The sequence below is a fragment of the Astatotilapia calliptera genome, chromosome 2, assembly GCF_964374335.1.
Source record: "Astatotilapia calliptera chromosome 2, fAstCal68.1, whole genome shotgun sequence".
Classification (NCBI taxonomy): domain Eukaryota; kingdom Metazoa; phylum Chordata; class Actinopteri; order Cichliformes; family Cichlidae; genus Astatotilapia; species Astatotilapia calliptera.
Genome location: NC_137423.1, coordinates 26,345,922 through 26,418,010, shown reverse-complemented (window position 1 = coordinate 26,418,010; position 72,089 = coordinate 26,345,922). Strand labels below are relative to the sequence as shown.

The 72,089-nt window shown below is 41.1% G+C and overlaps 2 protein-coding genes across 3 annotated transcripts; one reads left to right on the top strand and one right to left on the bottom strand.

Moving 5' to 3' along the window:
• Nucleotides 1-1,886: 1,886 nt before the first annotated feature.
• On the top strand, nucleotides 1,887-23,095 carry ergic1 (endoplasmic reticulum-golgi intermediate compartment 1). 2 transcript variants are annotated; one of them, XM_026190197.2, is made up of 10 exons: nucleotides 1,892-2,051; nucleotides 8,444-8,505; nucleotides 13,928-14,000; nucleotides 14,451-14,545; nucleotides 17,429-17,553; nucleotides 18,130-18,234; nucleotides 18,337-18,397; nucleotides 19,640-19,740; nucleotides 20,472-20,594; nucleotides 22,027-23,095. In XM_026190197.2, the coding sequence occupies exons 1-10, from the start codon at nucleotides 2,032-2,034 to the stop codon at nucleotides 22,132-22,134; spliced, it is 873 nt and encodes a 290-aa protein (XP_026045982.1). In that variant the 5' UTR covers nucleotides 1,892-2,031; the 3' UTR covers nucleotides 22,135-23,095. The 2 variants fall into 2 exon arrangements, with proteins under 2 accessions (XP_080163106.1, XP_026045982.1); XM_080306980.1 differs by lacking the exon at nucleotides 19,640-19,740 and having other exon boundaries at nucleotides 1,887-2,051.
• An 875-nt stretch (nucleotides 23,096-23,970) lies between these two features.
• flt4 (fms related receptor tyrosine kinase 4) lies at nucleotides 23,971-71,148 on the bottom strand. Its single transcript, XM_026190106.2, has 30 exons — nucleotides 70,709-71,148; nucleotides 52,928-53,024; nucleotides 51,322-51,596; nucleotides 49,513-49,634; nucleotides 49,235-49,406; nucleotides 46,509-46,648; nucleotides 46,259-46,430; nucleotides 44,440-44,557; nucleotides 44,118-44,302; nucleotides 43,687-43,852; nucleotides 40,815-40,950; nucleotides 40,174-40,282; nucleotides 37,796-38,155; nucleotides 37,083-37,229; nucleotides 35,512-35,643; nucleotides 34,908-35,014; nucleotides 32,511-32,646; nucleotides 31,949-32,053; nucleotides 31,627-31,740; nucleotides 30,791-30,879; nucleotides 30,376-30,535; nucleotides 30,186-30,280; nucleotides 27,200-27,322; nucleotides 26,942-27,053; nucleotides 26,629-26,728; nucleotides 26,289-26,394; nucleotides 26,077-26,201; nucleotides 25,675-25,795; nucleotides 25,419-25,504; nucleotides 23,971-24,563 (listed from the first exon to the last, which is right to left on the bottom strand). The coding sequence occupies exons 1-30, from the start codon at nucleotides 70,764-70,766 to the stop codon at nucleotides 24,344-24,346; spliced, it is 4,188 nt and encodes a 1,395-aa protein (XP_026045891.1). The 5' UTR covers nucleotides 70,767-71,148; the 3' UTR covers nucleotides 23,971-24,343.
• Between the last annotated feature and the right edge of the window lie 941 nt (nucleotides 71,149-72,089).

Sequence of the window (72,089 nt, the reverse complement as noted above, 5' to 3'; positions counted from 1 at the left end):
GTGGTGTTATTTTAGTCCCCTAGAAATTTGTACATGATCGCAATGGATGTGAACCAAACTCATAAGTAATGTTACTGTAAAAACTCACATATTCTCCATTCATTTGTCAGACTTGGAAAAGCTTAGCCGAGGGCTGTTTTGCTTGAAAAATCTATTTTTACTACACATCAGCTGATTTTCTTTCATGGTGACCTTTTTTTCATTTTTGCACGTGAAGGGTAATCTGTGTTGGTCAGATAATGTGCAGGCTTTTGTTTACTTGCCAAAAGGCACAGCTGATGTACTTGGAGTCAACGTGGGAGATTAGATGTTAGCACAGTAATACCTCTATTAGTTTTATTAGAATGGCAATATGATTTATATCACATAGACGCCTCGAGCAAAGTAGTAGTTAACACATGCTGCTTGGCAAGCGTAAAGGTTGTTGATTTGATTCCAGCTAAAGACATAAAACCCTCTCTGGATTGCGTCAAGAAGAGCATCTGATGTAAAACTGCCAGATCAAATGTGCGTAGTTACTCGCCATGGCGGGAGGGGGGGGGGGAGAAGGGCAAAGTGTCTTACTTACTTTTAGAAGTAAGAACAACATGAATAACAGTAATGATAAAAACCCATGTTCTTTTATTAAATAACACCTTTCTTTAAAACAATCTATTGTTTGGACTCCTAAAAAGTTACTCAAAACTACCTTTACCTGTCATATGTACAATTGTATAATAGTTTTCTATTCATAATTTATGGACTGGTACTTTTAAAACACTTTTCTACTCAAGTTTAGCACTACAAGCACTTCCTAGTCTCACTCACCAAATCACATTCATACAGCTGTTGTTTCAGCATTCACACACACACACACACACACACACACACACACACACACACACACACACACACACACACACACACACACACACACACACACACACACACACACACACACAAATGCATTGGGGGCGTCTTGGTGTTGTGGATCTTGCCCAAGGATTCTTTCATAAGGATACTTTGAGAATGTAGGGATTCATCCACCAACCTTCTGATAGAGTCCTCCTTAGATACAGCCACTGAGGTGGCAGAGTTTTATGTTTATAAATTTTCATTTCTTGGTAAGAAGGAGTTGTTAGCATTATTTTAAAAAAAGGGGAAGAGAACCTTTTCCTCTATGGCAATTTGGCAAAGGTGGTAGAGCTGGTTGGCCACTAATCAGAAGGTTGGTGGGTTAATTCCTGGCTTGCTATGTTCTCATGATGACATAATGCTTGTATGAATTTGTATATTGAGGCATGTTGTAAGAAAATGAGCAGAAAAGTGCTACACAAGTATCAGTGCAGACCAACTGGGAAAATCAAAGAATGAACTAAAGTTTTATTGGGCAAGATGCTGAACCCTGAGTTACCCACAATTCATCCATCACTGCAGTGAGGGTGTATGTGAATGTCAGCTAAATATTTACTTTTAAAATGTGTAGGTGAATGAGACTTGGAGTAGTACATACTTTTTTTTTTAAACATTTTTAAAATATTTTTGTTCTCTTGCTGCACATATTAAAAAAGAAAGCGAAAAATAAGAGTAAGAGCATAACACATGGATAATACTGGATTAAATTTGAGTTTTGAGCAGTTTGTATTGCCCATTTTTGTCATAAAATTCATAATTCCTTTTCCTCTTAAAATTCACGTTACTAAATAAATAAAAAAAACACTATAGTTTTCAGTCAATAAAATTATTTTTAAAAATGTGATCGTATTGCACAAGTTCATCTTTTGTTAATCTTAATGTTAATTTTTAATTATTTCTTAATTTAAAAAACGTTTTCCCATTCATGTTTCGGCCCATTATAATACGGCTGCATCACTCGGAGGAAGAAGAATCATAGTGAACAGGAAGTACATCTTAGCCAATCAGCTTCTGCAAAGCGTCCTAAGCTGACGTCAGCCCGGTACCCATGAACAACCGGTAGCGTTGAAGATAGTATGGTCTCCTGTTGTTTGTAGTTTTCTTCTTTTTAACGCCCCTGTCCAACGTGCAAACATCATGACTTTCGATGTTAGGAGGTGAGTACGGGGGGCTTCCGGTTCTTTGTGGCGGGATATGAAGTGGAAAGTGGTGGTCTGCTGTCTGTGAGCTCTAGATGAATTAACAGTTGGCTCAGCATCACATGCTACTGAGGCAGCCAAAGTTATCACAATGATGTGTTGCGTTTGACATGAGCGAGCTCAGTTTTTTTTTTAAAAAGAAACATTTTTTTTATGCACGGGTTTTTCGTTAAGTCGCCGCAGTGATGCTCGGGTTTTTGTGTGGGTTCGTTTTTTTGCGCATGTGCAAATGTCCTCGACCAGCTTTGCCAGACGTGAGCCCGATTACAATCAGCAGGGTTGGTTTGGTTTACAAAAGAAACTGTGTAGCACGTTCAGTACACAAACATCAAAACATTCAGTCATTAGCCACCAATAAACAGTGAAACCGGAACACAGCCATTGCAGAGCCATTCAAGCTATTAATCTGCAACTTAAACTTGTTTGCCACACTTTCTCTACAGGGCTGTTAAACCTATCAATAGAGTACGGCCAGTTAGAATAAAAAACAGGATGTTTGCATTGCCCATTTGCATAATGCTCACTTCATCCTGTTTGCCAGTGCCAAGACAAATTTAGTAAGAACACATTTTGAGCCAGCCTTTAGATTTTGAATGGAAATCTGCCATATCCACAGTCACAACTGTTAAGTTCACAGAGATGAAACTTCACACATTTATACAGAGTCTAAAATGGTATCTGATAAACTCAACTGCAGCGTGTTCTGGAAACTAATTAAACACATACAAAACGTATCTCTTCAGAGGCTCTGAATAAGTAATGTATTACTTTTGCAGTTATCCTGTTGCTCACCAGACCCAACAAAAGTCATTTCCTAACAGTATTTTAACAACGCAGCTGCTATATTGAAGAAAAACATTTAGCAAAGTCATAAACAAAATATCTTCTATGCATTTTATTTTGACAGCAAATTAAGTTGTAAAGTGCTTGTACTTGTTAATAATATTTATGTTTCCTGCCTGTGGATTGCATTGTTACATTTTGGGCTTATTCAAGTGCCTTTTAGTTGTTTGTCTGTTGGTTTCTTACCATCTAAATTTAAAAAAAATTCTCAAAACACTATCTTTGACACACACAATTAATGTAGCACAATATTTGAGTATGGACTGGTTCTAACCGAGCACTCAAAGTGCCTTTTATTGTAAATGGTAAATGGCCTGTATTTGTATATAGCTTTACTTAGTCCCTATGGACCCCAAAGCGCTTTACACTACATTCAGTCATCCACCCATTCACACACTGGTGATGGCAAGCTACATTGTAGCCACAGCTGCCCTGGGGCGCACTGACAGAGGCGAGGCTCCCAGACACTCTGACCACCACCAGTCTCTTGAGCCACGATCGTCCCTTACTACAAGCTTTAGTCACCCATTCACACAGTGCTTTGTTCTATACCATCTGGAGGAGTATGGGGTTCACTCCCTTGCCCAAGGACGTTTTCGCAACTTTACCATGACCTTCCGAATAGCAGATGACCCGCTCTGTCTCTTGTGCAGAGCTTGTGCAGTTAATCTTACCAGGGAGTCACATTTAGGGCCTAATTGTAACATTAATTCTTACTGGTAGCAGTTTATAAAGAGAGAAAGTTCATATTGAGCAGAATTGAGTTTGGCTTACTAGCGCAACAGTTACAGTTTCTCACATGGACCCTAGGAAAAATCAATTGCCCATCCCAGGTCCTGAGCCACAGCTTCCATTAGTAAATGTGATGTCATTTGCTGATAGGTCAATAGGAACCAACAAGGCTCATATGTGACAATGTTTCAGATAATCCTCCAGCTCTATTTAATGTGAAGTAATCACAGTTTTCAGATAGCTGTATAGCTGTGCTGAATGTTAACGCAGAAAAATCGGACAGATTGATGAAAATGATCAACAGCACGGTCAAACTGGAAATCAGTGTCTGTCATCTTTTTCCAAAGATTACAGCTGTGTTGTGCTGACAGAATGATTTTACTACAGAAGAAAAAACACTCTGGATGAACTGTGTGTCACAAGAGGTCAGATTCTCATCGTTGGATGCTTTGCTTGATGCCTCGATCATACAAAACCCGCATTGCAACAGCTAGAAAAGGCTTGAGTAACTGTTTCGAGGTGTTGTCCTTTCAAAAATACTGCAGGGTTAGTCACCAGCGTGAGGGTGTGTAACACTTTTTGGCTACCATAGATTGCACCATCCACAAAAGTAGGATGTATTCCCAGAATGTGCATGTTATTTATTTCAAAGCGCACAACAAATAAGCTAAAGTGCGAAGCTGGTGTTTTTCTGCCTTTATGTTCATAAATCTGATGAGCAAAAATAATAAGGTGCTAATTTAAAATTTAAAACCTAATTGCATGTACACATTTTCATTTCTTTAAAAAAAAAAGACACACAGCTTTCCTCAAAGAGTTACTTGTGTATTTGTTAGGGACTATTTTAAGCTCTGGATTAATGTACAGTTGGTGTTCTAGGTTTTGTTTTTTTTGTTTTTTCCCCAGCAGCAGGATGGTGTACACATATACGGTCTTGTGTTCCCCTTCTAATATGTGGTAGTAAATTTCTAGGTTTGGTCTTTTCTAGAAATGCGTATCTTTCTCAGCTGCTGTAGATTGACATTTCAACAGTAATAAAGTTCTTCCACAAATGCCAACTTCCAACAATGAGGATCATCTCATTCAGGATGACCGAACAGCGTCACTGAAGGAACGAGTGAATCACCGAAAGGCTTTTATGCCCAAGTTTAATGTCCTTTAGATTATGTCATTTATTGGCACAAGGACATTTTGTGTTAGCCAACCCGATGATCTGCTGTGTTTATTACATGGTCACTTTAGAGGCTTAATATGGATTCTCCCTGTTTTTTCAATAATTGCAGTAATGACTTTATCGTAACAGCAGTTGGGTTACCTACGTAAAGAGAGAAGTATTGCTTATATTCTGTGGTGTAAGGTGTGAAAAGAAGAACCTTGATCGTCTGTAATGTGGGTTTACTCGGCTATACATGGAACAAACTACTGACTCACCGTGAGTCATTGCCGAGATTCGGCTTATTTATTTAAGACCCTTGAAAAGTAGGCTTGTGTTTTCGTGTCATGGTGTTAACAGCTAGATGCTGGTACATCATGTCCTCCCTAATCACATAACATCTGAGCAGTGAGATGTGACGGAAGGAGATGTGTTGACTGTAATTCAGGAAATTACGAATGTAAGTGGTACACTGAGATGTGAACCCTTGAACCTCATCATAAATATTCATGAAGTGTTCTGAGTAGAGATAGTTTGATAAAACCACAGTGTCGCACAGGTTAAAAATACATATAGTGAAAGTTTATGTCAGTCTTTTTTTTTTTTTTTTTTTTTTACACTTCAGTAGGTGTATAGTCATGTTTTTCTTTAAAGTATATTTTCTTTAATTTAAATAACTCCTGGATCTTTTAAATATTTTTTTTAAATTGCTGACTTTAAAAGGTTTAACTTTATAAATTGTACTTTATTATAATAAAGTTACTGACTACATTTTGAAGCTGCGATCAAGGAAATAAGAAACTTTTTAACCAGTTACTTTAAAAGTCGAAAAGCCTGCAGCTCTGCTCTGCTCTGGATTCCACTCTTTATGTTCTCGGATTAGTTCTCCACACTCTGGACTCTCTACTCAGTTCAGCTACGGTTCCCCCGCTGCTCTGCGCAGCAGGCGACCCACCTGTTTCCATGTGTCCACAACCTGCTCTGTCACTACTCAATATTCCATCCAGTCAGCCGGCAGTAATTACTTCTGCTAGCCACTACGATGATGATAACAGACGGCTAGTGTAGCTAATTACAAATCATTAAACTGCTTAAGTTAACATGTGTGACAACCAGGTTAACATTTATGCTAACTGTTTAATACTTGTTGAAGCTTTACTAGTGTCTGACATTTCTCCTAAACTGTTGTTTAGTGTAATGAACATATTAATTTTACTAATGAATTCATTAACCTTTGTCACCTCAGAGTGAACACATTGTAGGACTGTTTAAAAATGTTACAATAAGTCTCTTTAAAAAAAAAAAAAAGGAAATAGTTTAGCTGTGAGGCAGTAAACACAACTCATTTTGGTTACTGTCAAGTGAAAGTTGTGTGTTGTGGCCTTGTCTATTATTGTCCTTTTGTGGTATAATCTTAAATCAGACCTTTATTTACCTACCCCTGGTTTGAAGTGCGGGACACTGTTTGTGAAACAGCGGTGTTATTCCAGTAGGATGACATGATCACAGTATGTTTTTACTTTAATGTCAAAGCAAAATGACGTATGTGAGCGAGGAAGCGTGTCTGCATGCAGCTCATTGCTTTTAACTAGTGAATAGTGTGGTTACATGGGTCACCTTTTAAAATCAGATGATGTGTAATTCGAAATACTTGAGCCAATATTGTATGTGGAGTCAGTGATAGTGATGTCATATTGTTCTTTTTTCTTTTTTCTTTCCAACACCTTCAACTGTTAAAAACAAAGATATATGTGTGTGTGTGTGTGTGTGTGTGTGTGTGTGTGTGTGTGTGTGTGTGTGTGTGTGTGTGTGTGTGTGTATGTGTGTGTATGTGTATATATGTATATGTCTGTCTGTCTCTATGTGTGTATCTATGTATATGTATAGATCCACAGATACACATGTAGTTTTTATAAAGGGAATTTATAGCTTTTGTTTAAAAAAAAAAAAATCCTGTCCACGTAAGCAATGCTATGGAAACTATCTCAGGCCTTATGAAAATACAAGAACTAATGTCATGCATTGTCAGGAGCACACAAGTAGTGATAAAACACTAGTTGTATGGAAATGCTAGCCAATCAGAAGCCTGACTTTAAAAAAAAAAAAAAGATGGTAAAGGCTCACACATTTGACACTGAAAGACAACAAGGAGTATTTTAAAAGCTCAGTTTACATGTGTACAGAAGGCAAAAATGCACAGAAAAAGGTCAATTTTCTAAAATACATGTGCATGTAGCTGAACTGTTTCTCTAATTAAGCTGAAAAAAAAACCCTGTATTTGTATAACCAAGAATAATCCAAATATATTCCAGATGAACTTCCTTTATGTAAAATGATCCTTTCCTGCCATAATGCTGAACTTGACAAACTGCACAACTCGCATATTCATAAAATGAGCTCAGTTGTTTTACGTTCTTATCAGTGGCTGAATACATATCTCGAACATCTCTGTTCCAAATAATACCACTATGACCACAATCTGCCTTCAGCCTTAGTCTACTCATACCATCTACACCGCAGAATGCGTAAGTAATACTTGAATAAACTCCAAAGACGTGGAAAAGACTAGAACTTGACTTACAAGGCCTTCACATGGTGGGGATGTATATCATTTTGCTCCACCTGTCAGGTTGTTTTATGTGAGGAAAGGCAGTGCACATTATCTATCTACATTAGTATGGATGTATACTGTGATGATATACACATAGAGGAATGCTGAATGAGAGTTTTGGGATCTAGGAGTGCTTCACATTAAAACAAAGGCGTTAAAGCAGGAGGTTATGCAACATCGAGAGAAGAAACAGAGGTGGATTACAGGAAGCCCACCCTCATACTTCCTCCCGGCCCTGCATTGCATTAGCTGTGATTATTTTTCTGGACGCTCTAAGTGGAAGAAATGTAGACAGATGTGATTGTTTTGGTAGGAGACTGCTAAGGAGAGTTGAGTGGGGAGATCGGGGTGTGGGAGGAGTTTGCACAGTCAGCCAAAAGATTTTTCACTGCCCAAAAAGGACAAGCGCAAGAAGTCCTGAACCGAAATAGTTTTGGTGTTGAGTAGCAGATTTTTTCTCCTTCCTTTTTCTAGCTCCCAAAATTGGCAAGAACAGTATTTCACAAGCAGAGTCGATTGTGTCAGGTGGAAATGATCTTCCCATCTCTTAAACGCTGATTTACGAGCAGTTTAAGAAAGGTATTTTTAGAAATATCCAAAAATGTTAAACTGAGGATTTTACCGAGAGTAAATCAGCAGTTCTTATATCCACTTACTGCCAAGAAGATGAAACCATATGATTTAAAGTTGTCGGTGAACTTGTGTTTATGTTTCTGTGTGTGTTTTTGTTGGCTTTGTGTATGTGTGGAGTGTTAGACCTTTGTTGGGGTCAGTTCATAATTACAGAGCAGACATTCAAAGGAAGAGGTTGTAACCCTGTAAAAGTGCGTGTGTGTGTTTGTATGTGTTGCGGTTGGCCGTCTGGATCTGTTATATATAATGGCGGACGTCCAAAGCTAACATTCCACCGCGCTTCTGTAATATCGCAAGGCATGATGGGTACAGAATGTGCAACGTTTTTCAGCACATAATATTTACATTTGCTATATATTTCTTTTTGTCTCTCCTCAGATTTGATATCTACAGGAAAGTGCCAAAGGATCTCACCCAGCCAACATACACAGGAGCTTTCAGTGAGTAGTCCTTCACTCACAGGCCAAAGTTATGAGCATCTACTTTAAGGTTTTCATTTTTTTGTAATTTTTTTGGGGGGGATTTTGTTCCACATATGTGAAAGGAATTCCTGAATCTTGCTTCTATAAATGGAAGATGCAAAATGTGGCAAAATAAGATGTGAGACGTAATCACTTTTTCCAGTGAAAGTTAACTGAAAAGGTCATCCTTCGTGACTGTACAGCTGCTTGCAGTAGTTTGACATCAGCCAAAACACTCGTTCTGACTGCTCTGGCTGCTGGTAGCAAAATCTGCCTCTGCAGGACTTAGAGTGAGAATTAACACAAACCAAAGTGTAAAGGCGATAAACCATATTTTGAACAAGTAAGATGGCATGTGTTAATGTTTGTGCCATAGGTGCTTAGATTTGTGTGTATGGGCTATCTTTGTGCTGATTAAGGCTACGTCTACACTAATGCGTTTTCATTTTCTCTCCATTTTAGCCTCCCATCCACACTGAGACGGCTTTTTGAAAATGAATACATTTGAAGACTGTGCGTTTGCGTCGCAGTGTGGACAGTGAAAACGTAGACTTTCTAAAAATGATGATGCATTTTAGTCATGTGATGCAGTCATGTGACCAACTAAACAAAGATAGCAGAGGGCATTATACAGCGGTTGTTTTGTTTGCTCTCAATTTTCACAGCCCTATTAAAGATTAATATCAGTTTGTACCAAGGTTATTATCGTTAACAAAAACTAACGAAATAACAAAAACTAGAAGTGAAAAAATATTTTCGTTAACGGAAATAAAAATTAAAACAAGACTTTGCAAAAAAAGGAAAACGAACTAAAACTGTAATGAGTGTTCACAAAACTAACTAAAATTAACTGAATTTATAGCAAAAATGTGTTTAGTTTTCATTGATGTGTGTGTGTCATACAATAGTCTAGGGTGAAAATGAAGTGTAGTTTCCAGGTTTTTTTTCTTGCTGTGTCTCATTATGCCAGCAGGTGGCAAGTACGTTAGTCGAGTCGTCTGTGTTGCTGCTCCGTCCCACGCAGAATCGTGTCAGCAAAAGTCGGGAGAAATCGCTACAGTCCAATTTCAGATTACTTTGAATATGATTGTGTTTTAGATAAAAGCAAGTGTCTTGTAATGGAATGAGACAAATTATGTGGTGCATTTCTAAAGGGGAAAAAAAAATCCCACAAACCTTAAAGTGCACTTGAAAAGCTCGCACAAGAAGGCTAACCAGGCTTACCTTGAGAAGGTAAAGGAGCACGCCCAATCCTCATCCCCAGAAACAGAAGCTTGCCCCAGGCAAGGCAGCGTGATGCATCCCAAGTGAACTCCACAAAAAACATTAATGCAGTGCTTCCAACAGCGACCCAATGGCTGCTAGTTGGTCAATTCGCAGGAACATCACAAGCGAGAGGAAGCGTTGGTGAATATGTTTATTGAGCCTGGGATATCTACACAACTGTGTGAGTCAGTTGCCTTCCAAAAGTTTAGCAAATCACTTGAACCAAAATTACGAAGACCCAGTGCTGCAAGAGTTAATAGTCTCATTGGGGCCAAGATAAATCTTTTATAGTTGCCTGGTATCAATGGTTGTTCATCTGCCCTAATTTTATTTATTTTTTAATAACCCATAGGTTCCCTATAGGTGGGAATGCGAGTTGTCTGTCACTGCGTGTTAGCCCTGTGACAGACTGGCGACCTTTCCAGTGTGCAGGGTATGGTAGCTGGAATAGCAACATACCCAAGGATAAGCAGAAGATAAAAATAAAAACTAAACTAGCAAACAAATGGTAAAAACTAATTAAAACTGATATAAAATTGAAAATCTGAAGTCAAAACTAAATAAAAATAAAAACTAATGAAGATTGCAAAACTATTAGCTTTTCTTCAAATTATTTAATTCTCACTCGCTCTTGCTACTTTGTACTTCTGTGTTACTCGCAGCAACAACTTCACCTCATTGTCAGTCCATTTAAAAAATTTTCCTCAACCTTTTGCTGCGACGTTTCAAAGAGCCGGAAAGTAAATAAACGGCTGACAGAAATGAGGCAGGCCGAATCATCTGGCGCTTCACGCATGCGCAGGACTGGAACGTAAGCGTTTTCGGCCGTTTCAAAGTGGACGCACAACTCTGTGAAAATGACTGAAAACGCTAGTGTGGACGCGGAGTGTTTTCAGTAGAAAACGCCATTTTCAAATCTATCCGGGCTAGTGTGGACGTAGTCTAAAGGCCTCAGCTTATTTCCATAGTAGAGTCAATCAGTTCACTTTAGTGTAAATGTCAGTGTTTAATTTCAGTGTAGCTTTTAGTAACTTTAGTATTAATATTTTAGTAGTTCAGAATGGGTGTTGCAAAATGAACACAGCACTTTTTGATTATAGTTGACTCACAATTATAGACATCTCAAATGAAATAAAGGTATGCAACAAAGTAGAACTACAACATACTATTTTTGTTCACTATAATAAAAAGAACTTGCTCAACTTTACATTAAAAAAAAAAAGTAGAAACATACTAATTATTGAATATCAGAGCTGCTAAAAACTATTTTTTTAAGCTAAGCTTTGTAAGCAGGGCTAACCTAGCATCATTTATCCTCTTGGCTTGTTCACCTGTTTAGTGATTCACTTTTTTAGCAATAGTTAATTGAAGTATATTAACAGGAACATTTGCTTGTCATTAATCAACCAGACTGAATCAACCAGAAATAAAAATAAAAAAAACTTTCATCTATAGCTAGCCCATCATTATGCTAATTACATTCTAGCTCTGGCATACAATACACCAGCTAGTCAAAACACACACACACTTTAATCCAAAGTTTGTTTTTGGAGGCATAATGGACTTTGTATTTTTTTTTAACATAGAGCACTGTACAAAGCTCTGAATCCACCACACATTGCTTTATATTTTGCATGGAAAGTGGGTGCAGTAATTCTAACGAGACACTCACTGTTGTACCTCTCTCCAAACGGTCGGGTGCGAGAAGTAGACTGAAAATATGTGACAAATGTGCAGCCAATGTCCAGTGAAAAGCATAGAAAGACCTTCAGAAAGCCTGAGGAACTATTGTTCTCTTACAATAAAGTCTGGCTCCTTGGAGTTAAAATACAAAGAAATTAACGGTGACTCGAGACTGTTGCACAGTACTTTATTTTGATTACTCTGATGTCTTTAAACCGCCTCATTCTTAACTCAAAATGACATTTGAGTCCTAGCAGGGCTTCACAGTCTGTAACCTTCTTCTTCAGCTTGAACATAAAAAGTAAATAGAATCAGATGCCAGTCCCTGCTCTGGGAGGCAGATGTTTAGGAAAACGATGACAAGTAATTGTGATTCAAGTACTTCCCTTTTGTCAGCACAGAGGTATGCTCTTATGTAAAAAGCAAACAGCTTGGAGCAGTACCTGTTTTAGCACATCTGGTATGACAAAAATGCTAATAATCATGCTGTCTCATAGTCACTGGCACCTCAGGAGTCCTCAGTGGAAATCTGACTGCTTTTTCCTGTCAGGTCATGAGTTTTCCTACTTGTCATCAATAAGTCATTGTGTAATCAGGGGCTATATTGATTATTCACTGCTTGATAGAAGACAAGAGCTCTGATGACACATTTTTGGCAGCAGTCGTATTCATTAGTCAGCTGACAAAGACACATAGTAGGAAAACTCATGACACAGTGGATAAACTAAAAGTGTTATTTCAGTATTGGACCCTTTTAAGGCAGAGAAAAATAATTTTCTGCATGGACAGCAGAAAGAAGTTACTAAAGTTATACACTAACGTTTCCACCCAAGAGGAAATGGATATAAGTTTTTCCTGCACTCAGTTAACTCCCTTCCTGTCTCCATCCGCTGTCTAGGGATGACGCCACTGGTTAGATTGGGATATTAGAAACCTGTTAATGCTTCATCCACAGCAGGCCGAATAACATTCAGGCCACGGTGGCAAAAAAGAATCAGAGCCTGCCTTTTCACAAAAGGCCAAATATTTGACCCTCATCTGCTTTTGCTGCCCCAGGGCACATTCTGCAGGGCTCAGTTTACCCTAAACAAAAGCTCTGTTTGGCCACTGTGGTTTCTGGAACTACTCATGGTTTGGATTTAATGTAACAGTCTCTTGTTTGTCAGATTTTTCTCTCTTAGTATTTGTGTGGGTTTTTTTGCCCGGGCTGATGTGGAAAAAAATAAAATAAAAAATCAAATTTGCCTGTGCTATGTGGGGAAAATGAGCCTTAGAAGGAACAAAGATGTAACAAAAAAGCCACATCTGATTGCATAAATAGGGCTAGTTTCAAATGTCAGTGACTGATTCATGGTGTTATTGTAGCCGATTCCTTTGTGTCACAGTCCAAAGAATGTCCGAGCTGTCCGGATAAGCTGGAGCGTAAATAGAAGACAGTCATGTCTTTGTAAATCATTTCGGGGTGTCAGTATTTCCATTGTGAGACTATTAAAAATCACTCATCTTTAGTAATCATCGTCCTATATTGCGTCCTTTGAAGGCAGGGAAAACTTACTGTACAAGTTTTTTAATGAACCTGAATTCGTAATCTATGTGTCACAGTGACACTCCCTTGTTTGTTGGTTAAATATTACCTTATGTAAAGCTTCCTCTAGCCGCAGGTCCGCCTGTGACGCCCTGCTAAACCACAAGGTCACGTGACTGTGCGAACCTAGGAGACGGTTGCCACGTAAACATGCCTCACCTGCTGAGCGAGAGCTTTCTAACCAAGGCTCTCACCATACCAGATAGACCACAGACACAGATCAGTTCCTTCCACATTTATCTTAGTAAACACATGGCCACTCTTTTATTTGACTCTTCGGCTGATTAGTTTGGCACATGGAGGGAAGCGGACGACCTGGCTGCTTCTCCTTTAGTGTGTTTTTAAGCTTAGGCTTTATGTCGGCACAAAGACACTGAACAGTTAATTTTTCCTACTTTGGTGTCTGCTCGGCCTCTTTTGTGGAAGCCATTTTTGGTCTGGGTGACTGTCAGTGTGTGAGTTTAAGGAAGCCTAAAATGTTGTTTGTAGGGCTTACTAAGGCGTAGCATGAGATCACCTCTCTCAAAGAAGAAATGCTGTAATGGCCGCCTGCTGTGCTGGTATTTAATGTGTAATTACTGTAGGAGGTTCTTTTAAAAGAAAGAAAAAACAACATAATGGGAGGGCTAACACTGTCAGTAAAACTGCTATTTAGGGATTTATTTTTTTTAGCTGCTGTGATTTCATTAATACCAATAGCTTACGTCAGCCGTTCCTTAAGACCCAGTCAGTCCAGATCATTTGACTTGCATCATTCTGTGTAAAGCTTGTGTAACTTCTATGTGAAAGAAGTGATATATGAGACATCACCAGTGACCTAGGTTTGAACAGTGTCTTCATTCTGACTTTCTTCCTCTTTGCCCACAGTTTCCATCCTCTGCTGTGTCTTCATACTCTTCCTCTTCCTGTCTGAGCTGACGGGATTCATAGCCACTGAAATGTAGGTACTGCCGCTCGTCTGTAATATCCTCCGGCTGAAACGCACAGTTCCCTGGTTACCACGCAGGCACAAACAGGGACTTAATTATGAATGTCAATGCCCTCATTATGATGTATTCTGCCCAGCCAGTGTTGTAACCAATGAATGGAGTCAAATTTGTGACAGGAAATTGGCTTTGTGCATGCGTCAGCCTCTTGGCAATGTGTAATAAGCAATGACTTGGTAAGGGTGTGACAGAAAGGAAATTACACCGGCAGAGATACACAAATGCTCTCTCCTTGCAATTTGGCAGAAGATGAGTCCCCTACTATTAAAGTGGCGCACAATAGCATGACGTCGAGGGAGAAAGTGTCTTTTTCTAATGAAAATACCACATTTCTTTAAATTAAAAGTTGATTTTCTGTTCTAACCATTTCTAACCTTTTTTTTTCTTTTCTCCATCCATTGCAGTGTAAATGAACTGTATGTGGATGATCCCGATAAAGACAGTGGTGGGAAGATAGAAGTGAGTTTAAACATCAGTTTGCCAAACTTACACTGTGATTGTGAGTATATACATATATACAAATATCTATTTCTTTGCATTACATCTTCTGTTTCTGTATTTTTTCTTCCACACTTTGTAAGGCCTCTTTTAACAGTTTGTTTTCCCCTTTATCTGACTCATGCTTACTGTGTGCCCTGTCATTTAACCTGTCATATTAGCAAAGGATAAACTATCCCTTAGATAAAGAAACAGACTCTCAAAACTACAGTGATGTGCAAATGTCTTGAGCAAGCCCTCAGTTCTTTATTAGTTCATATGGTTTTTTTTTTTTAAAACCACTTAGCGCTGACCTATGAATCATTCAAGTATAGAAAAGGCACAATTTAACAATTCAAGGGACAAATCAGCTATTTTGTGTCCAGGCATAACAGAAACTTAAATTTTTAGCTTTAAAAATAGCGGTTAATCAGCATCAAAGACCTGACACAGCATGCGTCTGGACCTTCAGTTGATCCATTTACTCTTCACTGAAACTTCAACGGGCTCGGTGAAAGGGTGTGCTCTCAAGAAGCCATTATTAATGATGATAAAGAGGGAGAAAAGCCTGAGGTATACCAAATTGCACAAGAATTGGACTGAAAATCAATGGCAACGAGTCTTATAGAGTGATGAATCCAAATTTGAATTATTTTGAGGATATTGTGAAAATTGATGGAATTATAAATGCAGAAAAGTCTCATAAGATTTTGATTTACTATACAGTATCATCTGCAAAGTGTTGTTTGGCAACAGCTTTATATTTCAGCATGTCAGTGATCCCAAACACACTGTCGGTGCAGTAAAGGTGTAGGTGGAAAGAAAAAAACACAATGAAACAGCTTCAGTCAAGGATTGCCCACCACAGAGCCTGGACTTCAGCATTTTTGAAGCAGCGTGGGATCATTTTGACAGAGAACAGAACAAAAGGTAGAAACATCCAAATAAGAGAACTATTAGACGATCTGTCTAAGAGAGTTCAGGCTGTGTGAATGAATGGGGGCCTTACTAAATATTGACTTCCCACCTCATTAGAACTGTTTTTGCCATATAATACTGTATTTCCATATATGTTTCAGTAACCTGCTGCATCTATTTTCCATTTTCCTAGCAAAATGTAAAGAAATGAGGCATGCTTTAGAACATTTCACAATACTGCATTGGCTGTTTTTGTCTGGCATGCTCATAGATAAGACGAGAGCATCCTCTGTATCTCCTGTTGAATCTCGTGCTGCCACACAGATGTGATCTGTGTTTCACATTAAGTCGCCTCTACTGGCTCGTACCCTGCGCTCAGATGTCTGTGTAACGTGCGATTGAAGGGTACTAGGTCACTTTTGTGCTCCTCGTGCCTTCCCCCAGCCCCTCCTCTAAAACTATGCCAAATGACAAATCGCTTGCACAAATACACCGGCAGGTCTCGGGACAGCGCAGAAAACTCACACATCGATTCAGCTCGGGCGATATCCAAAAATGGAAAAGCTTATAACTTGCTTGTGTGAAAATTAAGTCCAGATTTGTGCGATAGAGGCTTTGGCACGCAGACACACAGCTGCTGGCCATGTGTTCAGACGAGCTCACTCACTCATGGCATGCCTAAACAAAGGCCGTCCCCCTGCCGTTACTAATGAAAGCTCTTGATGATTGTATGTATAGGTCGTTTTGTTTAATTGCAAAATTGAAGCCCTTTCCCTTCCCCCCTCAAGTTTGGGTCCCATTTAAATACCAGCTCAAACACGTCGGTTTGACCACACAGTGCAGCTGCACGTAATGAGCAGAAATGTTCCTCTCCTCACGAGTTAATATTCTACACAAGTCAATTTTCCAAAGAGCTTGTCATCCGCTGCAAATTTACTTCAAGGAAGAGGCTCTTTCATCATGGAAAACCTGACATTTCCATCCCCTGGTTTTAGCGTTTATCTGCTCTGCTGCTCCAGAGTTAAACATCATCTCTCTTCGGTGACCTTTACCGGTTGCCCCGCCTTGATTTGTGACTTCATGGAAAAGCACATCCGCGTGTAAATAACCTTATACTAACCTCCACTTTCTTTCAACCTGCTTCCAGTCCGAAATGTCTTAAAAAGGAGAAACAACCATCTCTCACTGGTGCGCGCACACACACACACACACACACACACACACACAGACACACACACACACACACACACACACACACACGTCACTTATATTTATGCACTGTATTTTGAGATCTGGATAGAGATGGAGAGGGGGGAGAATCCCGTCTTGAATGTCAAAGGTCAGACAGACGGCATGTGGAGGTTTTTAGCACAGATCAAGCAGACATCCCTCTCTCTCTCTCTGTGCACTCGTGGGTGACATAAAATGCAGGCAGGCTCTGAAAATAGGCCACTGCCAATGTGTGCCACCGCCGCCTAAAAGAAAGGGGTGAAGTCCAGATGGAAAAACACTGACACGGGGAGACGGGGGTGATTGGGTATCGTAAATGGTCTGATTGTGTTTACTCTGTGGGTCACTTTGTGCAGTGATAATCAGATATTCTCTTTTTCTTTTTGAATAAAAAGTGCTTGTTTGGTTTTTCAAAATAAAATAAATAAAACAGCAACAACAAACAGCTGCTCATATTTAACCAGAAGGTGGTGATGCTCCCAGATTGCTGATTTTTGCTGAAACTCATCAATAAAATAGGCAAATATTTGTTATAGAGTTAAAAAAATCACTTGAGTTCATCATTGTTTTCCGGATATCTTAGAGATTAAAGTAATCACTAAAACAAGTCTCAGAAAAACTGTCAATGTTTTTTTTTTTTTTTTTGTTTTGTTTGTTTGTTTTTTTTTCTTTTTGTTGATTCCTTTCTGTTGTTTAACGAAACGATTTATTGGCCGATCGTCCTCGCACTCGTCTGAGTTTGTTTCTTTGCTTTCAGTGGTGGGTTTGGACATCCAAGATGAGATGGGACGCCACGAGGTCGGTCACATAGAGAACTCCATGAAGATTCCCCTCAACCAGGGTGATGGTTGTCGCTTTGAGGGAGAGTTCAGCATCAACAAAGTAAGATCTCACCTGAGAGTGCGAGAAGCCTAATCCATACATGCTGTGTGAATCACTTATACTACTGCTTCCCTTCAGGAAATTGCAAAACTCTGCTTTTCTGTGCCCAGTAGTTACACTGTGATGGACTGGGTCGGGCTGATATTTGTATTTTACTGACAAGCAAGCTTGGATTGAATGTCAGTTTGTATATTTGAGTTGGACTCGAGTTAAAAATGGAGATTGCCCCCACCAACCTCTTGGGTCTAAATTGAGTTACGCTAAATTGAGGCTGCTCTTGGATTTAGTTACACCTATCCGTATAATCTAGGCTCCATGAAGCTGTGTTTGTCTCACGTCTGCATCTTGTGCGTCAGTCTTTCCACTGCATTTACAGTGATTAACCCTGCAGTTGAACAATTGACACTCATGCTTGGGGGAGTAGTTGGAAATATGTAAAACACGCGCGGTTGGGAGGCAAGGAACATTTAGTTTCCAACCAAATGCATTCAGGCTCCCTCATTAGCTAACTAAATGTCTTGCAGGTGCTTGTGGTGTTAGGCACAAACCCACCTCAATGTGTTTATTTGTGTTCAGGTACCGGGAAACTTCCACGTGTCGACACATAGTGCCACAGCACAGCCTCAAAGCCCTGACATGACCCACACCATCCACAAGCTTGCCTTTGGAGAAAAGCTCCAGGTGGGACACATTTTTTATTTATTTATTTTTTTTAGATGGAGAAAGTGGAGAAGAATAACTGCCATATTAACACAGATCTTTTCTCTCTTCATTGTCACACAGGTACAGAAAGTCCAAGGAGCCTTTAATGCTTTAGGAGGGGCAGACAAGATGTCATCTAATCGTATGTATCTAGACAGCAAATGTAATAATTATGACCAACTTATGACAGTGCTTACGTACACCATATTGCCAGAAGTATTCCCTTGTCTGCCTTCACACACACATGAAGTTGAGTGTCATCATATTCTTAATCCATCGGGTTTTATATGCTGCCCCACCGTTTACAGCTTTAAATCTTCTGGGAAGTTTCCACGAAGTTTAGAAGTGTGTTTATGGGAGTTTTTGACCAGAAGCACATTTGTGAGGTCAGACACGGATGTTGGACAAGAAGGCCTGGCTCACAGTCTCCGCTCTTAATTCATCCTGTTCTGTTAGATTGAGTTCAGGACTCTGTGCAGGCCAGTCAAGTTCTTCACACATCAAACTTGCTCATCCATTTCTTTATGGACCTTGTTTTGCACACTGGTACGCAGTCTTATTGGAACAGGAAGGGGCCCTTAGTTCTTAATAGAACTTAAGGGGCTGAGCCCAACTACTGAAAAACAACCCCGAGCCATAATCCCCTCTTCATTAGACTTTACGCTTGGCATGGTGCTGTCAGACAAGTACTGTTCTCCTGGCACAAAAACCCAGACTCGTCCATCAGATTGCCAGAGTCGTCACTCCAGAAAACAAGTCTTCACTGCTCTAGAGTCCAGTGGTGACGTGCTTTACATTACTGCATCCAATGCTTTGCATTGAGCTTGGTGATGTAAGACTTTCATGTGGTTTCTTTGCCATGCAAACCCATTCTATGAAGCTCCCTACACACTGCTGTTGAGCTAATCTGAAGTCCACATGAAGTTTGGGGGTTTGTAGCGATTGACTCTGCAGAAAGTTGGCGACCTTACAAGGTGCTTCATGGTTGATTGCTTATGACTTCCGCTTTGTTATAATACCACTAACAGCTGACTCTGGACTATTTAGTAGTGAGGGAGTTTCACGATTGGACCTATTGCAAAGGCAACATCCTATCAAGGTACCACACTTGAATTCACTGAGCGACCGATTTTTAAAATATGTTTGTAGAACATTAAAGGTGATTGATTTTATACAACTATGACTGTGGGAGTGATTGGAACACCTGAATTCAATGGTTGGTAGGTGAGTGAATACCTTTGGCAATGTAGCTTAGGATGATGTAATGTCACAAGACACTCACTGGACAGAACTACATGGGAACTTGTTTTACAAAGACAGCATTCATCTTGAATACTGAAGATGCTTTGTTTGTCTTATTTAATTAATGTTATGTCTCTTGCAGCTCTTGCTTCACATGACTACATATTGAAGATTGTACCAACAGTGTATGAAGACCTCTCAGGCAGACAGAGGTTCTCTTATCAGTACACAGTAGCCAATAAGGTACCGCATCCCTGCACTCATTAGCTGATGACCTTTTCTCATCATAGAGGCAGCGCGTCCATGTCGGCATACGGCCGGAGCACGTATAGCTCGTGTTAACATTGCACTCATCTGAAAGTGAAAGCTCAATCCTAGTGACTGGAAAAACTCTCAAGATGTCAACAAACCATAAAGGAAAAAAAGAAAAAACACTTCCTGGAACTGTGTAGGAAGACAGCTGGGAGTGGAGTGTGGAATAATAACACTGCAGGTCAGCTGTGAAGAAGGGACAATAAGGGCCTGAGCAAAATATTTCCAAAACCTAATTTCCAAAGCGTAAATAGTGGTCCAGCTGAGGCCCGCATCCGAGCTTGGACTGCGACATTCTTCTGCGTTGTGTTAAATGTGTTTAATGTGGTCAACATTATTGTGTCGGGCAGTTACTGCAGCACTGATTTTGGAGAAATGGATTTATATATAGCGCCTGATAACGTTGTCAGCTCGTAACAATAATTCAATTTACATTGTAGCCTCCTCGAGATTGCTTCATTGGAATAATATTCAGCTGAGATTCATTTTTATTGAATCATTTATGACTGTGGAGTGACTTATTCCGAAACTGATTCTGTAGTGACTCACAAACACCACTGCCACCGCTGTAGATGAGAATATGTGCCGATTTATTTTATAAACGTAATGGGATTAAGTTCCTCACTTGTAATCTTTTTTTTTTTTTCCCCCCCCACACACAGGAATATGTTGCTTACAGCCACACGGGAAGAATTATCCCAGCGATCTGGTTCAGGTACGATCTCAGTCCGATCACAGTGAAGTACACGGAGCGGAGACAGCCCCTCTACCGCTTCATCACAACAGTGAGTAAACACAAAGCCCGCGGCCCCAAAGCTGTTTACAAAAGCCGCTTTTATTTGAATTGCAGGTCTTTCAAGTTCAAGTCCAAAGATCAACTTTTTACTATCCTGTGCAAAAGTCTTGAACCACACCTTATTTCATTATATTTTGCTTTCAATGAGCCAGATATTCTTGAATTGTTTTTAAAGGGCTTAAGTAATAATTTTCCAGCTTTTCTGAAAGTCTTTCACAGTTTTTCTCTGGACTTCGGCTGCTTTTTCACTCATTTTCAGTCGTGTACGTGACCTTTTCTGTTTGTTTGTTATGCCACCTATGAATCATTCAAGGATAGAAAAGGCACCTGACTCAGTGAATGAACTAGTGTTGTGTTTACACATAACAGACAACTCGGCAAATAACATATTTTAAACCGTATCTTTAGGCACTTTGTTTTTATCACAAAAGCACCTTTATTCCAGTTTCTTTAGTTAAGTCTATGAAAAATGTCAAAGATAACAGTTTTTATGCCGTGTGGCATAAAATAGGATTTGCGCAACAACAAAGTAATTCCCAAAGAGCTGGAGACTTAAAAAAAATGAGAAAACTGTAGAAATAGATGACAGCAGAAGACGTGTCAGGCATGTTCTGAAGAAATTGACCTGAGAGATGCATCTGGCCCTTCAGTTGATTCATCTGCTGTTCGCTAAAGTTGAATTAAAATTTGATCTCAGTGTAAGGGTAGCGGTCAAGAAGCCGTTCTTAAGGAAGGGAAATGAGGAGACAAATTCGTGCATTTTAGCTAAATATCTCAGCTTTGTGATTGAACATCTTCACTGCCCAGTAACAGATAGAAAATAAGCCGTTCAAATGTTTGCTAACATGGTTAAGAATAATGCTGCTGGGTTGATCTCTGATCAAAGCCTGGCTAGCCGTTCCCTCCTTTTTCTAGTTTTTGTGCTAACCAAAGTCTAACCATCTTCTGAATGAAGCTTTCGTGGTGTTGGTATGAAACTTAATGACCATTTCCTAACTCACTGAACTCCCTTTGTCTTCCTCAACTCCCTTTGTCATCGGTGGAATTTTGGCGTAGCCTGTAGCACCTCATCAGAAAGTTTCCTGTTGACTGATAATGCGGTCAGGCTTGAGTTGGCAGCCTGCCTGATGAGCTACACCATTATTAGTCTTGTGTGTTGTTTAGGTTTATCATGACTTAAGGCATGGGTAGGAGATGACTGTGTTTTTAATGTGATCATGAGTCACGGCTCAAGATTGTGAGTCAGCCTACAGCAGGGCTTTTTGTTGGATTCCTATAAATTCCGTGGCGTTGGCGCAGAGCATTGTTTTGATAAATAGGATTAGGCCCAGCTGATATTGAGACTTAAGAAGAAGACATCAAAGCTCTGAAATATGAAGCCTGACAGGATCGTTTTTTCATTTTCTTTCTTTTTTTTGTAGATTTGTGCCATCGTCGGAGGGACGTTCACAGTCGCGGGGATCATCGACTCCTGTATTTTCACTGCTTCTGAGGCCTGGAAGAAGATACAGATTGGCAAAATGTCATGATGACTGTTTCCAACCCTCTCCTCACATCTTATTTATAAGTGCAAAGTTGCTAGCCTGTTAGCTAAATCCAGTCCGAAATGACCTCCTTCAGGAGATTGTATCACCTTGTCCATATAAGAGTCTCGGGCACTTGATTTAACTACCAGGCTGCAGGGATGCGTCTGTTTTATTAAAGATCCTCTCGGGCTCCTTCTGCTCCAGTGACGTGAGAATGCTGACTATCACATGTCGGCTTCCTCCATCTTCAGTGTCAGGAGGGGAAAGGAGAGGAGATGATATCTTTTGTTACTGAGTGTGCCAGGGATTCATTCTGTATTTTTTTTTTTCTTTAAACGTTGCAGCTGATATATTTAGAATGACACGAAAGAATAATAATAGACATCCACATATATTAAATCAAAGGAACATTTTTTTAATCATGGGTATAGGAAATGATATAATTCAGGGAGTAAATGGCATCAAAACAGGATCATCTCAGCCAGATGTGTTGTAAATTAGGAGACCAATTTAGATTTTTGGTCCTCGTGTGAAGGAAGTATTGTCAGGGTTCATAAAACGTGCAGAGGACGGGATGAAATCTAAAGCGTAGTGTGTACAAATAGCATTTTGTGTCATGTAGCGTGGTCTGTCGTTTTTATCTCCAGTATTCCACCTGTGTGCCTTTTGGCTTACTGTTAAACCGTACAGGATCATCACCAGCTCTCTTTGTGCCACTGAAAGCTTTTCAGTTTCTCCTGCTTGTTTCAGTATCGGTGCAGCATTTATCATTGTTTACTTTACAGTCTCTAGTTTCCACTTTATTTCTACTCAGTCTCAGTGATGGCAAAAATATAGTGAATGTCTGTGTTTGTTTGTTTTTCTATTCTTTTTTGTTTGTTTGTTTATTTACATGGTACATGATTTTTTTCAAAAAAGAATTTTGGTGTGGTTTCAATAAAGGTTTGTTTTTAAAAGGGACAAACCTGTTCATCAGGGCCTCTGCTTCCTTTTATTCTGTTGTCATTACAACACTCCCTGTTATGTCAGTGATCATCGCTGAGTTAAAAGCACCTTAAAACCTGTTTTTCTACTCTGAGTACCATCCTTTTCTCTTTAACGCTCAAATTACTGTAATCCCTGCGCTGTCCTCAGAGGTTACGATAAAGGTTACTCTGGTATGATTCGTGTTTCCAAAAAAACCTCAGAAAGTGATCTGTGAACGAGTTTTGGCTTTAAAAATTTTAGGTGTCTTTTTATTTCTTTTAGCTTCTTTAAACTGCAAGAAATGTATTTGTAATAAAAAGTCAAATTATGAAGGCCATATTATGACTTTTTACCTGAACAACATGGTAACGATTATTCTTAGAAGCTGAAAGTGGCACCTTTGTGTCTCTGACTTTGTATACGCTCACTCTCCTAGCTGTAAATGTCACAAAGTGGACTTTGCACCAAGCCGGTTCTCATTTCCCTCAGCTGGCAGCCTGGGACAACACCCTGCAGGCTGTCATTTGTGATGTGAGCTTGTAAGAGGGCGTTAAGCTGTTACAGCTATCATCGTGCAAGCGTCCAGCTCTGATAAAGGTGCTTACCGTGAGTCACTCCTTTTATTCCCCCTCCATCCCTCTGTTTACTTCCATCACTTATTAGCAATGTTGTGAGTCTAAGTGTGTCCACCTCCACTGAATGACACAGATGCCACAAATATCTGTTTACTTCGCTGACTAAATCACAGATCTTGTGGCTCTTTCTCATTGTGGGCCAAAACACAAATTGACACTTTACTCCACTGAAGTACAGCTTTTACGACAGATCCAACTCTAAATTCATATTCATCATTGGGGAAAAAACAAGCAGAAGGAGATAAAATTCTTTATTTCCTCTTGTATGAGTCATAATTTGCACAAATAAAGAAAGAATTCTCTGCATATAAAAGATAAAAATATATATATGTGTGTGACTAGAAAATACTTGTGGTTTGTTTTTGTCATAATGCTGCCACGCAGTGGCTGGTTAGAGGAACTTCAGGCACATGTAGCTCAGTCCATTTGTTGAGGCAACAGTCTGAGAGAAGAAGGATTTCGAGATGAGAAAGTAATCATGAGAATCTAAAACCTGATCTTCAATATATAAAAAAAAGACTAGTTACATGTCAATACTGAGATGTTACTGCAAACCATCCTCAACCTCAGCTGTCTGTGTTAAACCCCTTTTTTATGCATCTTTGGTAAAATTACACATTCGAAGAGGCCGGGGAGGTGGTGTTCGGTGAGGAGTAGAAGTCACAGAAGCCCTCCTCGGACAGGTGTCCGTACTCGTTGTTGTAGAAGGTCTGACCTGACAGCTGGCTGAAGAAGTTGGGCCGGAGCCTGGAGCTGCCTGTGGCATGGCTTTGATCTGGGGAACTGTGGGAGGCTGTCAGAGGCTCCGTGCTGCTGCTACTGTTTATACGACTGAGGAAAGAAGGAAAAAAATTACAGACTCCCAACTCAGGCTAAACAACTTTCTGTGAATTTTGATTGATACAATTCTCTATAACCTAGATAATCATTGTTGAACTCCCCTGTTTATTACCATGAGCTTATTATTGCAAGACAGTCCCGAATACACCAATCCCCAGCATGTACACTTACGAAATATTTGTGCAAAATGATGGAGCCCAGCTGCTTGAAGACATTATTAAGCAAAAGACTTTCAGAGGCACCAAAGATACTGACACACTGATTTAATATACGTACTATATTATATATTATGTAATATATCCTCTAAAGAATGGGATAGTTTATTTATTTTTGACTCCTTTTTGATCAGAGCATCTGCTCACATAGGCTCCTCCTACACTTTACTGTAGGAGTAAGTTCTCCATAAAAACATGCTTTTTTCACTTTTAGTTTATGTTGGCTTTTTACAACATTGCAACTCTCAAAATGTTGCTAATACCCAGGTTTGAATGACTCAGACAGTTGTTTACTCCCACTTACCCATGCATAGATCGAGACTGCACTGATGCTTACTTCCTTTGCAAATCTAGTTTCGTTCCACATAAAGCAGCGGGTGACTATTCTGCAGTTTCCGAGCAAAAGAAAGCAAATGTTTTCTCGTATTGACTCTGAAACATGTGGAGCATAAAGGCATTCATTTCTAAAGTTTTTCTTTAACTCGACAGTCATTGTGCTGTTTCATGGTGAGAAATTAGTGTGTAGCGGTCCAAATGTCAGATGGTGTGACTAAACAGCTGGCTGCGTACGTCTAGTGCTTCGATTCCAGTTTTCACAGATATTCAGATTTTTGCTTTCATATCATTTAACCTTTTCAAGACAACACCCCCGTGGTTGTGCTCAATTCTCTCAAATTCTTCGGAGGCCAGAACCATCCCGCTGTCCGTCTGGTTGTCCTAGAGGAAAAAAGACACAGGTTGACGCAGGTGCTACATCTGTCTCGACCAAGAACGACCATTTTTAGTAATAAACATAGGTGATAATGTCTAAGTCTGAAAAAGCTTTCAGAAAATGTCACCAGTCAGTTCACATTTTCCGATAGCTGATAAGAGGATAAGAAGCTTACTTGAGGAGGTTTCTGTGGATGCATCTCAAGAGGCAACTCTTCAAAGGTCTTCACTCTGGGCTGGCATATTTTGGACGGCCCCACGAACACACAGCCAGCAAAGGGCACACAATTATAATACCTGACCGAAAGACAGAGAAAAGGCAATGATCGCAAACAAACTTGAGCTGCATATTGCATTTCTATTTTTAATAATTGAAACACAAATTTCAGTTTACCAGCATTTTTTGGACATTAATTGGAATCTTTACACAGCTATTGGAATCATTATATGTTGTATTTATGATGCATTATGTTCATGACAAAAAGTGACAGTTTGATAAATCCAACAATAACAATCTGCTGTATCATTCATATCGTTTTATGGGGTCTGGTGGATAAAAGGGGATTGCTCTCTTGTACCTTGTGGGCATAGTGTTGCAAGCGAGTCTCAGTTCTTCCTCAGATGGCGGGCGCGAAGAGGCTTGAGAGAAACCATCGTCTTCAGAGTTCTGTGAGTGGTTCAGGGGGATGTAGTCCTTCCCATCCTGAAGGAAATAAGAACAAGATCCAGACCCCAAGAAAGAAAAACTACAGAAGAAAGTTGGAGACATTATCTCTCCAGCAGAACTTACAGGTAGACTGTTGTCCTGCAGCAGGTCTCCCAGGATCTGGACCAAGGCGGGGAAGGTGGGCCTCTCTTTTGGCTCGCCCTGCCAGCAGGCCAGCATGATGCCATATCTACCAGCAGAGGGCAGCGCAGTCTTAACAAGCATAACAGCCTCAAATGCATCTACAAATGCCATCCTACATTGTTCCCTAGATGTGCAAATCAACTTAATGACATTAAAACGGAAGTCATTCTTCTAACTGGTTTACCCAGTTAAAGACATTAAGAGCAATATTTTCTTCCTGAAAGCAGAAGCATTTTTTTTCTCGAAGATGCGGAAAGAAAGAGAGAAACTAAATGCTTACATTTCAGGAGAGGCAGTCTCCGGTGCTCTCATCCTGACGCCCTCTTTCAATCGCTTGCAAAACTCTTCGTCAATCTGTACCCCCGGATACGGAGATGCACCTAAGAAAAGACCAACATCAACCACCACATTAGGAACAGGAAGACAAATGACTGAGTACTTGTATAATAGGGATGCTGATTCGTTCCGCTAGTAAAAGTTCATTGCTTTTGGCACCGGCTGACATTTATAGATATTTTCAATCACAAGAGACTGAGTTCTGCACAGATGACATAAAAGATGCGTGTGCATGTGTTATGATTCCGACTTCTTACCGAGTGAAAAGATTTCCCAAAGGAGAACTCCAAAGGACCACACGTCACTCTGGCTGGTGTACACTTTGTCAAAGATGCTCTCTGGGGCCATCCACTTCAAAGGGAGGCGAGCCTGAGAGAACATTAAAACAGATATGACAGGCAGATAAAACACAGCTGAGACTCGCCATTAAAAGTAATCTTTATGTGGGTGGATAAAAAGAAATAATAACAATTAAAAAGTGTATTCTTTCCCGGGAAGCTAAAGTGGTGACATACGTTGCCTTTCCTGACGTAGTCGGGGTCTTTGTAAATGTCTCGGGCCAGCCCAAAATCACAGATCTTCACAATGTTGTTCTCTGACAGGAGGATGTTACGGGCGGCCAGGTCTCTGTGGATACACTGTGGATACACACAGGACCACGCATACATCATAACTCCGCAGACAGGTGTTTGAGTATGTGCGTGATTTTTAAGTGGTTGCATGCGCGGTGTCCGCCTTGTTTCCTCTGCGTAAGTGTTATTTGGGAGAGTGTACCATTGACCATTTTTTAAAACCAGGGAGTGTGTTTGTGTCTGCGTGTGCCAGTTTGTAACTGGGGCTGAACTGTATCTCTTCCAGCACCCTTCACAAACCTGGCAAGCAAACACAGCTTTGAGTGGTTTGGGGGAGTCAAATAAAGCCAGCCAGTCTGCTGTTGTAAGTCTCAGTATCACATTCATTACAAGTTGCAGCTGCTCCCTTTTTTCCGATTTAATCGTTTATCCAGTTACAGTGCAATGAACCATAGCAATGCGTATCAGTGTTTTGGTAAAACACAATTTTTAAAAGCTTATTTTGACAGTGTTTTGAGTTCATGGGGATCAAATCAGCTCACCATCAAACTGAAACAATCCAATAACACACCTCTCTAACGCCTGGAAAATGTGAGAATTCAGTTTGCATCGAAGTGCTTTGAAACATCTCTGCTGTTTGCGAGGAGTATTCCTCAAAATTAAAACACAATCTTAATTTTATTGCTTTACTTGTACCTGAATGCTTTTAATGTCATTTTATGTGCAGACAAAACTTCCATTCTAAGTTGATTTCATGTTTTTTTAATATTCATGAATTTTAAAAAAGTCATATAATTTTAAATCAGTTTAGTCCTATCTCTTGGACTTCAATAAAAACTGCTCTGAGAAAAGCTCACCTCTTATCTCTTAAGTCAAAAGATTTTGCTCGTTAGACAGTATAACTCAGGAGGCCTAGATACTTTGTGATAACACTCCTGATGCACTTCCAGTGTCAAGGTCAGGTGGCAGAGTCGCTATAAGAAATGACAAGTACTTAGGAATTGTGCTTAATATTTAAATTGAGTAGTCCCAGTTTATACTACTGTGTATTTTCTCCACATTACCAGAGCAACAAATGCAGTTGCTGCAGAACAGATTGAATGATCGCTTCATTAATCATAATACACTACTGTTTTTAACCTGCTCACATGTATTTCGAGTATCTAAAATAAATTTGAACATAAAAGGCACTATAATAATATAACAATACCGGTAATAATAAAATAGTGATCATACAGGGTAACAGAATATATAAAATACCATAACACGTCAAGCGCCTCTACAAACTGTGCTATTTCTAAGCTGGGATTTAGTTTCTTTTTCATGTTGTCTATGCAGTTAGTACACAACGATTGTCTACTTTAAACACGCACCAGTAATTGCTCTCATAAAGAGAACAAATCTTAGTTACGGTGTATAAAGTCTCACCACTAGATGTCAGTAGATTGCAGCTAAATGAAATGCACAAGCCTAGCTACGGTGGCCACTGTAGGACAAGTAATCTGTAGCGAGTCTAGGCTTTAGTCCAGCTGTCGAGATTTACATTGGTGTAACTAACATTGCTGAACAGTGACGCTTAGTGAGTAAACTCTTGTACGATGTGAGAATTTAATCAAAGTGTTTGTCGGATGGAACGTGTGATATTTAGGACAATTTTTTGAACAGCCTAACATTAGCTGGCATACTGTTAGCTTATAGCGTTGTGCGCTGTCTGGAGATGGGAGGGTTGTATCCAATCTGCTTCGATGAGTTCAGTTCATCGACGAGGTTTGAGGTAAGGATGAACAGGATTACATTTTATTCTGATGCCGGTTGCATTGTCTGTATTTTTTAATGGTTTCAATATTTTAAACTCAAAAGAAAACAACGGATAATGGTACCTTTAAATGACATTTAATGTATTGATGCTGTGTTGATGCTGGTGACTTTATTGTTCTTGTATACAATGTATTGGTATTTATGGTAGTACTTCCCAGGTTCAAGTCTTTTTCCATCAGCAATGGTAACTACACTCTTCTTTTGTGGTGTATCTCAAGGTTCCATTCTGGGTCCAGTTTCCTTTGTTATGCTATCACTGGGGCTATATTTGTAACATAAACCCTTGCCAATTCTGGTAAGCAATGCCTCTGTCAATTCCTTAACCTGTTCTTTAGTTGATGTTAAAACCTTAAGAGTAATTAGTGATTCAGCAGGCAGTTACACCATCCCCTAACGTCTTCATATTTTGTGTCCTCGGCATCATATTTTAAACCTCAGGAAAAGAATCAGTGTTATTTCTGTTTCTTTTCTTAAGTTTGATTTCCAGATTATATCAGCTGTTAAAGACAACTTTTTTCTTTTTAATTAATAAATTTCTTTCTGTTATTGACTCTGAAATGGTAATTTGTGCTTTCATCACAGTTGGTCTGAGTTGTTGTATGTTGGACTGAGAAAACCACTAATATCGTAACTGCAATCAATTCAAAATGCCAATGTTAAACCTTTTTTTTTTTTTCTTCATTAAAAATCTTTCTAATTTAATTTGTGTATTGCACTGTGGCATCAATGCAAAAACATCCATATTCTTCTGCTAGTTTAAACTGGGGATCATTGTTAGGCACAAAGGACTGAAAAGTTGATGGTAAATGAAATGCACTCACATAGTGTCCTTCCACCTTAGTGCACAAAACACTTAACCGCTCAATTACCCATTCAGATGCATACTCTATGCCAGTGGAGCTGTCACAGGAAGCATGGCAGAACATGACACTCTGAGCCAAGGGATCGGAGATGCCAAGCATTAGCGGTTGACCCTGCTCTACCACCTGAGCCACTGTGGACCCCTCATAAATGCCCCAAACTACAAGCCGCTGCCTCTGAAGCTAACCTCCGGTGACAATTCATCACAGCTTAATCATTAATTGTCCACACTGTAATGCTGAGAATTAACCTTTCTGGAAGCCAGGAACTCCATCCCACGAGCCACCTGGAAACTGTAGCAAATCAAATCTTCTATCGTCAGAGGAGTTTTCCACAAGTCCTCCACTGGAGAGAGAGAAGGAGAGGATGAGGGCAGTCACGGCGAGAAAAGAAAACAGCGCGGTGCGGGATGAGGAGTTCAATCACATAAAATGACTCACTTTTCTCTACAGCGGGAGTCTGACTGGACGTATTGGATGATGGACTCTGAGAAGCGGTGAGCGGGGAGGAGGATGGAGAGGGCGGTTGACGAGTCCTCTGGGCAATCTGACCCGCTTCAATCATCCGCCTCACCTGGCTCTGGGTTTTTGGAGAGCGATCCTAAGTGGGGAAGCGTTTCAATGAATCATCTCAAAAATCAATATCGGGCTTAAGACTTACAGAACATGGCAGATAACTGAGTTTGTGAACAGAAACTACATAAAGGGGACAAAGCAGAGGTAGAAAAATGAGACAGACTAAAAGGTTAAAATGAAAACATGATTACAGATAGTCTTTCTGAGCTTTGAGCTGCCATCAGAGAACAAATGTGAAAGTGCTTGAATAAATTGCTTGAGTTCTGCAGCGCTGTGTTACCCTGTAAGGGAGGAAGAACTCTCTCTTGGCTCGTAGGAAGTTGGAGAGATTCCCATACTTGCAGTATTCCACAATCACCATCAGCGGGCCTGGTAACAGAGATGTTTCAAATGTTTCAGCACATGTTCACTGCTCGTCTACAAGCTCTTTTTTTGTCTTTTCTCGCACCGTATCTGAAATAGAGACGCTGCAGCTTGAGCTGGACCATTTCCCGCCTGAGATTAGCTGCCTGGCTGCTTTTTGTTTAGGATAAACACTTTCAGATGTCCGTGACTCAAAAATATTCTCTATAGGTCAAAATCATGCATGGGTGAAAGGGAAAAGAATGAAGGCATCTGTTTTACCTCTCATTTGGTTACAGGCTATAAGGGAAAGGGGGGTGGACAAAATGATGTAAGGACTTTTACACTGAACAGGACAAAAGAGCAGAGCCGGAACATGAAGCTTTCCCAAAAATACTGACAGAGGAAAATAGATGATCAAAGGCTGAAACAGTGACAACATTACCAAAACAATCCCACCTTCATTTATCTTGTTAGGTGACTGTGTGCAAATGTATTTAATACACTATATGGACACGAGTACTGGGCCACCTCCAGATTACACCTACAGGTGCTCTTCGGCCATGGAAACCCAAGCTACGAAGCTATTGGTACACAGTATTTGTGCTGATGTTAATGCCAAAGCAGATTTGGAACTGTCACTCTATATGGTCTGCTACTTTGAAGTTCAATCAATGTGGTTTCTAAACACTTGTACTAATATTACTAATACCACTTATTACATTCTAAAAATAGGATTTTGCAAACATAATCCATGTAATTCTTTGGCCTCACCATTTGGTTTGGTGCAGGCTCCCAGGAGGTTTACTACATTCAGATGGTTGCCAATGTGAATCAGTATCTTTAACTCTGACATCAAGGCTTTGTGTTCACTGGCCGTGGCTCCATCTGCAATACAAAGTGAAATGTTCCAAATAAAACACATCACATTGTGTATTTTGACGTGTGCATATCTTGTACAAACATGAACTGCGTGGGCTGCACTGCACTGCAATTTCTCCTAACTTTGATTACTCTGACTGCATCAAATCTGTTTAGCATTTGCTTCACTTTGGGTAACCTTCCAAGAACATAAACACACAAAGCCAAATCTCACCCTTCAGCATCTTGACAGCCACCGTGTCCAAACCTTTGCTCTTGCTAATGCCGTAGATTGATGCTTCAATTACTTTTCCAAAGGCACCGTGCCCTAAAACTTTTCCTGTGTCAAGAGAAAGAGCAGAAAATCAACAAGATATTCATGCTTATTGATTGATGCGTGCTTGATTTTAGCCTCACTGGAATACATAAACAGTTCCATCTGCAATGGGAAAAAAATTGCAGATGGCATCCATGGAGACAAGGAGGAGCAACGGGACATTAGACAACATGCTCCCATAAGTTGCTGTCGTGGAACAGATGCTTTTCTTCTGGGCATTTTTAAAAAGCTGTTCTGGGAATGAGCACATATTTAACATTAGCACTATTGCTGGCAGCGCTCTATCCAGTTGGCAGCAATCCAGAATCATGCCATTATGGATTGTGGAAATGGAAAAGTAATTCAGTTTCACCCATCTATTTGCCTCTCATCCACTCCTGCTCATGTCCTCACACATACCTCAGGCTCCTATGCTACTTTAGCAACCATCCCTTTTTTCTCACTGTTCCTTGTTACCCACCTAGCCGGAGTCTGTCTCTGGAGATCTCCCACTGCGATGAGTCGTAGGGCAGGTATTCGCACTGCTCATCCAGTGGCACCTCCCCCGGGTCCATAATGATTGACAGATAACCTGTCTTTATGTCTGCTGGGTTAACCTGAAGTTCAAGGTGAGACGAGAGGTGGGCTGAATAACAGGGAATCTTGGAAAGGAAGCGCTTGGACACGCAGCGCAAATGTGAAACGTAAATAACACGAGGACAGAAAGAAGGAAAGGTCGATGGTATACTGCAAACGAGTGAAATTACCTTTAGTCATGCTCTTATTAGAGTTAGAAATATGTCAGCATGCTCTTTTAAAGCACATTTAGTGTTTTTCTTTTATTGCTGAAAGCAAAGAAAATGATTTGTATTGAAATATTAAATAAAGTGGCCCATCTGCGCTTGACTGACAGCAGCCACTGAAAGCCACCGAAGGATGAGGCATTGTTAGCAGGAGTCTTCATGACCTCATCACTAACTAAATGCTGCAGCTGATAAGCTTAGTAGCTACTTAGCATGCAAAGTGACATTAGTAATGCACTTTTAGGGAGTGAATGTTTGTCTGGTGGCTTAAGCACAGGCCGTGTGCATTTGCGGTGCTGTGTACAAAGCATTAAAAGCACACTTTTAAAAAGTAAATGCTTTTGTGCTCTGTGTTTGTCTCTGGATGTGTATTTAGTTAAAGGACACCTGTTTTTTTTTTGTTTGTTTGTTTGGCAGCCTTCAAAGCCCAACATGCAACAGCAGCCATGTTGACTTGAAACAGAAGGTAAACACGGGTGTTGCTGATGTCATTAACTGAGCTTCTTTTCTATTCAGGAGTGAGAGCAACACCTTTGTTTACTGCCTATTACTGTAGTTACATGTGGTATGTTCATGTTGTGTTTACATATGTTTTATAGCCTCCTGTCATGACCTGGCATTTGTTAGTGTTAGTGTGATGCTACGGTTGCAGTTAAGTTGCAATGCAATCTAACTAGCTAAGATGAAGACCTTAAAGTATTCTGTTCAATTGTTACTATTAAAAGTGCGGATCCAAATAAAATATGTCAAATATGTCCTGTACAAAGTACAGCCTTCTTCAATTTTAAGGTTTTATATAACAGGACATCATAAAAAAATAATTTGGTCTTTAGCAGGTCATAACATTAGGCAAATACAATCTGAGATGAACATTTACACCTGACAGGTGACACTGCGTCATTATTTATTTAACAAAAATCGAACCACTAATGCAGAAGCGAAGAGTAAACAACTAAGTGCATCCTTTTTGCTTCCACATGAATTAAGAGGTAGACAAGTGCTGCTAATGGTAAAATGGACTGGTACTTCTATAATGCCTTCACCCAGTCATACACATTCATAAAGCACTAAATTTCATGCCTAAGCAATTTTATCTAACATTCAAACACACACTCACACTCAAATGTATGCATTTGAGTGTGAGATTCAGTACTTTGCCCAAGGATACTTCGACAGACTGGATGATCAATCAATCCACCCACCTACCTATTGATTGAGGACCCAGTCTACCACCTGAACCACAGCTGAAATCAAATGTACTCGAGTAACTGATTATCAGCAAGTTAAGTGCATCGGCACATCAGTGAGCACCTTGTAAAAGCAGAAGTTTGTTGGTCTGGAGAATTCCGGTGTGTGTTAACATAATGACAATCTTCCCAGGATTGGGCACCTTAGCACATCCACCCCAGTGTTAGATCGTGCAATACTCTGAGAGGCTGCAAAAAAACCCAAGAGCTACACCAAAGACTCTATAGGCCTCAGTGAGGAGATTAAATGTTACAGTTAAGTAGAAAACCCTCATCTCTCTATAAAACCAACATGGCAGCACAGCTTAGGTTTGAAAAGTTAGGTTTAGGTTTGAAAGGTTGCATTTGGAACAATGTGCTCTGGACAGACAAGACTAAATTGGAGATGTCTGACCATAATACACATCATTAGAAAGGTATTTGAGAAAAATGGAGCATAGAGGAGCAGAGCTAGAGACAGACGAAAGGTGGAGAGACAAACATTGAGACGCTGCAAGCAAGACGGAGAGAAAAAAAAGGAAAGCCATCTCTAATTAAAAGAGAGACTCACCCTACCAAGTGTGCAAATAAAGAGCAAATGGATTCTCATTATGACCACGTTTGCTGCTGTTGCTAACAGCAGCAAATGATTCGCTCTATTCGCTCCAAGAAAATATCACTAACTGTCTCTGGATGTAAATGACAGACTTATCTCTAACAAACAGATTGTGCTCAAAGATAGACAAAACAGGAGTCAGGGGTCAAAGTGCCTCCGTCACAGCCTGTCGGCTCCTCTCGAAACACACACAGACACAAACTCAGACACAGTGATAAGTGGCGCCCTCTGACCCGCTTCACATTGCAGAAGATGAGAATGAGCAAGGCCCAGAAGAAAACGGCGATGACTCCAGTCCCGATAAGAATTACAATCTCCACGTTGGCCCGGTCACTTGATCCTTATCGGAAAGAAAGAAAGGAAGAAAGTCAGTGTTAGATGCAAAGGGTTTAAAAACACACACACACACACTGCTGAAAATTACTCAGCCCTGTCACATGGACTGGTCTTTTACCAACTATAGGGGGCACTAAATTACAAAGTATTTGCCCCACAGCTTTCTAGTAAACTCCTTAAATAAAATCGTTAGAGTTAAATAAATGTGCTGGGCTGACTTTCAGCCATTGGCCATAAAACCTCTTCCAGCAAACTCATTCACCAGCTGAATGAGAAAACACAGTGTTTCACTGGCTGATGACTATGATTTGAGAGCCGCACATAACAAAAGCACAAAAACTAGAGTTACGGTGAGAGTGTGAGAGGTGAAGATGTGAGCTCAAGGACAACTGCGATTTCAGGCCTGAGTGCACTCGAAAAAGCACACGGAGAGAGCCGGGAGAGCGTATGGTGAATAGATTCAGGTGTCTCTGTGACTGTGTGTGCGTGCGGCTGTCTCACCGATGACGCTGACGGCGGCTGAGGAGTTGACACAACCGCGCTGGTTGCAGGCGGTGCAGGTGTAAAGACCGGCGTCCTCCTCTCTGACCCGCTGGATACTCAGCGTGCGGTTTGAATCCTGCAGCTGGATCCCTGCGAAGGAGGCACCGGGGGATGGGGTGGAGATGGGGGGGACTTGTTAGTGACACGCAGTCAAACCCATATTCGAAGCCTGTGCTGTGTGCTGTGACTTTAGTGCCACTTTTTCACCCTTTCGCATTGTGAATTCAGCACCATTTTCCACAGCGCCTTTTTGAATTCTTGTCACACCTCTCGACCTCCATTTGTAGCATTCATTTATTATTCCATCATCCCGCCGCGCACCCCAAACAGTCCCCTCTGAGTGATCCCAGGGCATCAGCTGTTATTCAGACTTGCATTGACCCACCCTACAGGCTCATCACCTTCAGATATTAAGAAGAGACTAAAAAGCTAATGAGCTGTGTCGGCCTGAGAGGGTTTTATGTGTGTGGGTGTGTGTGGATGTGTGAGGAGCTCTACAGCAAAAACATCATGACAGGAACTCCTGATACAAGTTCTATTTGACCCACTTGTTCCACAGTGTGAGTGTGTGGGATTGATGTGCGCTTGTAAAGGAAAGCAATGGTATCCTAGAACCAGACCTTTCCTTTTTATTTGGTTTCTGGATTGATAGCTAGGACAAAAACATTCTGAAGTGGTCCAATGTTTAGCAAAAACACTGCAATCTAATCCCAAAGACCATTTATCCATGACAGTGGAATGCTTGATCTGCATTTGACTAATCTCCTAAATCTGAACACTCGCAGGAGGTGAATTTTTCCAAGAAGACAACGGTGTAATCTTGAGAAATGGCAATGTCACAGACTCGACAAGGGGGCCGTGATAAAGTTGCAGCCGGTTGTGCCAAAAATGACTGAATACCACTGAAAAACACTTTGTTGTGCACACACAGCAACCTGCAGTGCATCGTGTTTGCACTGACTGTGCTGACCAGGAAGAAAGTGTAGAAGAAATCCTACACCGAGGCACAATTTACATGAGGAAAAATATTGTTCCAAGAGTGCAGGCTTGCTGGAGAGAATGTGTGACGGCAACGTTATTAGCATGTTGTTGACCAGGCTTGCAAAAACATGAGAGGGTAATGTCAAAAGCAATCGCACACACTGAGAAAAAACAATCCGAGGCTGTCACTCACAAAAAGAGCTACTTATGTTTCCACTTGGAAAACTGCACTACAGTATTATAGCTATAGATTTCAGCTATTTTTGCGCCTATCAATCATTCAGAGGCAGAAAAGACAGAAAATAAAGCACAACATTAAACATACAAGAAGTTTACCTGAATAGCTGGACTGACATTTGATCACACTGAGTCGATGTATCTGTGTAAACATTAACAAAGCCTACTGGGATGTAAAGTGGATAATACGAGTCCCATCAAATAAAGCCTCACAGGGGCAGGCTTTCTGACTTCTTGTCGGCGTGCGTGTGTGAATGCGAAAGCCCCGTCCTACAAACACGTGTATGAGCTGCTGTGATTTATTCATGCACCTGACATTTGGTGGAGAGGCTGGTTGTCTTTGAACCAGAAGAATCGGGGCAGAGGTCTGCCCTCCACGTCGCACTCCATCGTGAGAGACTCGGTCACATTCACTGTTTGGTTGGTGAGGCTGCGCTTATAGCGTGGTGCCTCCAGGGCTGCGATGGGAGAGAGAAGGGAGAGCAAAAGCCAGAGACAGATCAGCAATGGAGAAGGTGAAATCAAAATTATTTCACTATATCGACACTATATCAACTCAAAGAGGGCAAGATGCACTCTTGTGGGTTTGAAAATCAGGGCAAAAGGAAGAAGATCCCATTAAAGCGTACATATGTCCTCCAGGCACTGACGCAAGCTTACACAGCAAACAGCACGAGCGAGGCAGGAATTTGTTTGTGCTTTTCAGCCCTGCTGCATCTCAGCTCTGTTTTCATGTCCCTACATATTGATGCTGTGCAGGCATCAAGTATTTTCTCCATTATGTGTGGATGTGGGTATCGAGCTGCGTGGGATCTTTTGAGTGTGGGTATTTTTAAGCCTCTAGCATCTCAGCGCCAGTTCCGCTGCGACCCATGTGTGTTGCCACTGCCAAGGGTTGAGTTTTTCTCTATAATTAGTGGTGCAGCCTAGTGCGCTGGAGTTAGAGTGACTCTGCTTTCTGCATTCAGCGGTGTGTGTGTTTGCATCTCTGTGTCTGGAGCTTTAATTCCCCCTTATTGCTCACCTTTGACAGAGATGTATCTGAAAAGGCACTGTTTCTCCCCACTGCGTCTGCTCTGAGCCTCACATACGTAATGCCCTTCATCCTGCAGCTGGATGGAGTTAATAGTGAAGTCCAAGACCCAGCTGTTGGAGGGCTCCTGGAAGGAGAGCCCACCACGGAGAGCCTCAGCATATAGGTGCACGCTCTTGCAGTCCAGCTCCTGGGGCTTACCCTCCTCGTCCTGCAGGGCCCGAGGGTCAAGACGGTACCAGTGGAGCTGCTCATAGGTGTAATTATCAGCACTGCAAAGGAGAGACACTTTCTCCTGCTCCAGGGGATACTCAGACTGCTGGACATCTACATTGAAGCCCTCGGGGATGGCTTTAAAGATGAGAGAAGAACAGGCAGGCTGGTATGTTACCCTTACACAGAAAGGCTTTGAATTACACATCAATAAATACTCCTCAAAAAATGCCATTTATATAAAATATAAACCAACAAATGCATGTAGGACGGCCTTGTTATGAGGATCCCAGCAAAAATGAAAGAGAAGTTTTGTTTGTGCTTGCTCACAGGATTAAGAAATTCTGCAGCAACATTAGGCCTTGTTACACTGCCACTAGGCCCTTAATGGCAGGGCAACCTCAGTGTGAGTTATTTTCACAAGGACTATTTCTTTGGCATGGAAGCGTAAAGAGGCAACAGGGTGTTGGGCACAGACTTCTAATAGTTCTAAAAGAACAACCACAAGTTGCTTTGAGTGTTTTGAGTTGGGCTGCTATCACAAAGGAGCTCTACTTTTTTTTTTTTTGGTTGCGCCCTGATGTCCTGTTCTGGCCACCGGTGCACGGATGCCAGCGATTTCAGCCCGAACATAGCCTGCTGCGTCAAACCAAACCAACTTTCACATGGAAGATCATCACTTTTAAAGTGAGCAGTGCCCAAGTCAAAAGAAGGCACATTAAGTCATGTGTGCAGCCAGAAACCCTTCCCCCTGGCTTTTTTGTGGGGAGTGTACCCTATACTCCTCCTCCAGAGTTGGGCCAGAATTGGACAGAAAGTTCTACTGTGGCATGTGCCATCATGGAGCTCTTTTGTCCCCACAAACAAAACTGCAGCTCACCATCCACCCCCATTTGCTCCCCTGCGTCTCATGTTCTCAAAGGGGAATTCGAGTTGAAGTGTTGTCATTTTGACTCGCTGGATGTGATCCAGCACACGCTGCAAACGGGCACCTGCAAGTGGTCAGACCGTGACTTCCAGAGCGCAATCCAAGCTTAGCTGGGGTGCTGGAAGCGGCGCAGCAACCTTGATGTGCCAAATTGAAATCAGACATGCTTTTTGTTTTTTATTGGATTACTGGAACATTTGAGCACAGATCATACTACATACTGCAGCGCGCATTCTGTGTAGGCTTATCATACATTGAGTAGCTTTGTTATTCCTGCAGAGGATCAGAGCTGACTGAGTCCTGTGACAGAACAGAATGACCCATTGGCTCTTGTGCCCGGGAAATCAATTTGAAAATCTTTCCACCTTTTTTTCTTTTCGAGGTAATTAATTTTTCAAATCTAATTTTCCACCACAAACTCTGCTCAGCTTTATTGTAATAGAGTGCAGCAAAACTTGGATCATCATTGATCAACCTTTGGCTTTAAAACCAACCAAGCTCCTATTTTTTTCTCCCAGCTGAGGAAAGGCAGTTTGTTTGTTTGTCTTCTTTATGGATCGTCTTCAAGCTTCAGAACAATATACTAGGCCTCGGGGGACATGAGCGCTTGGGTTGGCTAAGCATTTGACCTTGACCTTCATTGTTAGTGCTCAAGGTCAAAGTTTATCTTGAAAAACATTTAAAGAAACCATGTCAAGTAATATATCATATGATAGATCTGTGCAACACACTTTTTGTCTTTTCAATATGACACCCTATGATGTCACAATGACGCTATAAAGTTTTGCAGAATCACACACTGGATGAATATGTCTTAAAGCTCGAGTTTTTATAGCTTATAGAAGCCAAAAATGCTCCAATCATATACTAAAGATAATAAAATACACAATTTTAGTATGTAATACTTCAAGGTCAAAGGTCAGGGTCACAAAAATAAGGAAAAAAGCTTTAGTTTCCATTCAATCCTCTCCAAACTTTGAAGCAACATAGTCATCATTCTTTGTTTAAGCTCTTCAAAACCGTATTTTTTTCAATACAACATAATATGACTTCACAATGACACAAAATATAATATAATATAGCACACTCGATTATGACCTTACCAATGCTAACATGAGCAAAGAATATCAAAGTTTTAGTATAGCCCTTGGCCTTTGGGGGGAGTTGCGCTCTGTGAGTGCTCCTGTTTCGCATTGTGTTTGAGAGATATCTAACCACACATACTCACTGGTTACATAGAAGTAGATAAGCCGCTCATCTTTGCCCACTTTGTTTTTAGCAGAACACTTGTACATGACGGACACGCTGGCATTGCGAATCAGAAGTCTGCTCACTCTCTGCGAGGCGAGGAAAGGAGGACGAGACTTTAATTCATGTCGTGGAGACGCACATTTTAAAAGAAAGTGCAATCTGCTGTCGTGTAAAAATCAGGTTTTCTGCTGACAGACCAACGACACACAAACTCGCTCAGGTGTGAGTGAAAAAAATAGGGCGTTTGCAGCGTGAGCGTGTGTATGTATAATTTCCTCTTACGGCTGTGGTTTATAAATGTGCAGGCGTGGGTACGCGTACATGTGTGCCTGGATGTGTTTATAACTAGAACTTGCAGGAAGTCTGCAGAGGAAGACTGTTCTAAATATTTCTACTGTGGAAATGGCTCTTGATTGACAAATTTTGTTATGGAGCTTAGAATTTGGGACACTTACATAAAAACATCACAGGTCACAGATAGGTCCACTTACAGAAAGGCCTTCTTATGGGTTAGGCCGTAATTATATTCTGTAATCCTTTACCCCAGAGAATCAATTTATAAGCAGAGCATGTCTGTCCACAGAAAACCAGTAACAATCGCAATGAGGCCTGACGAACCTTCTCTCGTCCATCCACAACTTCGAGAGACGACTCGATCGGCTCAATTTCATTCATCGCATTCTCCGAGTTAATGTCCTGCCAGTTCTGACATTCTGCAATCCTGTCACTCCTGCTCTTCCGGTCTTGTCGGGCCCTGGAGGGAAGCAGAAACACATTCATGACACCTCGCCTCATTGACATGTGCAGCACAGAGTGGGCAGTGGGTGAGAATTAAGGAGCACGTTGAACGATATCCTGATGTTTTATGAGAAGTCTTTTCCCGCAGACTGTATAGCATTTCACATCAGCTTGAAGCCCTGAGCCAATGCAATTATGTCCTAAGTGTCCTAGCAGTTAATGGACAAATTACTCTATCAATTATGACTATCCGCAGTGCGAACATCACAGGAAAACTAATGAAATTTCTATTTAGTATTTTCACCCATCTGCACTACTCTGCATTAGCAGAAGGCCACAGTTTTATTTTACTCTCTACATAATTTACTGATGGTAAATGTGCATACGAAAAAATGATAACTTGTAAATACCAATTTACAGTATTGTACTTTGCACATTGGATGCTTGCCCAGCCCTTGTACTTAACACATTTCAGCCAGTGGTGTTGGGGATTATAAACACAGAAATCAAATACCATCAGATTTTCATTTGAGCCGTCTGAAGAGTGTCTGATTGACAGCAGCTTCATCTTTCAGCATGAAAAGCATACCTGTGGAACACTATCAGCCCTCCCAGAGCACGGACCTCAACATTATTTTGACAGGCAACAGAACAAAAGGCAGCCAACCCATATGGAAAAGAAATAGTAAAAACTTATATGATTTACTCATGAAAGTGGCCACTTTCTCATTACTTTCATATATTGTTTTAGTAAGTATCCAAAACATACAAGTTTCATTATATAATTTTTCAAGGGATCTTATATCTGTTTTCACTCTTGTATGCTTTTCATACAAGTTTCACACAAGACAGATACAAACTTTATAAGATTTATATATATCTTTTCCATATGGGAACATCCAAACAAGTGCTTTGAATGTCCTTCAAGATGCATGGAGAACCTTTCCTGAAGACTACTTAAAGAAATGTCAAGAAAGCTGCCTGACAGAGTTCAGCCTGTGTTGAAGAATAAAGGTACAAACTCTGTGTTTGCCTTAGATACCATATTTATTTCAATAAATAGGTACACCTATTTCCCTTTATCCTAGCAGTATACAAAAAGCTGAGGTGCAATTCAAAACGACTGTAGATAGGCAGAAATTTACTAATTTATAAAACACAATATCCTTTTACTGACCGTAAAGAGATCGCATGCAGCATTTGGACCATAGGCAGAGTAATTTTAGCCTTTTCTCTTACTCCTAAATTACTTATCAAACTCCTCTTATTGGCACGTCTATGGCTCAGTAATTAGGATATTACACCTCCTTTGTCTAATCCATACTGTTTAAGAAGTGATGTGCCGCCTTAAAACCACCTACTTGTGAGCCAGGGGATTATTTGCTTTTCCTAGTTCTAGTCTCGATGCTAAGCTACGTTGATGAGGCTTCATATTTCGCATAGAAGTCTAGCAGCACTTTTAACAAGTCACTGAGCTCAGATATCGATAGCAGACCGTTCCTTTTAACTAAAAACAATCGTAAAACTGTGTGAGGGCCTGCTTTTTGTGTTCACTTGTTTTCTGTTGCCACATGAATGAGAGAGCTCCACAATGTGCTTTATGAGCAGATTTGTATATGCAACAAACAAGCACACACATACAGAGATAACATCAGACAAGACATTGCTCTCCTGAAAGTAATTTCTCAGGCTCTGAAGAAAAAGACCAGCACCACCGAGATTACAAAAGCAAACGCCTGATATTGTAAAATTACTTTCTTTCATCAAGCACACTTCATCAGGAACACACTGTGCTGCTACACTTAACAGGAGCCTGTGAGGAAGGACAGGTTTAGCTGGAAGTCCTTTGCTGTATTTTGGACCGTCACAATGGACAAGGAATTTCAAAATATTCAAAGAAAATTGAAAAAAAAAAATAGAGGCAGAATTCACTGTCCATGAAATGGCATACTAGATCCACAGTGGCTAAAACAAAATAAAAACTGAGCACTTTCAGCCAAAATTAAACCAAAGCTGCCACTGCTGTGAGTTTCAGACTGCCTCTTAGACCAGGATCGAAACCTTGCAGCTGCACTCATGTTGCATGTTGACATGGAAAGGTCAGAACAGCAATATCTTCCAAAATTAAGCCTAGGAGGAAGACGGTAGAGGCAGGTGGATATTAGAGCAATATTCAGTGGAAGCGCACAAAACACAGGGGCTAAAGAAATAGGAAACAAGTGAGTATGATTGCATGTTTTATGTGTGTATTTGTATTGTGTAGCACTCTAGTTAGCTTCAATCACACCTGAGAGATTTATGTGCATTTCATGTGTGTTGTGTCTGTATGTGTGTCTTTGCTTATGCACAAAGCTGGACCATAGCACAGGAGAGTGACAGGCACATTATTACTGTGTGGGGGAGGAAGCTGGCTGGACATCGAGCAGACACTTTCCTTTAGTCTCCTCTTTCCTCCTTCCTTACCTCCCCTCTACCTTCCTCTATATATTAGCTCTTTTCATCCACAGCCACCCGCCCCGCTGCCCCCTTCTCTCTCTTCTTATCATCTCCTCCCTCTCTTGTTCACTCAGAGCCAGTGGATAATTTCACACTGACCTCTTCTTGTTATTTGGTCTCACATAACGCTTCATGCACAGCTCTTCCCGCCTTTCCTGTCTTGTCTGATGAAACCTTATCTTCACACACACACACACACAGTTGCAAAACTACCAGTGCTATATAAGAATGAGTCTGGGGCTGAGGTTTTTCTTACACTCTGCTTTGGGTGCTGTTGAGGACACAGGGGCCCCAGGCCCTCCACTGCCAGCTGATGTTGGGAATAGGGACACCGTAGGCGGTGCACGTCAGCGTTTGGCTGCTGCCGCTGGGGTAAGGGCTGGATGGATCTGCCACCTCTTTTTCATGAATCTGAGGAGGAACTGGGGGAAGAAGAGAGCTAATAAATCAATTTTTCCAGGAAGTCATAACTTTTTTATGCTAGATACAGGTCTCTTTATAATTGATTCATGCAACGTTTTTACTCTTTTGCTCCTTTCTTTTGTAAGATTTTCAAATTAAATCTACAAAAATTCGACTTTCCTCACTTGGGAAGGCAGGGAATCTCTATAACTTTACACTGCTGCTTTGTTCCTAAAATATCTGGAGGGATTTTAACTGGAGGTTCACAGAGCAACACACACATACCGTTGACGACAAGCGTTATGTTGAGCTTCCTCTCTAGCCCAGCATCGCTGTTTTTCAGGACCACCGTGTACAGCCCGGAGTCCTCCTGACAAACATCCTTAATCTCCAAAACATGTTTAGGGTGCATCCTCATCCTTTTCATCTTGAATTCTGGGCGCTGGTTTATTAGCTTTCCGTCTTTATACCTGGTGGCACACACAAATACACAAAATGTGCTCCTACTGAGATGTCCTGCTCTTTAATTGAGCTACAAATCTCAGATTTGCGAGGCCTAATTATGCTTTTGGACATTTCCAATTACATTTAATGAGACTCCTCTTACCATTGCGTTTCGGGTGCCGGTAAGGCAGAGACATTTACTTGTAATTTGTATGACTTCTGGCCAGCAGTTATCTCCACAATCGGTCCAATTCTGTAGTCGAGGTGGATAAATGGTCCTTCTGGAATCAGAGGCATTCAGTTGTTTACATAAAAGGCTTTAAAATCTTAAGGTCAGAGTACGAAACACTCGCCTTCTCTCAGCTTAAAACATGGCAATCAAAAGCGTTATACGTGTCTCCACTGTAGTCAGCTTGGATTCAGTGAATAAATCCTCTGGTTCTGACTTTAAGTCACTTTTTAAGCCTTCAGCAGTAAATATTCGATTGATTTTTGGTAAAAGGAAAAATAATACATTAATTATTTTGCCTCATCTGAAAAAACCCTTTAATCCATAAACACTGCTCAATTCCAAATTCTAAGGTATTTTTCTAGCGCTTGTCCACGAGGTAAGGATGGTGCGCTGGGTTGCATGTGTCGTGGTTTTGGAGTTAGACACTGCTCAAGCAGATCTCTGGGCAGACTCGAGCAAGCCCTTAAAGCCCTTTTCCTTCTGGAAAAAATCTGAAAGTGAAGTTTTTCAAAAACATCAAAGAGAGAGCATACGACACCTTTGGTGCACCTTTAGATGTCAGAGTTCGCCTTTCATGTTTTCTGTGTTTAGTTATGCTCCTTTTACTTTGGTCTGTTTCACGTCACACATAATATCACAAACCAAAATGTTTGAAAATAAAGCTTTACAGTGATAAAGACCATGTGTGGCAGGAAAAATTTATGAATGTAATATGTTTCATTTTGATTTTTAAAAAATCGATACCAAATATCGATTTAATATTTTATGAAATAAAATGTTGATATTTTATTAAATAAATCCAACTACTCTGGTAAATGCAAGTGCAAGCTGGCTCATCTCATGCACAGAAATCCTGAGGCAGCGTTAGAGCCAAACTCGAGGGGACTCGACTCAACTGGCTGCCAGCTGCCTGTGTTCTGGTTATACTCCTACAGACCTGGGAGGTTGCAGAGTGCAAATATAATAGTTAAATGGGAATTTCTGTGAAGTGTAAATGTTTCTGTCTGTGTAGAGAGCAACAGATGATTTACCACAGTTAACCAATGCATTATCAGGAGTAGATTGCATGCAATTGCCAGCTAAGTGGCAACATTTATGGCAGTTTTTTTGTGCTGATGTTGGCATGTTATACAATCTCATTTGCAGCAAAAATAACAGATGAAACGAGATAACTTCAGCTTATTGGATAAAACAGATATTATAACAGAAAGCAATATATGTTATTGGAATACTCGGCATGTTGCAAAAAGTTAAAAATCACAATAATATCATAGTGTGAGTAAAGTATTATGATAATTGTAAATATCAACACTTCACTTTTGATTCCACAGAGGCATCCGATGGAAGACATAACACTTATTAATAAAAAGCATAGCATTATTGAGGCACTGCAAAATATTTAATCCCAACATAATATGGTATCGTGGGGTGATTCTTACCTCTATTAAATATGTGACTTCATTAATAACTTAAAACTATAACTTAACTATAAACTACAATTGTCATGAAGGTAGCATCAAACACAATCTAATGCAACTGATTGGCGTGACAGAGGAGGATGCTGAGGACAGGGTGAGATGGAGGCAGATGTTTGGTCAAGTTTTTCATTACAGGGATTATTGTGGAGACTGACCATAACTGCACATAGAGCTGGATTATTTGCTATGTTTGCCAGCATAACTGTAGATTTGGATGATTAATGCAAACTTTAAGAAGACTAATGTATGGACAAAAAAATAGAAAGTCTTACCATAAACTACGACCTGAGTTTGTTGGGTGTAAGTCCCGTCCATGCTGGTAACATTGCAGGTGTATCGGCCGGTGTCTGTGACATTGACACTGTGGATGGTCAGGGCGCTAGAAGCCGTTGTGGCTTGAGACAGAGATTCACGGAGGGTGGTAACTTGCACCAAGTCATTCGCCTGGTGAGGAGAAACAAACTGTGATTGTAAATTCAGGTTTGCTTCTTACTAACACAACATGCGATGCACTGCTAGTACCTGTTTGCTTGGGTAAGACCACTGGATGTCCACCCCTGCGTTGAACTCCACCATCGCTGTGCAGTTCAGGGTGAGGGCCTCCCCCACTAACAGCTGTACTGGCTCCTCAGGAAACAGCTTGACATCGTAAACCTGACTTCCTGTCCGTGAAAATAAAAGGGCGAGGTAGACCCAGACAGAGGTAGGGAGACAGTGAGAGAGGTCAGAGTGACATTGTCAGCAGTTTTTCCTGAGGAAATGACTTTCCTTTGGACCTGAGAAGCCATCCCAGGCTACTCTAAAACTTTATATATACATACACACACACACACAATTTTATATATATCTAGATGTGTGTGTGTGTTTGTTTATATATGTGAATAAAACTGAAGTGAAGCATCAATCCCGTTTTGCACACTGGACAGTGTATCTGATGTTTAGGTCATTCTCTCTGCATGGAAATGACTTTGCACGTAAAAGAAAAAAGGCAGACTGTGATTACTGATTGTTTATGCAGTCCATTAGTGTGAAGAGTGAAGCCTCTCCGAGTTTCTCCTCTGACTGATGTGGCTATTACATTTGGCTGGGAGCGGTGAATATGAGTTTCCATTTGCCCTCTGAAGACAGAGGTGAATGAGCTCATACAACAGAGCGTAGAGCATCTGGATCACCCTGAGTTCACGCGCTATGAGAGGGAAACTCAACATAAAGTCTCTCGCCTTTTCAGCTTAGTTTTTCAAAATGTGATTATGCCTTCCTTTTCCATCTGCTTCTCTTTTCTTCTTTTCTTTTAGTGCTTGTGACATAATGACTCCATCCTTACATAAAAATGGAGTTGTTTTAGAGGAAATTACATAATTAAATAAAAGCCTCAAAATTGTCAGCATTAAGGCTTAATTGGCTCGTCGACTGCCATGGAAAATTATGGGGACAGGGCAGTCAGTCTAGCACCACCTTTGATTTTCTAGCTAATTTCTCTTTCAACAAGAGCAGAGAGTCAAATCTAATTCAAATATTTGTCCTGGGTCGGGAGTGTTTTTGTAACTCTGTTCACCCATCCATCCAATTTTCTGCTGCTTTATCCGGGTTTGGGTCGCAGGGGCAGCAGTCTAATCAGAGATGCCCAGACCTCCTTTGCCCCAAGTCACCTTTTCCAGCTCTTCTGGGGAGGGGGAGCGGACGCCAAGGTGTTCCCAAGATCACATAGAAATAATCTTTCAGTTTGAGCCACAGCAGAGATAGCGTGAGCTCCTCATTTCTACTCCTTGCATCTTATTCTTAATTTAGCATACCAACATACTGATACACCATCAACATCAGTGCAGACGCTTCTCCAATCTTTTCGTCAGTCTCCTGCTCCACTCTTCCCTACTTGTAAACAAGACCATGAGATAACAGCACTTCTCCTGAGGCAGAAAATCATTCCCAGCACAGAATGTGCAATCCACCCTTTTCCAGCTGAGAGCCGTGGCCTTGGACTTGGAGGTGCTAATTGTTATCCCTACTGCTGAAAAACTGCCCCAGTGCAAGTTTGCAATCATCCCTCAGTGAAGTCAAAAAAGCACAGACATGATCCTGAAACCACTGAACCTGAAACCTTTTGCCCCTTGGCTGCACCTAGAAATTCAGCAAGAAACAGATATGGTAACAAAGGCAGCACTGCCACAGTCCAGTACCCACCGGGAATAAGTCTGATGTCCTGCCAGCAATGTGAACCAACCATGTCAATTGTACAGGGACTGAAAAGCTCTTGAAGCACCCTACAGAACATCCCAAGGGATGTGGTTGAATGCTTTCTCCAAGTCTATAAAAATTGACTGGTTGGGCAAACTCCCAAATATTTCTACTGGAAAAGCAAGAAAAGAGCTGGGCCATTGCTCCATAACCAGGAAGTAAACTGTGTTATCTTTCCTAAATCCTAGCACTCCCCTGGGATAAACGTTCCCAGCGAGGATAAGCAGTGTGATCCCTCCCGAAGTTGGACCACCACCCTAGTTTGCAAATCCAAAGGTAATAACTTGCACTTGGTGTTGCAGAACTGTGTCATACAGGAAAGTTGCTCAATACCGCCCAGCCAATATTATCAGTCAATATTAGCTATTTGCAGATACATTATATGAGCAAATAATTTACATTTATTTTACAACAATGAGAATTAAAACAGGAAAAAAAAAACACTGGAGAAACACCCCTGAGCTATGTTACAAGTGTTGCATAGTCTGTCCACCACAGCATACTCTGCGACTTCCCTGTTGGCAATGCAGGTGTTTAGAGTTCCATTAACACAACAACCGATTGATCTAAACAAGTAATCCACAACTTCGTGTGACAAAAAAACAAGATTGTTTTTACCCTGCATTGTTATATTATCTTAGCAGGGACACATTATCTTGTTTCGTGTACTTGAAAGAAAAAAAGATATTGGCTGATATATCAGATTTTTATGTTAACAAATATTAGTGTCAGTCTTAGAAGTCCTATATCGTTCAGGCTCGAATCCAGACCTATGAGAAACTCAGAGCGGATCTCATCCACCTCAAGGGATCTGCCCAAGATTTTTAACTAGCTTAATGTTCTCAGTTACAGTAATGACCCAGTCTTCTCTGTGTCCCAAAGCTCTGTGGTGTGTCATTTAATGCTTGAAGTTAAAAGTTCAGCTAAGAGTTCAGCTGTTGCCTTTTGGTAGGACTTTGTGATAAATACCTAAGGATACTTTTGAAACCTTTGGAGGAAACATACTGTTTTACCTGTAGTGTGGAACACGTAGCTGTCCGAACTGTACCAATTGCCTCCCAGCATAGCAGCACAAGAAAGCATCAGGAGAGGTTCCTTGTCTATGATGTTTTTGGGAATGGACCAGCCCCGCTTGTTGTCCCATCTCAGCCTCTCCTTCTCCAGTGGCCAGGGATTGTACCACATCTAAATGCACAAAAATGATTGCTGCTGTTAAAATCATCAATTTAAGCACCAGCTGAAAACTTTAACTGGAGGAACAGAGTGTGAGAAATATGTTTTGGGCACAAACCGTTTTCAGGGTGACATTCAGATCAGGCACTGTGACCAGGCATGGCACTATTACATCCGTGGAATGGCTCTTGATGAAAATGGTCTGCACGCTGCCGCTGTTGAGGAAGGGCTGCTCTGGGTCTGGATGCAGACAGAGAGAGACAGGGAGCAGGGAGGTTAACCCCGATAGCAGCTGGGGTAATGGCAGCTATTACTGAGTTAACTTCATGTATGGCCAGCCAGATCTCCCCCATCCTGATAATGACCCCCAAGGACACACCTCATGTGTAGTTTATCATGATTACCAACAGCTCAGTCTGTCCCCGCCTAGCAAATAGCGGTAAGGACCTCTATTACACATCAACTGAGAGACAGACAGCCAAGAGGTTTAATCATCCTCTAAACAGTGTTACAATTTCACCTCAGGCTCTCTGGTGATGGAAAATATCTCTCCACTGTGTTTCATTCTTAACACCTTGATACTTCCCTTTTTTGTTGCTGCAGCTACCGATGCTCAGGACTTTGGGATGCATCGCAGCAATTGTTTTGGCAATTTACACTGCAGCTCTTATCACCATAAAAGCTAATATTCCCTCAGCAAGAGATTATGTTATTATAAAAACCTTTATCTCTCCCGCTTTGCTGTCAGTACCGGCGATGTTTGAGCAGCAGCAAATATGTTATATGACATCCGAGCTTTTCTTCTTACGTCTTGTTTTGCATGATAAGCCTTCAGTTATTTCCATACTTCTTGTTTTTTCTGCACAACTCAAACCTATCACTTTAAGCTTCTGCAAGGCCAAACAAAAAGTCATATCAAGAGGCTTATATTTCTGCCCTGCAGTGGACTGAACACACACACACAAGCAACAGAAATAATAGACAGCGTTTCGCACTTTAACGTCTTCTCAATAAATCACCCGTAGGTATCAGACTGCAGGAAGAGATCTGCTACTTGAGGCGAGGACAGGTTGCAGAGCAGGCTGAGCAGGTGTTTGTGTGCTTTGCATTATTCTACACATGTAAAAATACAGTATATTCATGTATTCAGATCAACGTCTGCACTCATATGCGCGTTTAGAGCATAGCGTTAGAGCCCTGAAGGAGTAAAAGGCTGACATCTGCCCGTCTAATTGAATCCACATGTGTCCCCTTTATCCTTCAACACACTGGGTCTAATTTATGGCTGCAATTCCATCTGCTTATGATCAGCCCCCCGGATAGATCTGTGGAAACTGTTTTGGCACCTTGTCTGAGGGGATAAACAGGCGTTTCACATGAGTGGACTGGTCAGCAGGATTCCCCGCCATGACAATCATCTGTCTCTCCATGTGCCTCCTCTCCCTCAGCACACGGAGCGAGGAAAAGTAAAGAGACAACCCTTAGGGACAAGTCCTGAGTTCTAAAGTTCAAACTATGAGCTAGTCTGAAACTTGTATATGGCAAAAAAATACTGATAGCGAAACACATTTCATTGGTGTTCTTTGATATGTTATTCATTTCGATATTACGAAAAACAAATAGCGCATTAATGCTTTAATTAGCTTCCCATTCCTGTCTTTATCAAAAGCTTTGCATGGCTAATATCTGAATCCTGCCAACTTCCAGGGTGTGACCGAGGCAAACTCAACAATTTCCACTTCTAGTAACAGAGCGTCTGCTTTGATATTAGAGTAATATTCAAAACAGGAGATCTGCTTCCACAGGATGGCTACCAAAGAAAACAGAAATAAGGACTAAAGGTTCCACATAGCCAAGCCAAAGAGCTGCGGACCAGATCAAGCAAGGGGATGAAATTTTAGCACATTTGCAGGCTTGTGTGACTCACCCATGACAAAGACATAAATGCTGGTGGCAGTGGTGCCTTCAATGATGGCCTTGGCATCCTTATATGAGCAGCGGTAGTACCCCGTGTCTTTGGCCTGTGCCCCATTCAGGACAAGCTTCTTGCAGTACGGCAATTCCAACTTCCCCGGACACTCGCTGACTAAGGCCACCCTCTGCCCGGGGGCTGAGGTGGTCTCCAGCTGGGAGTGACGCTGGGTTAGGTCTCGTCCAACCAGAGTCTGATCAGGCCAGGCCCAGGCCAGAGTATTAGATCCCCTGAAGAGATGTGAAAAGTCAAAGGACACGGAACAGATTTCATCTTAGTACTTAAAATGAAAAGTTGTATTATTGGAATTAACACTCAGATTGTCACATTACTTGTGGTGTACCACAAGGTACACTCCTAGGTCCTTTAGTTTTTTCTTTTTTTTTACATGATTCCATTTTACCAAAGTATCCAATGTCATAAAGTCTCTCTTCATTTCCAAGCAGACAATATGCAGATATGCATTAGCTGACATCTACCTGTTCTTAGATTGTTTATTAGTGATGTTAATTATTCGATTGCATAAAACTTTCTTTCTGCTTATCAGTCAAAATACTCTGTGCTAAATAAAGACATTATTATTACATTTTTGTTACATGTTAAGTAAAAAAACGACAGTGTTTGTGTGACTGTGAGTGTGCATTTTGCACTTGTAGTGCTATAAATTTTCCAGAGCATCTGTACATCCTTGTTTGCTTTGAGCTTTGTCACATAAATTCAGTTATGTTAACCCAGAGGCATTACGATTGCAACCATAATTGCTGCCTGAAAACCGATAGCTATGCTTTCATCACCTTGCTCCACTAAACAGCAATGACAGAAATGTGCACATGGTGCCAAAATGTGATGGCTGGAAATGACACAAACATGACAGATGATAATTTAAGTATTTTACAGCCTCAGTGAATAATTTTCCCTTATGGGAGGTTTATTTTTTTTAAAGATGAAAACATTTATCTGAGAAATAATCTGGAAAAGACCAAAAATAATATCAGCTTTAGCAAAGACAGCTTTTCTTCTTCTTCTTTTTTTTTGTTCACCACAAAAACAAAATGGTTAAAGGAGGGACTGCTTGGGGCAGCAGACAGCACAGCTGAGATTTTATAGGGATATAGGATCATTATCATGAGTTGATTCATATATGACAGAGGCTCAGTTTAAATCGGATCTGGCTTTGCTTTAGAACAAAAAACATCTCTTTCTTATAAGACATGGCCCATTGTTTATATGGTTTAGAAAAAGCAGAGTAAAACAAGTGCAGACTTTTCTTATTTAAACTGACAGTTTGCATCACAAATGTAAGACGTATAAAATGCTATGAAAACTATTAGCAATGCATGAGTGTCCAGATCCTTTGTTCACGAAAGATGCAATAAAACTGGTAACTTTTTCTGAAAAATGAACTGTAGCAGAGTCGAAATGTATTTTTCTCATTTGTTGATTGCAAGTAACACATTTTTTTTAATCTATCAATGATGATTTTTTGTAATTTCCTGAAAAAACACACAGTTTGTCATGCACAAGTGCATGTAGTCAGTCCAAAACGAGAAGACACACATACCTGCATGTAAGAGTGAGTGTTGTGTGGGCTGCAATCACTAGTTCGTCTTTGGGGCTGTCGAGGACGGGTGGAGTCATAGAATAGCCTATCACCAGACCTGCGGGAATGAACAAGCCAACTGCATTAGAATCATGTTACACAGGTCAGTCAAGACCTAGTGTTTTTGACAGAGCTGCTGGTAAGCTGTCAAATCTCTGAAACACATCGGGAATCTGAAATCTGACACAGTGGTTATTACATTTACAAGCTGTAAGGCAATCTGCGGCTAAAGGAACTGGTCCCTGATGCTGAAAAACACCCAGATAGAGAAATTACGGCTCGCTCGTGAGGCAATGCTGGTGTGATCTCTTTACCTCCGCCTCTGAAACAGCCACACAAACCATTTGCCCTTGATTTATTACAAATGCATTCACTTCACTCATCGGTGCTTGGTTAATATAGCTGGCCTAGAATGTCATTACCATAGTAGAGTCCCCTCAGGGTGCTATTAGCGCTTAGTCAGACTCTGCACCTACAGTCGATCATATATAAAAGTGTCACCATGACTTATGCTCCACCTGGATATCATTAGAGATGAAAACACACACTGTGCTATTGCAGGGACTGAGTGGCTGTGCGGTAGTGGAGAGGCTTTCTGAGCATTTACAAAACAAATCATGACCATTTTCCCACATCAGACTGAATAAATAAATACATAGTGTGCTTCAAGGCACTTTGTTACAAAGCGATGCACAAACATCAAAACAAACTGAGAAAATATGCATGGATAAGCATCATAAACAGTAGACTACAATATAAAAACCCCTGCACTCCATATGTAAAATGTAAATAAAAACAAAGCAATGATTTTTATTCTCAAAATTTCCTCTGCACAAGAGACGAGGCTGAAAATCAGTATTGAAATCTAAGATCTTCACACCCTCAGGTGCCACTGCCTTGAAAACAGACATGTCTCTGTTGTGGAAGTCATTGCATAGGCTGAAGGACACTTCCAGAAACCACTATCTGTGAAAACTGTTGACCGTGCCATCCATAAAAGCAGGTAAAAGCTCCATCATCCAAAGACAAGCTATATGCGAACACAATCCTGAAACACTTTCTAAGGGGTTAAGCTCATTTAAAATGGACTGAGGACATTTGAAATTAGCTTGTGGAAAACTGATCTGTGTTCAGAAAAATTTAAATGTGGAATTCTTTTTGGAAAACATGGATATGGCATCTATGATGGTATGAGGGTGCATTAGTGCCAATGTATCTTACACATCTGGAAAGGGACCATCAATTCTGAAAGGTAATACAAGTTTCAGAGCAACATGTGCTCCCATCCATCGTGTCTTTTTTAAGAAAGGCCTTGCATGAAACAATACTTAACTGCATATTGCAGCTATTACAACAACTTGGCTTTATAGCAAAAGAGTCCAGTTTCTGAACTGATCTGCCTGAAGGCCAGATCTTTCACCATCTCAAAATATTTTGTCCCATTATGAAACAAACGATACAACACTGAAGACCCAGGACTGTTGAACAGCAAGAATCGTATATTATCCCCTATTGGATTTGTAAGTTTCCTCACTTCCAAAGAAATGAACTACCTCCAATTTTTATGGTAGTTTCATTTTAATGAAGAGAAACAGAATATCATCTAAAAATCCAGAAAAACACCTTACTTGAAAGTTAGAAAGTGATTTGCAAGGCATTGAGTGAAATTGGTATTTGATCTTTAAGCAAAACATGAAGTGGTACTTGGTGAAGAAACTTCTGTTGGCAACCACAGTGGTAATATGCTTCTTGTGGTTGGGATTTTGGGCCGCTTCTCTCACCCAAGACTTGAGTAGGGAGACCTGCAAAATTTCAGTCCATTACGGCATATTATGTTACCAGTAGTGTCCTTGGCCACTGTGGTCCCAACTGCCCTCAGATCATTAACTAGTTCCTCCCGTATAGTTTTGGACTGACCCACAGCTTTTCTCCTGATCATCTTCAATGCCATGAGGCACTGTCACCTTCTCACCAAGCTTACTGCTGATGGTCTTGTAGCCCATTCCAGCCTTGTGCAGGTCTACAGATTGTCCCTGACGTCTTTTGACAGTTCTTTGGTCTCACCCTTGGTGGTGGAGAGGTTGGAATGGAAGAAATGGATTCTGTGGACATGTAGCACACATGTCCACATGATGAGTTGCGATCAGGAGTATTTGTAATTGATTGATTCATTGACTGGTTTTAATCTGCGTGTCACATGGGCACACAACCAATCTGTGGGAGCCAGAGTTTTGGCTGGGTTGTAGGGGGTAAAATGCTTATTTCACTCAATAATAAGCAAATCAATTTACAATTTTCAGGTATGTGTTTTTTTTTTCTGAATTTTTTAGTTGATATTGTGCCTTTTTCCATTAAAATGAAAAAGTCGTAAAAACTAGAGACTGATCATTTTTTGTTAGATGTGAACAAAGCTACAAATTCAGCAGGACAAATGCACAAATAGAGTTATGCAAGCAGCTGAAAGGCTATACAAATACCTTTCATATATTGGATCAGTATACTTTCTTTTATAAGCACACAAATCTATCTGGGGTCAAAACATTTGTACAATGGAGCTGCATATGCGCATTTTATATTACTGACTCACACATCTTCTAGGTCTAGGCAACAGCAGCTGAAGTGCCCAGCAATGGTTTCACAGCAGCCAGTCATGACCTGCTGCCAATCAAAAGTCAGAGATCTGTACAGCTGCGAATCTTAAACACCAGCCTCGTTCCTCCTACATGTCCCGCCGCCCAGGGAGCATCACAGAGCCAATTTATTCATATGTAAATTTTTCATTTTTACAATGTAAGCCCAGCTTCCTTTCAAAACTGCAAAGATTTAAAAACTTCAAATGATAATTTCTTAAAGAAATCATAAGCGATTTCGAAAAATATGCTGATTTGCTTTCTTGCTGTGACTTAGATAAGAAAATCCACGCCAGTCTCACATCTACATGCAGCTGCAATCAACAGGCGGTTAACTGAGCTTATCACAAAGGCGAAAACTGAGGCTGCCTAGCGAGCTGCAAATACACAAAATACAATAAAGCTCAGAAACAAAGTGGACTAACGGAAGAAATCTGCAATAATAGCTGAAACATCTGATGCTTGACTAACAGGCAGAAGTATGCTGTAACTTCCTGTGTCGCAAAGCACGGTAAAAATAGGCAAAAATTACAATAAAACAATGCCCCAGATGTGTCCAGGTTTTTATTATAGCCTGTCTTATTTGCAGTGTTTCTATTTTTGGTTATGTTTTGTATATTTGCAGTGAGCTGCTTTTGACATGTAGGTGGCAGATTACTCAGAGCCAAGCTAGCTGTTTCCCACCGGTTCCAGTCTTTATGCTAACTTTAGATAAACGGCTACCTCAGCCTCAGCAGTTATCTGTAGTTTGGCCAAGAAAGCAAAGAAACATCTCCCCTATAAATTTGAAAGTTGTATTATGTTATTATTCCACTAAAAAAAGAGAGCTAAAATAATCCCCTTTAACTTATCCTGATTTATTGCTGCAGGAGATAATAACTGTTAACAGTAAAACTGTCACCGACATCTTCTCACAGATGTTAAAACTGACATTAGTGAATTATTCAGAGCTAATATTGGCATTCTCAACAAAAACAAACATGCTGAAGGCTGCAGTGGGAGTCGGTGGCAGTCCATAAATCATTCCCAGTTTGGTGCCCAGCAGGATCTTCCTTCCTTCCTTTTTTCCGAGATCTTTACTTTGCCTCGGAGGAATAGCAGAGACTCCCCCAACGTATTGTCTCTGCTGTCATGTGAACTTGCCACCAGATTCAGTCCCATCACCGTTTGAGATGCTGCAAAGCCAAACAGCGGGCTGTGAAAATTGCACACACAGAGGCCAGGGGAAAGTGAGAAAGGAAATTCCTGTCAGGACAAGTCCAAATTTCTATTTTAAGATGCGTGGATTTCCTTCCCACAGGCACCAGGAGAAAAAGATCATCTCGAAGATTCTTTGCTCATTTTTTAAGGACGGCAGATAGCTCCAGCAAAGCTCTGGACCACCCACACCTTTCCATTCACAGACCTGGATGCAGAGTGTAATGGGAGACCTACAATATTTCATCAAGTTCATGAATTTTTACATTCAAATGACTGAAAAAATAATGAGGTAGCTTTAGAATAGAAATAAACTTTATTTTCTTTATTGATCACCTTAATGTTCGCATCAGCATTTTATGTCAACAGTAGATTAAATGATGTGTGCTAGTAAAATGTGCACAAAGATATGAATCATTTATTGTGACGAATTTGCGAAAATTGCCAACTGTGCCTTTCAGCACTTTGGATCACTTTTATGTTTGTCAGCTCTTTGTTATCTTTCCTGCCACAAACTTTCATTCACTGTCTTTTGTCCTCAAATACATAATTTTGAAGAATTGGGCCATATCGTATTCATAAGGACCTCACGGTACCTTGTTATCCTAACAGAGCACTTTTCTTTCAGACGTCAGGCTTACTTGTGGTTCCTAGAGTTTATAAAAGTAGAATGGGAGGCAGAGCTTTCCCCTCACTCCCAGCTCCACCCCTAAACTAGCCTGTTTCTGCAGGAGGTTTCTTCCTGTTTAAAGTGAGGTTTTCCTTCCCACTGTCTCCAAGTTCTTACTCATAGGGGGTCATCTGATTGTTGGGGTTTCTATCTAATATTGTTCAGTCTTTACCTTAGAATATAAACCACCTTAAGCTGACTGTTGTTGTGAATTGGTGCTAATCAGAGCGGCATAAAAAAAATGCTAATTTCTGATACCAAAAATTGTTACCACCACTTAGAAAAAAATGCTTTATAGACGTGCATTTTTCTGAACATGGCCTCTCATGCCTCTGTGAGTAGTAGCTGTTCTAAAAAAATTAAAGGTAGAGGTGGTGTTATGTCCAGAAGGAGGTCAGTATGGATGACCGGGTGCACAAAATGTCACACTTGGACAATGAAGTCTACTGTTTACATCCCTTTAAGCACCACTTAGGTGCATAAACTTTTTTAAAGAGCTATTGTTAAAAACAATAAAAGAAAGTACAAATGACAAATTAATTCACTAAGCAGATCCGCCACAGAAATAATATCAAAGAGGTGGCAGTGAACAGCGCACACTCTGCCACCCACACATCTGACTTTATTCATTTCTGCCATTTTTTAATTATTCCCCACAAATTGAACCACCTTCATTACAGCAATCTGTACAATAGTGTTGGACTAAAATGATATCGATCTCTGACTCTAGAGATACAGTTGACATACAAACAATATATAATATGTAAGAATCCTGCACGCAGGCTGACATATGGTGACAGCTGTTAGACGTGCAGACTGAGTGATGAACTGGGTCCTAAATCCCCTTTGTAGATGAGTCTCGGTGATGGATGCTTCCCTGAGAAAAATCTGTTGGGAGATCACACACTGGCAAGCCACACGCAGATTTTACATCACTTTTGAAATGTCATTAATGACTGGCATGCCTGAGAGATAAAATGCCAAGCTGTTGGAGGTGTAGGTTGTTGAAGGAGGGGAAGCTACAACACAAACATTTACCATTACCGTGAACACCTCAGCTGTGGATTTTTTTTAAAAACAAAAGCTACAGCGTGCAGTAGATGTGGGTGTGTCACAGGAAAGGGAAAAGCAGCATCACACCCACACGGAGTTGAGCTAAAAGCTCCCAGAAATCACAGATCATTCAAACTGACAGAATTAATGTCATATACGCCGATGTTTGCTGAGCTCAGCACCTCTGAAGCGGCAGTCTGAAAATAACGTGCACCAACTCGATAATTTGGATTTCTTGTGTATCACTCGTCATCCTAAGTGGCTATCTCGCATCTGCTGAAGGAGTCGGAACTTATTTTGTGCTGGGTTTCGCATGACTGCAGGTCGAAGCACCGCTGACCTCTCTGCTGATTGATGAGTGGCGGAAGGGAGTATATACTGTAGGTGACTCTCATCCATGTTAGTGCAGAGGCTGCTGTTTCTTTCACCCCGTGTTTAACAGCGATGGCAAATTTTTGTGCCAGATGTCAATATCTTCAATATGGATGTGCTTCAAAATGTATACGCTCTCTTTCCAAACCGCGAAACCCCAGATATGGAGACCTGTCACTCCATCAGCTGCACAAAGCGTTTCAGCACATATATATAATCCCATTAGTGTTTGCTTGCACTCTGTCAAATACAATTAAAAACACACGAGGCGAATGCCAAAGTAAACCGAACACATCGGATCCTGAAAGTTTGGGGCTGATAACGTGTCTTGTCATGATAATAAACACTTTTTCCTGGTTTGAGCTTACATGCTGCTTTTCATGGCAGACTGCAATGACAATCACTCATTTATCTGGGTATGCCTTAAACTGTGAAGAACAGAAAGGTTAATGGTCACCGTGTATTGCAAGAGCTGTGTTCCTGAACAAGAGCTTCAGCTGGAGGACAGTCAGTGGGTGGACAGTGAGTAATCTGAGTTATCCTTCAGTACACAAGGCTTCAAGCTTCCTAAAGAAAAATGAGTGTCTCAGTTATGTCTAGTTTGTCTTTAATTTGCTTTTATTTAACTGGTGTTAGCACCTGGGCGACAGTTTAAATTAGTTTTAAATTGTTTCTGGCCACTTCTTTTTTAAGTCATGGCTTATGTATAATGCATTTGCTGACATTAAATGCAGCCATTTGTGTGAGACACACAGTCTTTTATGTCCTGTGTCATTGCGTTGTAATACAGCAACTAATACAGGGCACATTGCATTGCTTGATAATGTCAGTGTAACTGACAAAAAAAAGGTCAGGCAAATGTGGTGTTCAAGTTACAGATCAGCTAACTCATCTCCAAATTTAACATGAAGTCACATTAGCTGATGAACACCTGGAGCTTCATAAAGTCCAACTACTTGTACACAAGTTCAGCTGCTCGTTAATGCAATTATCAAATTAGCCAATCAGTTGGCAGCAACGAAATACATTTATGCATGCAGACATGGACCTGATTAACTTCAAACTGAGCATCCGAATGGAGAAGAAAGGCCATTTAAGTGAGATGTGGGGCTGGTCTGAGTATTTAAGAAACTACTGACCTACTGGGATTTTCCCAGCAACCATCTTAAGGGTTTACGGAGTCTGAAAAAAAAGAAAATACAGAGAGAGAGAGGCAGTTTTCTCTGCAAAAATTCTTTGTTGATATCAGAGGTCAAAGGAGAATAACCAGACTGCTTCAAGCTGATAGGATGGCAACAGGAACTCATTATAGCCAAATTATGCAGAAGAGCATCTCTGAATGCACAGCACGTTGTACTTTAAAGCAGATGGGCTAGAAGACCACACCATGCGCCCACTCCTGTCAACTAAAAATAAGCAGCTGAGGCTACTATTCACACAGGCTCACCAAAATTAGACAGTAGAAGATTTGAAAAACATTGCCTGGTCTGATTTGGGGTCAGAATTTGGAATAAACAACATGAAAGCGTGGATCCAACCTGCCCTGACAGTTAGTTCAGTGTACTCGAGTGGCCTCCACAGTCAGCAGATCTCAATCCAACAGACCACCTTTGGGATGTGTTGGAGCAGAAGATTCACTTCATGGATGTGCAGCTGACAAATCTGCATCGACTGCGTGATGCTTTCAAAAATCTCCGAGGAATGTTTCCAGCACCTTCTTGAATTCAGGGAACACTCGAGACCAACCAGCACTAACACATCGTAACTGATGAAGAGGCCAGTGCGTGTATATTTTAAATGTAAAACACAATAACACGCATGTTAACACTTTTTTTCTAACTGCTACAGAAACTGGAGATTGAACCGCTGACCTTCCAATTAGTGAACAATGTGCACTCCCTCCCAAACCGCAGCCGCCCACACAGGCATACAAAATTAAATACAGACATATAGAGAATGGTTAACAGCGATGTACACTTTAGTAGGTTTGCTGGAAAATGTGTTGGATCGTGCCAAATCATTGGTATAAATCATTTTCGCAGATGATTGTATGTCGAAACCCTATTCGGAATGACTCCCTGGCCTGAAACAGCAAAATGAGTGGTGATTGGCCCATTTACAAGCACCTTACAAATGTGAACACGGACAGAGAGCCAGAAAAATATTTCAAGCCTGGTTCCCCTCTTTCCCATGCATTCCAGCTGGTGGTGCAGAGATAAGCAGCAGCTTCGGGAGATTAGCCTCGACCAACAAATATCACAGTAATTTCATGCTGGATTCTGTTATCTAATGATTACACATGATATAAACACATAACATTAGATTTATAAATGACTTCAGGCACTTAAGTGTTGTGTTTACATGCTCTCATAGAGACAGGCTAATTCCGAGCCTCCTTTATGTCTGAAGCAGCTGAAGTGACAGCGACTCGATGACTTTAGAAACCTTGTGATTCGGCTCACCGACTTCTCGGTATCTGACACTCTGATCACCAGGGCTTGTCAAAAATAATTAAATTCTGTCTTCAAGACTTGCAGAAGATTTAACCTCCTCACTGACAGTCATTTGACATGGCTTTGTAACAGAGAAGCAGCTCACTCAACATGTCCTTGTAAAGAAACCTAACATTTCTCTTGAGAAAATAGAATTTCTCTCTTGTTTTGTGAAAACCCATTCTTAGATTAGTTTAAAAGATTTGTAAAAGAGAAGAAATAATAGGCATAAAAAAAATATTAAAAAAGCAAAAAAAGTTCCATCCATGTTTGACATCAGCCATATAAAGGGATATGGTTACACCGGCCGGATGACTTCCCAAAGCAGGCCCCTCTGATTTTCTACAAGATGGAAGTCCCAGATGTATATATGTGAGCTCTGTGCCAGAAGTCAAACACTTGCAAGGACAACTGTGTCTGTTTACTCCACAAGTGCCATTGGGCCTCGCTTTGATGTGCCAGCCTCCTAACTGGTTGACAGGGAGGAAAGAAGTGCAACTGGTTTCCTGTCAAATAAAATCTGTAAACAGCATTTTATTAATTCGAAAGACTCAGAATGCCTAACGGGCCATAAAACGTCTGCATCCCAGTGTTTTGCAGCAATTTCCAGCTTTGAATACAAAGAAAAAGGATCTTAATAATGCTGGAAAAGTTTAATTTATTTGGGACACTTGCAGATGCACAGCAAAGCTTATTAGGCTTGGTTTACATTAGAACAGCAAAATCATATGCATGCTTGAATGCACAGCATGCTAGAGCCAGCCAGGTCCAATTGTTTCCTGCCCTCGCATTTCCTGCCTGATTTTCACCCATATCATTCAGCTCAATGTAATCTTATTTGCATTATGCCAAATCACAACAGATGTCATTTCAGGGGGCACTTGACATAATAAGGTCAAGCTCTCTCACAATATTTCAGAGAGAAGCCTACTGCACGGCTTCCTTTGATTATAGCAACAACGGGGGGAAAAATTCCCTTTTATTAAGAGGAAACCTGTGCGCACAGCAGAAATCCATAAATCAAAAAAATGTGTGTTTCAAATCTCTTGTTCCCATTTGTGTTTCCCCTACTGATGGCTGGGAGCTCAACAGAAGCAGTACATCAGTGTGATTTCTCTTTCTCATGCAGAAAACAAGAAGAATTTCCAGATAATCAAAGTTCCAGGGGCAACATTACATCCAAATGTACTACGTTTGCAAGATGAACTGCAGAACTGCTGAAGTTAGTGGACCTACGGTGATTCCTACACACTGGATTTTTAACCCATTTAAAAGCCTCTTGATATGCGCACTCACATTTTATTTGCTGACCTCTCTGCAGGCTCACATTGGGAGTTTTTGTCACATTTACGCAATACTGAATGTGGGCTTCCTATAGTCTGTGAAGGACACCTGCTGACTAGATAAATCACACACAGAGAGAAAGCTTCAGTGCCATAGGGCACTTTAAGCCAGTTAAAAATGTAAAGCTTCTCTGAGAATCAGGCGGATGCAAGGCAGGCGGGATTCGTGGGCATTAAAGGCGAGTAGGCGTGAAGATGAGCCCTTCTCTCTTTCGCTCTCTCTCCTCAGGAGCGACACAGGGCGCTCGTGTGAAAAGCAGAGCGGTGTTTTTCACTGCGAGCAAATTTCCTGTTTTCTTTATCATATTCACGCGTCTCCCGCTTCCCGTTTTCATGGACACTAAAGATGATTTTGCCGTCAGCGTTTTCCTCTCCCCTCTGTAGTTTTGTTTCTGATCAGTCACATGACAGGAACAGGAAAAGAGGAACCATTTGCAAACAAATAACTTGTCAGACTCTTAGTTTTAGCACACAGGAGTGACTCAAGGGAATTTAAAAATAAAGTCTTTCACAGATATAATGATTATGGTAAGGCGTGTGCGGAGTCGCTGTGTGGTTATATAAAATATCCATGAGCAAAGTTCCAATGGAAATTCAGTTTAGATTTAATTACAGTAATAAAAAAAGGAAAGCGAAACACACATGAAAAGAATGTACAAAATGTTTCAACTTTTTTTGGTGGCGAGGGTTAAAATTAAGAGCAGCTTGAGGATGCAGCTACACTGTTACTGTGTTACTGGCTGAGGTCCAAGGCTAGAGGGCTCTGAAATAGCACCATATATCTGCCGAAGGACGGGAGGCCAAGCAGGCCACGGAGCAGACCTGCACTTTGGATGTGAAGTCAGTCAGCCACGGGCTCTGACACGCTTCCCTCTCTCCCTCTCTCTCCCAGCTTCCTCTGTCATCTGGACACAAGGCCGGGCCAAATCCAGGCGACTGGCTGACTGGCAGCCTGGCTTTGATTTCATTGTTACTACATAGGTGGATGACATCCACCACATCCCTGTCCTCTCCACTGCTGGGGGAGAAAAAGCCTTTCCAACATCCTGCCAGAGGAGGGCTGCAAACATAAGGATGCCACGGCAAGCCATCTGGGCCAGCTTCCTATGTTTAAAACCTCTGACCCTGACTAAACCTTCCTGTACCTGCCACACAGGCACACCGGACAGCTCAACTCTTCCTTTGCAGCAGTGACTCTTTTTTTTTTTTTTTTTTTTTTGGCTTGTCATCATTATTATAACTGAGATATTGCTTCCTCCACTGAGAAGGGAAGCAAGTACATTCTGGTAAATGCTCTGCCCCTGTTTCTGGCAATGATGATTTTGTGTGGAAGAATCTAAAATGTTCCTTTTACAACTAGCTGTACAAAAAGAAAGAATGCCAACATTAGTGCCAAAGATTAGCACAATCCAGCCCTGCTGTGATGGCTTGCATGCTCATAAAAATCACGCTGTGCCTCTTTAGAAGCCAAATGTTAAGGAGCTTCATTGCTGTGCTCGTTACCTGATTCGTGCAGACTCGGGCCATAAACAAGTCTCTGCTGCTGTCGTGTCAGATCTCCCGGCAAACTAAATCACCGCGGCAGCTTAAGGTGCCGGAGAAAAGAAGGGCAAAGTAGGGAGTACTGGGTCAGCAATTATTGTGCTGAGTGCCTAAAGGGAGGGAAGCTGGCAATTTCCTCAGGCTTTGCCAATAGACCCTTTCCCATGAACCTCAAGTGACCTCCAATGCACAGCAAGTACTCTGAGTGACCAATAATATGCTACACGGACAAGTCACAACCCTAAACCCGCACAGCTGCCCGAGCCTGAGCAGCAGTTTGAAAGTAATAGCGATGGCGACTCTAGCTAGAATTACGAGGGCTCCAAATTATGTTTGTCTCTAAGCAACAGAGGCACTTTGGAGTGCTGTAATATAACTGCGATACAGGCACTGCGTCCGAGGAGCCGGTCTCTGCCTTTAGAGGTATCAGGCCACGGATGCCACAAAGGAAGAATTTTCCTCCTGCGCCTCACAACATAACTTACAATAAATGTCGTCACTGCCTCGTATGGCTGTTGGATCCCATGCAATTACTTTTGCATTAGCGTGTCATGACAATTTGTGAAGTCAACACATTTGTAGCTGTGAACTGAAACCCCCTGATTATTCTGGACTCTCTCATTTGATCATCAACCTGTCGCCCCGTAGAATGACACCCAGCTGACACGACAGATTGTGCACGACTCCTCACAATTGTTTTTCTTTTTAATGTCGATTAACAACGGCAGTGACACAGCACTCACTCGTGCAGTTGTATAAGCTCTTCACCCTCCATGGGTGGCTCTGTACACTCAGAGACTCACAGTTCAAGTATTCAGCCATCAAAGCGTCGCTAAAATGCTGTCCTTGTGATGGACTGCAACATGAAACTCAGGCCTGGGTGAACATGAGAGACAGGAGGAAAATCAATAGGTGAAACCTCCTCTGCACAGTAATTATTCAAAGTGTGGTGAGATTTTTTTTTTTAAAGAGTGCAAAGAAAATAGAGCCCACTGAAACATTTCATTTGCACAGCAGGGGCACTGAAATGACCATGGAGATATGGTTCTGAAAAATCCCTTCATGGCCATTTGTATAACTTCTCTTTTTCATACGACAACTCTATTGATTTTGAAAAGGTGCTACAATAAGGGCCGAATAACCAAGAATAACCATTATTTTCTTGTGGTGGGTCAATGGAACCATTCATACAACAAGACAAAGGCTGATTTTTCTCTTTTTTGATTGTTAACACACAATTATCTGTCAGTTTATACATCACCAACTGAGTGCAACATGATGAAAGTACTGATTAATTTTCTTTTTGAACTGTTTTGACATCACCTGTGGCTTTGTAGCAATTATTTAGCTACGAAGTGGGTCACAACCTCCCTCTTATCAAGGCAATCTGTTAACCCATCAGCTAGCTGACTCTGGGAGCAACAGCCAATATTTTTGGGCTTCCAATGTATCAGGATGTCCGGACGGTGGACACCGGATGGCTGATTCATATTCCTGTTCCATCTGTCGGTCTCTGCATGCACATGTGACGATTACAGCTACATGTAGAAATGACAAGTACTTTAAAACCAGAGAAAGCTTCTGGTACCAAAAATCTCGTCCCTTGCCTACAGACTGCAGACTGAATGCTGTAGACTGCTCCTTAGATTGTCCGTGTGGGCCTATTTGTGTATGTATTTGGGTTTGTTGTTTGTTTAAATACATTTTAATATGTTAATGACCTTTTTTTATGCCTGCAAACAACTGAACTAAAACTCTATTGGCAATTTGGAAGTTGGAATGGCAAAGTCTTTTCCCATCTCGTAAATGGATTGACATTTAAGTGTTTTTATAGTATTATTAACATCTCCATGCCACATTTACACATTCACAGACATTCATGTAGTGCTTTATACAACATATGAAGCATGCTTATCTGCTTATCTCTCAAACATACACACTGATAAACGCTTTTGGGCATTTTGGGGTTCAATATTTTGCCCAAACACACTCACAGCCAAGACTGTAGGCAGCAGGGGTGCTGCGGATGCTAGGGCGCCCCCTGTTGCAAAAGGCAGACATCACCAGAGCCACTGAATGGAAGAGTCCGTACCACAAAGATGAAAAAGGTCCAATGGGCCTTTCTCTTTCTTACAGCAATGGCGGATCATGGAGTCTCACGATAGTTCCAAAAGTTAGCAACACACGCTAGTCGCACCATAGAGATATAGCAGCACAGACGTTTTTTAAAACGTAAGAAACAAGTTAAAAAACTAGTCTGCTTGTTATCAGAACACATTCCAACTGTCCACTAAACCTTTGTGAACTTTGACCCCCTGCTAACATGACTCTGACTTACTCAGAGGCTTTGCCCATAACCAGCTAAATATGCTCAGACTCTGAACAGGAGTGTGCCTCAAGAGTAAAATTAATTTCTGAGTGTAAATTTGGAGGTTTATAACCTGCACCCAGATGAAGGCAACTTTTGGCTTATTATGAGCTGCTGATGAGCAGTTTAATATTATAATTAAGCAATAATTGCAATATATATAATATAATATAATTTTATACCTTAGACTCTAGTACCCCGTCGCCTGCCTGCCTGCCTAATTCAGCACCCCCACCTTCAAGGCCCTTCCCACGGCTGATTTAGACTTGTGCAGTGAATCTTTGGACAGCCTACGACATAACCTACGTAAATGGCCAATGCTGTTGCCAGCACTCATCCTTGTGCGTGTGTGATATGTTAGTTTCCTTGTGATTGTGTTCCGGTGTTTTATATGCCAGCCACAATAGAAACAAATAAAATACTGGGATGTTTTATTCCTCCCGGGCCCCCGCTCTTTGTTGTGGTTAGTTTTGGTTTTTGATGGGTTTTAAAATTGTTTTTATTTTATTTTTTTTGGAGGCAAACATATTTGTCTCTCAACTTTTTTCCACTTCCTTGTCATTTTCCTCACGTCCGTTCCAATTTTTGATTTCCGTTCTGCAATCTCCCTCCAGGAATTTGATGAAACGTGAGTCCTTATGTTAAGGCAGCGATTATGATTCCCTTAGTTCCCTCAGTTACTCTTCCATTGAGCTGGACATCAGGTTGTGGCATAAGTAGTGCTGTAGGGTTTCAGAGGGGTCTACGATTATGACCCACCTGTGGTGTAAATTTAAAATAGAGGTATAAATCCCCCAATAATCCCCTGTCACATTGGAGGACAGGCGATCAAACTACTTCATGAGCCACGTGGGAGTGGGCTATTCATTTTCCCAACTGGGCTTCATGAGAAACTGGTATTGTTGTGGAGGGCTACACCAATAAACTTGTAAAAAGATAACATTAACACTGAGCTAAACTGAGTTCAGCTTATTGGCCCAGGTTTTCATGTGGGCCCTTAAGAAAATCATTTTTGCCACCCCCGATAGTCGCCCCCATGTGTGCAAATGTCCAATTAATAATGAAGATGTGCACCACATACAGAGTAAAAGGGAAAAATTCAAAAGTGGCTAATAACATTCAAAATGGGTGGTGAGGCTGGTCATTGTATTATCTCACAGCAGCATTACTATACTATATTTTTACATGAAAAGCATGTGCGGATCGTTGAAGTGACTAAAGCTCATCTTCACAGAGACGGAGCTTTTATCAAATCTCATGGCATCCCGATCGGTTGTGATCGGTTGTTAGTGAGATGTTGCCTCCAAAACCACTAACGTCACTCTTAAGGTGGTATTAGAAATGTCGGGGTATCACCAGAGCTCTTGGGATTTTGTGCTATGACAGCTGATCCAAGAGAAGATAACGAATGAAATTCAAAAATATCAACAAAGAGACAAAATAGTTGAATAGAAAAGTGGCGCCTCTCCAAAAGTTAATGGTTCTCTTTAGTTATTTAGATGTTTACATCGGGACCAGAATGGTGGCCACTGGATACTGCAAAGCAATGCAACTAGCATGACTAGAAACTGGGCATTGAAAACATGCAGGGGTCAGATATTTGAAAACAAAAATACCACAGATGGTTTCCATCAACTGTCTAACACCAACTTGGACACATATTTGGCCTCTGATTCAGATTCCTGGTGTTGAAAGAGCTTATCTCTCAGTTCTAGCTGTATTTGGGGTATTTGCGCTTTAGCATAATGAGAAAGTGAGTGACCAGAGCCCCAAATGCCCAGGGGGCCTCACTGCTCCATGCCAGCGATGAGTGAGCCACTGGACTCCTTATTTATTTGGACTTTACTGCAGCAGCAGCATTCCTCTCAGAGGAGGCTCTGTAGCTGACAGAACAAGATATTCAAGAACGGACACCATGGACCGCAGAGTCCTGAGGTTGAATCCTGAGATCAGCACTGAGAACCAGGAGGGGGTATTGTTAGCTAAAACAACTCAACCTCTATAAGGGTACAACTAGAATAATACCCAAAGTTGAGAGTCAGATTTCTGGGATGATCTGACCAAGCAGAGGTATGCGTACAGAAAACACTCTGCTAAAAGCAATATCAACACTGTGCACCCAAGACAGAGAGCAAGCCAAAGATCATTTGGCTCAGGAGCTCAGGTTTTCTTTTTTTGTTTTCTCTCTTTTTTCTCATATGTGGCTCATTTTGACTGGAAAGGGTTTAAAAAGCCACTTACGGCGCAACAAAATGAAGGAAATTATGAGGGGAGAATGAAGGAATCAGTGACTCGCTATTCATTCCAACGCTGTCAAACAGCAGCAGAAGTTTCCCCCGTGATGTCTTTCTTAAATAAGACAGAATTTCTTTGATGAATGCCTTTGCACTGCTGTAATTCAAACTAGAGGCAGAGCGTGAAAGCAAGATGGGACAAAATGACTCGGGCAGGAGCTTTTTTAAATGCAGCTGCTGCGTAGATTATCTGCTCTCCCCATCTTATGACAATGACTTCTGGGCTGGCGGGTCTACAATGGACTCACCTTTAATCTCTCCCTCTGATCATAATAAGGGCAAGTCTGTGATCTAGTTACAGTTACATCAAACTCAGAAATGGCTTTTTAATGTCACGCATTTGAGAAAGAAAGAAATCTGGGAAGTGTGGGGTTAGGAGGGTTAAGAAAATCCCTCAGGCCAAAGACGTGCATAATCTTTAAACACAAGACTTTGTTTTGTTGAATTTATTTGATGAGAGATTTTATAAGTGAGGCAGACACAGACAAAGATCTCTGATGTTTCTGTCTTGGATGCTGTTTCACGAGTGGGAAAAAAAGACAAGAAACACTTTGCTTTAACTCCACATCTCCAACACCTCAAGACCATATTTAGCCCTCAGCAAGTCTGGATCCTATATAAAGCAGCTGAGCATAACATGACGCTTGACTTGATTCCAGTCTGAAGTGATTTCAAAAAGCAGCAATTCTGAGCTTCAAACTGCCATCTTTCTCCCACCTCTCCGCTTCAGAGTGTCAATCAATCCCGTAAGTTCCCACTGTGAGACTTGAAAAATGCCTCCAGGTTAGTTCTTCGACATTCTGTTTCATTTTTATGCTTTCTGTACCAGTTGAGAAGCAGAGGGCCTCTGTATGGATGAACACCCTGCAGAGTAGGCTCGTAAGATGAGAAAAACATTATACAGAGCTTTAAAAATTCAAAGGTCACATTTTTTTTGATGGGAATGAAAACTCGGGTTTGGTTCTTGTTCTCAGTGGATTCATGTGACCCAACCGGCACAGCTCATCCACATCCACATGCAGTCATTTACGGAAAGCTGCGAGCATTCTCGGCTGTAGATGTTTCATACATCTAATTTAAACCGTGCATAGAGGACCAGCGTGCTTTAGATTATTTAGACACAGCCTGGCTGAACTTGTTTGACTTTAAGACACACAAGTGACAATGGAAGACATGTGCAGGCAGAGCTTTTTGCTTGCCACAAAAAAAACCCCAAAAACCAGAAGATTGCAGAGAAAAGCTCTGGACCCTCACCGACATATGGGAGCCCAGTGAGCTCTACACACACAACTGATGCAAAGTCACTAAAAGTCAGCTCAGCTGAATCCTCTGGTGTTTTTGTATCTCCTGAGATTAAGGCACCATCGATTAACAGCTACATCTTCATCAAACAGAACAACAACATGCCTCCCCCTAGTGCCTATCTGCATGTAGACTTGTTGAGTCTTACACCCTACCAAAAGATGTGCACTCTTAGTGTTTGTCAAAAGGACTGATTAAAAGTGGGTTAAAGTTTTTACGCATAAACTTTGCAGCTAATAACACGCTGATAACACGGGAAGTAGCCCCTACGCACAAATGCGCACAATTAACATCCACCTGGCTTCGTTCAAACCTCGAGTAAAACTTAAAGCAACTTAAATTAAAAACTCAATCCACCTCACAGCAGAGGAAAGCCGGTGTAAACCTAGAGTGCAACACCTCACTTTGTTTTTCCGTTTAAATAAAGTTGCGCTCAAAACTTCCACCGTGACTCATTGCGTTATGAGATGTCTCCTCACCTGAGGCGTATGCTAGTCCAATCCAAGTCCGACAGAACAGCATAAAGTCTGTCTTCATCTCCAGATCTCCGGTCCAGAAGTGCACAAGCTTGAGCTGAGTTTCTCTCTCTTTAAATTTTTTTTTTTTAGAAGAATAAAAGAAAAAGGACAGGTTGGTTTTAACAGGCTCTTAGTGGAGAAGCTGGTTTCAATGAAGGTCCTTGGGTGGGGTTAAGGGGGGGAAACTCAGGTGAACGCTGTCTGTCTGTGGGCTGCTTTGCGCAAAGAGGACATAGCCGAAGTGCTGAGGAAAAGGAAAAGCACACACACACCACACACACAATTTCCCCCCTCGTTTAGTTTAAAAGGATGCATAAGGCACTGAATGGGATTTTCAACGATTTCCCTTTCCTTTGCTCGTGACGGGAGCGCATCCACATCCACCCACCCAGTTCATAAAACAAGCTGGAGAGGGGTGTGAGCGTGTGAGGTGGTGTGTACGGGCTAGGGAGGTGGGGTGTGGAGGGTCAGCCAAACATCCATGACAAAGTTCCTTCCTGCAAAGTCTTGCGTTTCATCCCGCTGTATTAAAGACTTTTAGAACTGCGGATAATAACTGTGGAGGATAATAAAAACGTGCAATAAGAGCACTGCAATATTGGAGCTGTGGGTTTTCCCATTTGTTGCGTTGCTGCAGAACCGTTTGGCATTGATTTTCTGTCATGGATTTTTCCCAAAGCATTTAAAGTCGTCCTGACACCTAAATAGCTTAGCAGGTAATCCTAATACCATCAGAAATTCTTACAAAGCCACCACGGGAGCACTGCAGTCACCACAGGAAGGAAACAAATGCCACTGCGAGATAAAGCAACAGAGGCAGCCTGCAGACAAATATAAGAATGTAAGAAGGAATGGTATTTTTGATGTATCAAAAATAGGCTCAAATTTCAAAAATGTTTTTAAATCCTTCTGACACCAAACTGTCAATGCAGTTTTATGTGTTTAGGTCAAATGCTGGTTGTTAATTTGATGTAAAGGAAAGATCTCTTCTGGCATGCTTCTGGACACAAATTCTTCCTCACGTTAAACAAACATAAGCTGAGGGAGTGCCTCTCTATTAAGTCTCCGTAATAACTCATCCAACGGGTCAGATGTAAGTAATGATGCCTCCAAGACTAAACTGCACAGAGTTTCTTCCAGACTTGACCAAATCCTGTTAACCCCCACCACCCACTCATCCATCCTCCTCGGGGAGTCCTCAGAGTGTGAATAAAAGTCATGTACTAGGAGCACAACATGCCCGTAGCGAGCCGCTATCAGTCCCGTTTTATCGTACAGGGAGGGATTTGGAAAATTGAAAACCTGTGTACCATAAGTCAGAGAGGGCAGAAGGGGGTGTGCG

Excerpts from the sequence above, each read along its gene's own strand:
- flt4 (XM_026190106.2), bottom strand. The coding sequence starts at position 70,766 with ATGAAGACAGACTTTATGCTGTTCTGTCGGACTTGGATTGGACTAGCA. Across the intron at positions 44,303-44,439 it reads CCGGCACCCGAAACGCAATG|GTATAAAGACGGAAAGCTAA; the intron begins GTAAGAGGAGTC and ends GTGTGCCACCAG. Across the intron at positions 27,054-27,199 it reads ACTACGTCAGGAAAGGCAAC|GCTCGCCTCCCTTTGAAGTG; the intron begins GTATGTCACCAC and ends ATGTTCTCTCAG.
- ergic1 (XM_026190197.2), top strand. The coding sequence starts at position 2,032 with ATGACTTTCGATGTTAGGAG. Across the intron at positions 14,001-14,450 it reads GGATTCATAGCCACTGAAAT|TGTAAATGAACTGTATGTGG; the intron begins GTAGGTACTGCC and ends CATCCATTGCAG. Across the intron at positions 14,546-17,428 it reads GCCAAACTTACACTGTGATT|TGGTGGGTTTGGACATCCAA; the intron begins GTGAGTATATAC and ends CTTTGCTTTCAG.